The 72,089-nt window shown below is 46.8% G+C and overlaps 1 protein-coding gene across 1 annotated transcript; it reads left to right on the plus strand.

Moving 5' to 3' along the window:
• The first annotated feature begins 11,663 nt into the window (after positions 1-11,663).
• Positions 11,664-36,041, plus strand: LOC140214339 (phospholipid scramblase 2-like). The gene is made up of 2 exons (XM_072285700.1): positions 11,664-11,976; positions 35,791-36,041. The coding sequence occupies exons 1-2, from the start codon at positions 11,664-11,666 to the stop codon at positions 36,039-36,041; spliced, it is 564 nt and encodes a 187-aa protein (XP_072141801.1).
• Positions 36,042-72,089: the final 36,048 nt, after the last annotated feature.

A 72,089-nucleotide genomic window follows, 5' to 3' on the forward strand; every position in this document is an offset into this window, starting at 1 on the left:
GACTGTATTGCAGAATGCCCTGGGTGAGCTCCGCTGTAAAGGCCGTTCCTCTGTCGGTGATGAGGACTTCTGGGGCACCATGTCGCAGCAGGATGTTTTCGACAAAGAATTTCGCTACTTCGGCGGCGCTACCTTTCGGCAGTGCTTTAGTTTCAGCGAAGCGGGTGAGGTAGACCGTCGCCACGACGATCCACTTATTTCCGGTTGTTGACGTCGGAAAGGGTCCCAACAAGTCCATCCCGATCTGCTGGAATGGTGGGCAAGGAGGCTCGATTGGCTGTAGTAATCCGGCTGGTGTTGTCGGTGGTGTCTTGCGTCACTGACAGTCTCGGCATGTTCTGACATAACGGGCGACGTCGGCGGTCAGGCGCGGCCAATAATACCTTTCCTGTATCCTTGACAGCGTCCGGGAGAATTCAAGGTGCCCAGCGGTTGGATCGTCGTGTAGGGCATGCAATACTTCTGGACGCAGTCCTGACGGGACAACAAGAAAGTAGTTGGCGCGCACTAGCGAGAAGTTCTTCTTTGCGAGTAGGTTGTTTTGAAGCGAGAACGAAGATAATCCTCGCTTAAATGCTCTACGGAACACGTCGGTGTGCCCTTCCCAATACTCGATGAGGTTTTTCAACACGGGTCTGCTCGCTGCTGTTCAGCGAAGTCTTCTGCGCTTAAAATGCCGAGGAAGGCATCGTCATCTTCGTCATCTTGCGGCAGCGAGTCAATGGGGACATGTGATAGGCAATCGGCATCAGAGTGTTTTCGTCCGGACTTATAGGTGACAGTGATATCATATTCTTGCAGTCTTAGGCTCCACCGCGCCAGCCATCCTGAAGGATCCTTTAACTTCGCTAGCCAACACAAAGCGTGATGGTCGCTGACGACTTTGAATGGCCTGCCATATAGGTACGGGCGAAATTTCGCTGTAGCCCAAACGATGGCGAGGCATTCCTTTTCGGTTGTCGAATAATTGCCTTCCGCTTTTGACAACAACCAGCTAGCGTAAGCTATCACGTGTTCATGACCATCTTTTCTCTGGACTAGCATGGTACCGAGGCCTAGGCTACTAGCGTCAGTGTGGATTTCGGTATCGGCGTGATCGTCGAAGTGCGCAAGTACGGGTGGCGACTGCATGCGTCGTTTGAGTTCTTGAAATGCGTCAGCCTGCGGCGTTTCCCACTTGAACTCGACGTCACATTTAGTTAGCTGTGTCAGCGGCTCAGCGATACGTGAAAAGTCCTTGACAAATCGCCTGTAGTAGGCACACATGCCAAGAAATCTACGTACTGCCTTCTTGTCGATGGCCTGCGGGAACTTTGCTATGGCAGCTGTCTTCTGCGGGTCGGGGTGAACTCCAGACTTGGTGATGACATGGCCTAGGAACAGAAGCTCATAGTAAGTGAAGCGGCACTTTTCTGCCTTCAGAGTGAGCCCTGATGACTTGATGGTTTCTAGTACTGTCGCAAGCCGCCTAAGGTGATCGTCGAAATTTTCGGCGAAGACGACGACATCATCCAAGTAAATAAGACAGGTCTGCCACTTCAATCCTGCTAACACCGTGTCCATGACGCGCTGGAAGGTTGCAGGCGCCGAGCAGAGTCCGAATGGCATGACCTTGAACTCGTAGAGGCCGTCTGGCGTGATGAAGGTGGTCTTTTCGCGATCTCTCTCGTCGAATTCTATCTGCCAGTAGCCAGACTTGAGATCCATCGACGAGAAGTATTTTGCGTTCCAGAGCCGATCTAATGCGTCATCTATCGGTGGTAGGGGGTATACATCCTTCTTTCTAATTTTGTTCAGTCGACGGTAATCGACGCAGAAACGTAAGGTGCCGTAATTTTTCTTCACCAAGACAACAGGGGATGCCCACGGGCTCTTCGACGGCTGGATGATGTCGTCGCGCAGCATTTCGTCGACTTGTTGTCTTATAGCTTCACGTTCTCGCGGCGAAGCTCGGTAAGGGCTTTGGCGGAGTGGTCGAGCGCTTTCCTCGGTTATTATGCGATGCTTGGCGACTGGTGTTTGTCGAATCCTCGAAGACGTCGAAAAGCAGCCTTTGTATCGTTGGAGCAGACTTTTGAGCTGCTGTTGCGTGATCACGGAGAGACTTGGGTTAATGTCGTAGTCTGGTTCGGGAACCATGGTCGTCGGGTTAGATGCGGCGGAATCCGAGAGGACAAACGCATTACTGGTTTCCAGAATTTCCTCGATGTACGCGATCGTCGTGCCCTTGTTGATGTGTTTGAACTCCTGGCTGAAGTTTGTCAGCAACACTTTCGTGTTTCCTCCATGCAGTCGAGCGGTCCCTCTTGCGACGCCAATTTCACGGTCTAGCAGTAGACGTTGGTCACCCTCGATGACGCCTTCTACGTCGGCAGACGTTTTGGTGCCTACGGAAATGACAATGCTGGAGCGAGGCGGTATGCTGACTTGACTTTCGAGCACACTTAAGGCACGGTGACTACTAGAGCTTTCCGGTGGTATCGCTCGATCTTCCGACAGCGTTACGGACTTCGACTCCAGGTCAATGATTGCGCCGTGTTGGTTCAGGAAGTCCATGCCGAGAATGACGTCTCGCGAGCACTGTTGCAGGATAACGAAGGTGGCAGGGTAAGTCCGGTCATGAACAGTAATTCTTGCCGTGCAGATTCCAGTTGGCGTAATGAGGTGTCCTCCAGCGGTCCGAATTTGGGGACCCTCCCATGCAGTCTTAACCTTCTTCAACTGGGCGGCGATGTGTCCACTCATTACGGAGTAATCGGCCCCTGTGTCGACTGAGGCAGTGACTGCGTGGCCGTCGAGAAGCACGTCGAGGTCGGTGGTTCTTTGTCTGGCGTTGCAGCTTGGTCTTGGCGTCGGATCACGGCTGCGTCGTGTTGAAATGAAGCTGGAACGTCGCGTCGTCAAGTCGTCTTTCGTCGGTGTAGTTTTGCTTCCCGACTTCTTCGGGACGGCGGCGTGTCGTCATTAGGTCGTCGAGATGGTTTCTTCGTCGTCTTCGTCGGCGGCGGAGGATCATCAGTTCGACGAACAGCAACCGCACCTCCATCGGTTGCTGCTTTTAGTTTTCCGGATATGGACTCGCAGAGCGGCCCCGGGCTGGGCCGGTGTATGGTCGGCGCCGCGGCGACAGGTAGCGGCCTGGTGACGGCGAACGGGACGGTCGTCGAGGGCTACATTGAGTAGCGGCGAGGTAGTCGGTGATGTCACGTGGGCGCTCTCCAAGCTGTTGACGCGGCGCGTTGACGGCGAACCCTCTCAGTCCCAAGTCGCGGTAAGGGCATCGGCGATACACATGGCCGGCTTGTCCGCAGTGATAGCAGAGCGGGCAGTGGTCGGGGTCTCACCAAATGTCTGTCTTTCTCAGGTAGCTGCGCTGGGCGACGGGTGGGCGTGCTGGCGGCGACGGCGGTGGTCGACGGAATTGCGGCGTTGCAGGGCCCTGGCGCGGTCGTGGAGGGGGACCTTGACGGTGGGCGACGGCGGCGTAGGTCATCGCTTCTGGCTGGGGCTGCGATGATTGTAGTTGTAACTCGGGAACTCCGAGCGATCGCTGAACTTCTTCTTTGACAATTTCGGCGACTGTGGCCACTTGATGTTGCGATGAAGGGAAGATCCTTTGAAGCTCCTCTCGTACGACTGCCCTGATGGTCTCGCGCAGGTCGTCGGTGGCCAGTGAGTAAACTCCGGCGTAGTTTGTCGAGCTCGTGCGGCGGTTGAATTGCCGGTTCCACATTTCGAGTGTCTTCTCAAGGCTGGTGGCCTCGTGAAAGAACTCTTCTAGGGTCGTCGGTAGGCTTCGTATCATTGCGCCGAAAAGTTCCTCCTTTACACCACGCATCAGCAGGCGGACTTTCTTCTCCTCGGACATTTCCGGGTCGGCGTATCGGAACAGACGGTTCTTTTCCTCAGTGAAAATAGTGATCGTCTCATTCGGCAGCTGCGCTCTGGTCTCCAGTAGGGCTTGGGCTCGCTCTTTTCGCACGACGCTTGTAAATGTTTGCAGAAAGCCGCTTAGGAACAGGTCCCACGTCGTCAAGGTGGCTTCGCGATTCTCGAACCACGTCCTGGCGGCATCCTCCAATGTGAAATAAACATGTCGCAGCTTGTCCTCGTTTGCCCAGCTGTTAAACTTAGCGACCCTCTCATACGCTTCCGGCCAGCTTTCCGGGTCCTCAAATGTGGAACCGCGGAACGTCGGTGGTTCCCTGAGCTGCTGCAGCACGATGGGGGACGCTGGGGCTGCCATTGGAGTTGCCTTGGACGCAATCTTCTTGGTCTCAGGTAAAAGTCCGTGCTCCGGGGGCAGCTGTTGAAGACGGCGGCTTGCTCGATGTTCGGGGACGGCGCTGGTGTTGTCTTTGCCGTCCGGGCTTGAATTACGGCTTGTCGGGGGCGTCCGGTACATGAACGCAAAGCACCTCCACCAGATGTCACGTGGTCGTGACGTCAAAAAACACGGTAGCAGTACTGTGAAAGACAAAACTAGCTTTTATTGGGCGAACCTGTGCCCACAAAACAGGCTACACTTAAAGCACAACGATAGCGGCGAACACAGTCAGCGACCGTCGAAAATCTGATCAGCGGGTCAAGCGCGTCGGCTTTTATACAGCAATCATCGAATGTTCCAGACTAAACGTTGGGACCCGCATGCCTGCTAAAATGTTCTACACCATTCGTGTCAAGCGATGAAATCAGATAACACAAGGTTTGGCGACAACAGACAGCGGATAGAAGCATCGATAACTTTCCAGAAACTTCCGATACATGCAGGCGCGTCCCGCGCTGTGCGATAAGATTTGTTAGGCGGCAAAACTTGTTGCCCGATAAAGACAAGTACACGTGTCAATATCGTAGATGCATAAGGACCCAATGTTTAAATGTTAAGCGCTTTCCGTGGCGCGCCGGCATAGAATACTCAGCAGACACGATTGTTATAGTGCATTGCGTGTACTCTTCTTGTGTGCTCAACATTACCAGCTATGGAGAGGTGCCCTTTAAATGGAGAGAAAATAATTGAGATGTCGCTGCTGAAGAAAAGGCGGTCCATCCTATATTGACAACAGCTATCCCCCTTTTCCTCATCAAAGTGAATTTTCCTTTTCTATTCTTGGCTAAAGCGTCCATAACATGACCTTTGGTGCGCCACCCCACAGAACTAAAATATGGAAGATGCATAAGTGACTTAATGTTTGAAAGTTAAAATGGAGAGAACATGAATTGAGATGTCGCTGCTGAAGAAAAGGCGGTCCATCCTATTGGCTAAAGCTATCCCCTCTTATCTCATTAACGTGAATTTATATTTTTTACTCTTGGATAAAGCTTCTGAAAAATAATTTTTGATGTGCCACCTCACAAAATAAAAATGTCGGAGATGCATAGGTGACCTAATGTTTGAAAGTTAAACACTTTAGCATATTTAGCAGACACGATCGTTAGCGCGCATTGCGTGCACTCTTTTTGTGCGCTCAAAATGGCCAGCGATGGAGAGGCGCCCTTAAAATGGAGAGAACATGAATTGAGATGTCCCCGCTCACGGATTGGAGGTCCATCGTATCAGTTAAATCTATCCCCGTTTTTTTCTAATCAACGTGAATTTATCGTTTTTATTCTTGGCTAAATGATTCTAAAAATGGCCTTTGGTGAGCCACCCTACAAATAAAAGATCAAAGGTGCGTAAGTGAACTAAGGTTTGAATGTTAAGCGCTTTCCGTGGCGTGCCCGTTTTGAATACTTAGCAGACACGATAGCTAGCGCGGATTGTGTTCACTGTTTTTGTCCGCTTAAAATCACCATGGTTGGAGAGGTGCCCTTTGAATGGACAGAACCGGAATGGAGATTTCCCCACTGACGAAAAGGTGGTCTAACGCATTGAATAATGTGATCCCCGTTTTTCTATGAAACGTTAATTCATGTTTTTGTTATTCTTGGCAAAGGTTGCGAAAAATGACCCTAAGCGCTCCACCCATAAAAAAAAATACGATCAAAGATGCAAATTTGACCTATTGTTTATAATTTAATCCGTATCGCACAGGCATGTAATGACGCACACGATCGTGAGCGCATTGTGTGAACTCTTCTTGTCAGCTAAAAATGGTCAAGTATGGAGAGGTGCTCTTGAAAGGTGCAGAACATGAATGAGACGACCTCGCTTACGAAAATTGGTGTATCCTATTGGCTAAAGCGATCGCTGTTTTTGTATTCAAACGTGAATTGATATTTTCCTATTCGTTGGTAAAGGTTGCAAAAAAATGACCTTTGGCGCTCCACCCCACAAAACCAAGATCGAAGATACCTAAGTGAGATATGGTTTGAAAGTTAAGCGCTTTCCATGGCTTTCCTTAGCAGACACGTTCGTTGGCGCGCATAGTGTGCACCGCAATAATGAGAGGGTAGCTGTAATAGTATAAGAGCTAAATATGAAGTATAGAATAAAGGTATTACATACCTGCGCCCCAACCTCCGATCACGAAGATAAGGAAACAGAACAGTTCTGTGTAGATGCTGAATTAGCAAGGAGAAAAGTGTAACTAAGTATACTAAAGTCAAGGGCAACTTCAATGCGAAAGTAGGGAAAAAGCAGGCTGGAGAACAAGCACTTGGCAACTGCGTCATCGACTCTAGGAACGCTAGAGGGGAGACATAGAGTTCGCGGGTATATATATGCTTCGAATAACGAATTCATTCTTTCGGAAGCGGGGCAGCAGGAAGTGGACTTGGAGATGCCCTAATGAAGAAAGAGCAACTGAAATACATTGCATACTCTCTGCCGATCCCACTATAGTACATGTTGTAGAAGTGTTAGGTAGGATAGAGTGCAGTAGTTATAGGCTAATGCAGGCTAGGATTTCCCTCAATACGAAAAAAAGAATGATTAAAATTGATCAAGAAACAGGCCAACCTAGACGTAGTAAGGGTGAAAGCAGACCAATTCACACTGGTGTTATCTTACGATATCTTACTTTAAAAGCTTCCTGGCAATTATACAAGATGTCTGAAGACTTCGAGAGGTTTCAGGGAATGTCTCCGATGCTGTTCACTGCGTCTTTAGACGAAGTATTCGAACCAATAAACTGGGGAAACATAGAAGTTTGGATCAGCGGCAAATGTTTCAGCAACCTTTGGTTCGCCGATGACATTTTCCTGTCCAGGAACATTGGACACGAGTTGCAGCAAATGATCGACAACCTTAACAGGGAAAGTAAGATTGGTGTTGAAGAATAATGTGCAGAAGACAAAGATCATTTACGATAGCCTGGCACAGCTGCAAGAGTTTAAAATCGCTACTGAGCCTCTAGAGTTCGTGAAGGAGCATTTTACCTAAAGACGGTGATCACGAGAAGGAAATTTACTGAAGAAGAAATGTGGCTTGGATTGCATACAGCAGGCGTTGCTAGATCCTTACTGGGAGCTTACCAATATCATTGAAAAGAAACGTGTACAATCAATGCATCTTACCTGTGCCAGCATATGGGGCCAACACTTCGAGATTGCCAAAGAAGCTTGAGAACAATTTGGAGGACCACGCAAAAGATTGATGGAATGAAAAATGCTAGGCATAACGCTGGCAGCAAGAAAACGGTGTGGATCAGAGAGCAAACGGGGAGCCGATATTCTACTAGACTTCAAGAGAAATAAATAGAGCTGTGCAGGCCATGTAATGCGTAGGATGGATAAGGGGTGGACCATTAGAGTTACAAAATGGGTGCACAAGAAAAGGGAAGCGCAGACGAGGACGACAGAAAACTTGGTGGGTTGATGAAATCAGAAAATTTGCAGGTACAAGAGCAGGCGTAATTTGAGATCGCTGCGAGGCGCCTTCGTCCTGCAGTGGACATAAGATATGATGATGGTGATGGTAATCAGTTCATCAGTGACCATAGCCTCTGCCTCAGAGTGGCGAAAACCAGGAAAACCCGAGTATTTCCATGGTCCTTTTTGCTGGGCATGCATATCTCTTCTGTATTGTAAGCGTGACTTGCTGAACCCCTTCAGTCAGAGTGTGCAGATTTGTGGACGCGACCAGTGACGTAGCTAAGTCGTCTGGCACCCGGGGCCCATAGGTATTCTGTCACCCCCCCCCCCCCCCCCCCCTGATGTAGTCGAGGAAGGCGAGGATATCGACAATTTCCGGGTTTCAGCACCAGTACAGCCGCCTTGGATACTGCGCACGTTCCCCGGGTCCCCTTGTCCTTCGCTTTCTTTCCCAGAGATCGCGAATGCAGCAAATATACACGCTGTTTTTCCTGCTCCAAATAACACAGCGTGATGCACTGATAACGTGTGATAAGCCTATGTGCACATCTTCTGTCAGACTGTAAGGCTTGGTAGCCAATACAAATTCGGCATCGTGGAATATATTACTCACGTAAAAGTAACAAAAATATCTTTATAATAAAGTTTTAATTACCAATTTTAGCGACAATATTGCATTTGAAATATTCAAGCTCGACATTCACATCTTGCCCAACAACAACTTTGCAAAAATCGTCGTAGGTAGTCTGGCACGCAGCCCTGAACGAAAATTAAATTGTCAGTGACGCTGACCTTCCCACCCTATTAGAAAACGTTACATGCCTCCGCTGCGCGGGCGCCAATGCTATGACAATTACGAGTTCTCTTCATTCTGATCAATAAAGCCTTTATTTTTCATTTGCTGCTACACGGACAAACGTGATTATCCAAGCTGCGGCACCACCGGAAGATTGGGAACAGAATAGAGCACGCTTTGCGTCGATTCTTGGCGTCCCCATAAAAAGAAAGAAAGAAAAGGCCGCGATGAAGCCCGTGCCAGCGAAAGTTTGCACTACTGTTGGTTTGCACTCGCAATGGAGAGGATTAAGGGATCAACGTCACTGGTCCACTCTTTCATATTTCTTTCGCTGCTGCCATATACTGGGCACCGCCCGCAGTGCCGAAGTCCTGTAGGTTGTAGCACCCAAAACTATTTTGTTTAAGAAGCTTTTTTTGAGTTAATAATATGACTTTGAGTCCTTAATTCTTGAATCGAAGTGCTTCCTGTATATGTACTAATTACGGGATTATTAAGGATATGGTTATTACTTATCTGCCATATTTTTCGCGCTACCGAGTTCCTAGTAGTAAAAAAAAGACATAACTTCATAGAATCTCGATCGGGAAATGTCCTTACGAAATTCACCTTTTCTTTAAATAAAATTCTGTGCAGCTGGTACAGACAATGTACTTGTGACATGAAGTCACACAACAACAACGGTTTTCTGAAACTTTCGAAGGTAAGAATGAAAGCGTGAAACATAACGGCAGGCTTCGCAGCGGCTTCTCGGAGCGAGCGGGAGAGGGGAAAAGCGAACCGCACATCGCGGCGGGCCCGCGACTACAGCCTGTCGAGTCATACGCCGCCAAACCCTTCGGCCGAACCGAGTCTGAAGACGATCCAGAGAATCCCATTCGCTACTTTTGACGGCCCCACTTATGCAACGTCGCTCTCAACGAACGCTTCGCCGTAAACGCGAGCGCCAGGCGCGCTGGTTGAACGCCCTCTTGCTGCTGTCTTTGTTCGTCTTCGCTGCGCGTTCTGAACGGAAGAGCGACCCAAGAGCCCCAACGAATCACAACGCCTCACTGTATGTTTAGCGACTCCTGCTCCCAGCATGAACACACAGCACGAGCGCACCCCACATGAAACGTTCCGCTAAAGCGAGTAGTTTAGCGACCATCTCGCGAATTAAATTTTTCAGCCCGCACATTCGTGCAATTATTTCGTGGGGTGTTGATAGAGCTGCAGCCGACAATTCTGCGGCGCAACGCATCGGGTGCATGAGCTCGGGCTACTGGATACCGGAACATTCTTTGCAATTTGTGCCCAGTCAAGCCGGCGGAAAGAGGGGTGTCTTCAGGCGTATATGACAACCCCCCACTGGCCCCTTGCACCCGAGACCCACAGCCTCCGGGCCTCCCCTGTTGCTATGCCACTGCACGCGACTTATTTCTCAATTTCTGTGCAGTTGTGTCAAAGAAAATACCTCCAAAATTAGGATTACAGTGGACGTGGTTTTCTCTGCCCACTGAGCGCCTGCAGAAGCTATGCAAACAGGTTAATCCACAGAATAGCAAATTGAAAGCATGTTGTACTCAACATCGCAATCAATTTTCAACCTGCCCTCATAACTTTTTCTATGCCATTCCACTTTCGTGCAGAAGAACGTATGTCGGTCACCATGACAGATGCATCAATGAGAGACTAAAATTGAATTGATATAGTGTCACTAAAGTAAACTGGGTCATTTGCATATTCATTGCCGAAATAGATCCTGCAAACCCATGTTTAAAAGCACTTCCTTTTTGTATAGCGCTCATAGCAGGATGACAAGGGAGATTGTCGAGGCCTATGAAATTGCAAAATTAGAGGAAAAGTGCGCGAGCAAGCCATCAGTGTCGCTAGCTGGAGAGGAGAAAAAATTCTTCGGTTTATCTTTATAACGATTGCAGTACATGTTTTCACCACGCCTTGCAAAGGTGTAGGTTTCATCGACATGAACCACTGAATGTTATTTTTCTGTCATGCTGGTTTCCGCTCGTATGGCATGCTTTTATCGATGCGTGCAGAAATAAAATGTGCAGCTTAAAGTGTCGCGGTCTGTATGCATTTGTTTCTTTCTACGTCCTCGTTCAGTCGCGCTTACAGACTATATCATGAAGTGGAATTGTTGTCGAAGGGGAGCCTTCATTCATTGTCTTCATCTTCAGAACTTGAATCATCCAGTGGCACCGATGGAGAAAATGTAACGTCCTCAGCAGAGTCGTCATCCTCTCAGAGAGGTCAAAGTGCGAGGAGTCCCCTTGTGCTATTCTCTCGAAGATTCGCTCGGCGGTTTCATCGTTCACATGAGGCCTGCCATCTAGAAAGAAATATTGGTGTATCCTCAATACCAGAAGACGGTCACTGCAGCCAAATATCTTGTTTTTGCTAAGCAGCGCCAGCACACTACATCTGCGTACTGTCATATTTTTGTTGTCATTGTAACCCATTGTCCAAGATGTTCGACATTGTAATATACATAACGCACTTGCCAAAACTACCGCATTGGTTACTGAAATACGCGTTTCTCTGAGTTCCTTGGGTTTTTACGAACGCAAACAAAAGCCTAAATGTGCTTTATCACATGCGAAAAAGCATATAAATCTAATTGCTTCTTTAGCGGCTGCCGTAAAAGGCGCTCGTTCTTAGTCCTGTATTCAGTTGTCCAATGTATTTAACGAATGTTCCATTGGTGGGCTTAAGGGGAACCTCAGTTTTTTTGTCTGCAAAAGCTTTCACGCTGCTTTTGTTTGTATGTTCCCGTCTACAACTGCCAAGCCTCTGTTGGGTGCGTCGGCTTCGTCAAGCCCTTCAGCGGCTGTTTCCGGCCCACCAAACATTCTTATGATGTTAAATAAACATATAGTAGTATATAAGGAGAGAGGAGTTTTTTCTTCCTTTCTCGATCAGTGATACATGTTCTCATGACCATGTAAATGACCACTAGTAAGCGTAAGTATGGAGCGGGAAGGCTTCTTCACGTCTTCGTCTCACGGCACACTTTCACACCGCAGGCTGGCTGCTGCTGTGATGTCTGCAAAGGAATTCCCGAAGGCACTTATCTGCTGACGGGCTTTCTTCAAAGGAAAGCGTTGTCGCATGAACGATGGCACCACGGCCGGCACCACGGCCGGCAACACCACGAGCTGTCCCGGCATCGCCAACAGCACCCGGGGGATCGCAGACACGGCAGCCTGTGGTGTTCTCGCCGACCGCTGGAATGGTGAGACAGCAAGCAACCGCGATGTCCATGGCCGAAACGCCGGTGGCTGGTGCGCAGCGCGGGACCTATGTGCCAGTGCGGACGCCGAGCTTGGAGCCACCGGCCCTGCCCGCCATCCGAGGCTGCCCCGCGGGTCTGGAATACCTGACCAAGATCGACCACCTACTTGTCCACCAGGCTCTACAGCCCATGGAATGTACGTGTCACTCCCCACTGCGGACGATGGGCGGATGAGTCTTGGAAGTGACGACAAACGGCACCTAATATCAGGACGTGAGAGAGGGACTCACAGCTGCGCTGACTATTCTTCTGCAGCTTTGCAGCTATTTTTGCAGCTTTGCAAGAAAGGTGCGAGAAGACGTGAAGGGAGCGTGCGTGGAAGTAAGACAGCATTGTAATCTCTCCGATATGAATGATATTTCCTCCGAAAAGTGTGAAATTGCAAGGAAAGTTTACGCAAGCATCCTAACTCTTACGGATGTGGAAGGCTTCAGAGATAAGTCATGCGTGCTAATCACGAGTTCGACAGTATGGCGCAATATTTAGGACGTCGCTAACAGCCACATTAAAGCCAATGCAATGACACGTGGTTATCTTTTTCTTGTATACTAACCTTATTTCATTGTTCGCGAATGCGGTCGCTCGCGCAGCGTCCTGTGTGTCTGACATTGTAATGTCCGCATAAAAAAGGAATCCCGTAAATGACGTTACTAGGACACTCAAACACTGCTGTCGATGCTTTTTCCTGGAACCTTATTTAATCATCGGTCTCGCGACTGACTTTTTGGCAGAGACTACCAAAATTATTGGAGGTAGTGAAGAGCAGCCTAACGCCTCATTTCTTCAATCAGAACTGATATAATCGGAGCTCTTGAGTTACATTTTCATGCCATTATTGTTTCTTTATTGAACCCTTTGTTACTTGTAAGAGCTTACCTATTGGTGGTCTTGGTGCGTTATTTCTCACTTGAATTTCTGCTTCTCAAATCAGCCTAGTCAGGGTTCACTGCTGTGGATTATGCACGTTTTACCATGGTGGAAGCATATACATATCTTCGTTGGTCTCCTTCGTTACGTTTGGTAATGCGATGTTTATTGCAAAATGAGCTTCATCAAAACAGAATATTTGGTGAATAAGTATACCAAAAATTTCGTCTACCCTTAACTTCGCCTTTAGGAGTTGAAAGCGATAGCATTCACAGATTTCAGACTGAAGCTTACGCTTCCCGGCATGTGCGGCTTATGTCTACTTAGTGCTTACCGGGAAATGCTGGCGGCGAACGCAGTGCACGAAGACGACTTTCTGGTAGAAACGCGGCTTTCTTCGTGGGCCCATCCAGGAGATAGTGCAGAGCAGCGCCACAAGGTTTACATCATTTTTTTGTTTCGCACGTTGGCATTCCAGCAATATTCAACATTTAATAAAAAGGATTGCGCTGTCGCTGTTTTGTTTCATGACAGTTGTTTGTGGGCGGTCATTCTCGTAATTCATAGAAATATGTCAAGAATGTAAGACAAAGTATATGAGCAACATTAGTGTTAGAGTGGTGTGGCAATATAACCCGCATATACCGCATGTCACATAGCAAGGCCGAATGAATACTTATAAACATGTGTTCGGGATAATGTTAAGTCCACCGACGCCGGATTTCCTTTGACGAGGCCCTTAACGCTATCACGTTAAGAAATGTTGCTTTTGTTTACATTCGGTTGTTGCCCCAACCGAAACTGTAGCCCCCGGGCATTTCTTCTATCCTTTTTAAATGCAAAAATACTTGAAAGCCTTAAACGATACAATATACAAAATACGTTGATGTCGAAATTTGGCATGCGCTCCCAGTGCTATCGATTGCTTTTCTTGCGCGTCCGCTAGGTCGCGATCCCGTGACGGTAACTAGCCAATGGGCAGCTTTGGTGCGCAGAGAAAATGGTGGCGCCGTACATACCATGCTCCATGCATGTAGTGCCATGCACGCAGCCGGTAACCCGCTAATCCGTAAGCAGAAATACAGTATTAAATTAGCGTTCGCAGCTATAGCGTACGCTATACGCTACAGTATAGCGTACGATAAGCAGCACACGTTTTTTACAGCTTTAGTTGGCCTGCAAAATCTTCGGATTTCAGATGCCGTATTCCGTCGTTGCGGTTATCTCCCGATAGTAGCAACAGGTAGCGTAGACATCTCGAATGTTTCTTTTGTTAGGTTTCGACCCGTTGAAAACGAGAAGCGATCTCGAAAACACCACAAGGTTATCCGTAATACTCTGTCGTCGAAGCAGCCTGAGACTAAAGGGCAAGATATAGTCCGGCGTAACGCGCGCGCGCGGCCACGCGCGGCGCGGTTAAGCGACGTCGGTGAAAAGCGCGCACTCTACAGTCCGGCGTCGCGGCGTAGCCGGCGTGCTTAGGCGTGCTTGGCGAGCACAACACCGCCGGCGCGGACATAGAGCGTGTTCTATTTCACGCGGCTGCCGCTAGACCAGAATGCACCGCGCGCTGCAGCGGCAGCGAGCAGAAGGCAGAATGGCGGCCTGCGGTGCGCGTACTGACAGTGCGGCTGTGGTTTTTTGAACATCCGTGTGGGATGACAGCGCGAGTGAGGACGCCTGCTTGAAGCGATTTGCAACCTTCCATGTGTATACGATGTGAAACGCATGGACCACCGCGACACAGAGCGCAGGAACAACGCGTGGGAAGCTATACAAAAGCAGTGTGGTCTCGCCACAGGTAAGCTGCATTTCGCAGCTCCTGTACTAGCTGGTGGTAGTCGCCGAGTTGAGGAGCGCTTGTCGAATAGCTTTCGCATGTACATGCATGGTCCGCTTCCGTTTTTGACGTAGCCGAAATACTAGCAATGTGAGTGCGATGTACTCGCTGTCAGGCACGGCGGCCGCATTTCGATGGGGGCGAAATGCGAAAAACACCCGTGTGCTTAGATTTAGGTACACGTTAAAGAAGCCCAGGTCAGAAAAAAAGTGGTTTTCGCACGTAAAACCTTATGTTTTTTTTTTTCTGGCTGTCAGGACAAGTTAACGCCATCCCGCAAAAGTTTTCATTTTAGCGCACAAACAGCGCGCGGAACGAGAAGCGCGCGCGCCACCCGAACGACGAGCATGCGCCATGTAAACAGCTGTTCGCCGCGGCGAAGTTGCGCTCCCGGACGCACAGATGGCGCCAGCCTCGAGCTGCGCGCGCACGCCGAACTCTAGAGGAAGCAAATTACTTGCACCCCTGGCGTCGCTAGCGCAGCGTATCCGACTTCGCCTGCCGCGGCCTGGCGCGCCGAGAACGCCGGACTATATCTTGGCCTTAAGCGAAATACGTTTACACAGTCATTTGCTACGAACGAAGAGCATTTTACAAAAGCAACGCCAAATTCAGTTCCAAGCGGGCAGCCGGGACCGTCACCATGTTTTACGCAAACTCCGCAAACCCCGCAAAGACGCTGACGTTAAGTCTGAGAAATAGCGTGCGTATGCTACACTGTATCGGTCGCTTAGCGTTCTGCGTATGCGCAGTGACGACCCGCTATCTTATAGCGTACGCATTGGCATAGCGTACGCTAAACTAAAACTGGCTAATAACTCTAAGGACACTCTAAAGCTTTCCTATACGGATTTAGGATGTGGACACGCCAACTGCTGTGATATCGTGCTACCTTCACACCTGGCAACTTTTTATAGGTTTCGTGAGGCTAGTACTTTGGGCATGGTCGCGACTGGGCGCGAAATTCGGAGGCCACACCAGGCAACACTGATATCTCGACGAGGTTCACAGTGCAGAGCACATTTTATTCTTGAGAAAATGACCACGTTCACAGTTGAAAGCTTGCCCTCATCGCACAAATGAAAAAAGCACCAGCAGTCTCTGAAATCTGCTTATCATACATGTGAAGCCCGAATAGTTTCAGCCACAAGAGGAAAGGCACGGGTACAAACAGGAGGCATCGCAACGAAATATTGTTACGATACAGCAAGCGCTTACGAAACATGGAACAAACGAAGACGGGCACCTGGGCGTGGCACGAGCTGGTTTCCATCTTTGTCTCTGGCTGCACTGCTCTTGTAAATACGTAATAATTGCTTGCTTTGTCTGCATCTCTCCACACGTAATATTGCGAGCATATATATTATGGGCGTCATCTTCCGCATATCTATACAGGGTCTCTTCTGAAAGTAGTAGGACTGTTTTTTTCCTTGGTGAACAAACGCACGAGAGGCGGTCTGCGTGGGCAGGATCGGCGAAGGGGAATATTGTGAACGCTGGGAAAAATCGCCAGTCGGCTCTTGGCCCATGAAGAGAGCAGGTCGCTTGTACTGTGAACCCCTGTCGAAACGTCTTGTTACGGAGAATAATGGAGCGTTTACTGGATGAGCGATGCGCAATCAAATTTTGTGTAAGGGTTCGTAAAATCGGCAAAGAGAATCCCAACATAATTAAGGAGCCCTGTGGTGATGCTTCCATGGCTAAATCAGGCGTTTTTCATTAAGCAAGGTATTCTGAGAAGGTAGGGAAAGAATGGAAGACGACGGCCTCGCGGACGCCCTTCTACCAGAAAGACAAACGAAAATGTGTCGCGAGCGAAAAATTTACTGAATAGAGATCGTAGGATGAGTGTCGCAATGATTGCTGTTGACGAGCATTCCTCAAACCCAAATTTTTGAGATCGTCACAGAAATCTTACGCGCGAGGAAAGTGTGCGTGAAGTTTATGTCGGGAGTGTTGTCATAAGAGCGAAAGGCCAACTGGAGAGCTTTCTGCCAGGATCTTTCATCATGTCGATGAGGACCCCGACTTTGTGGACAATGTAGTGACCGGAGACGAGACGTGGGTGTTTGATTACGCCCAGGAGAGCAATCGGCAGAGCTTAGAATGGCACACCCCTCCTTCCGCTCGCCCCAAGAAAGCACCAATAGTCATCCACAAAGAGTTCGTACCACCCGGACCAACAGTCAATGCAGTTTCTTACGTGGAAGTCCTCAATAGACTGCGAGAAAGCTTTGTTCGTGCCCGCCCAGCCATCGCCAAAAATTGGCGGCTGCACCATGACAACGCGCTGAGACACATGGCGTTACGTGCATTGAAGTATCTTGCACAGCTCAAGGTGGCAACGCTGCTTCAGCGCCCCTACAGCCTAATATTATCGACAGAATAATATCGACGCTCAAGGGGAAGCATCACGCATCGGTAGAGGCAGTTCAACGGGCTGTGACGAGGGAGCTAAACAGCGTTCCGGTCCGGGCGTTCCTAAAAGGCGCACGAAAGCTGGATAACTCGTTGGCATCAGTGTATGATGCGGAAGGGTGCTACTTTGAAAAATTCCGATCGTTTATACTATTCTCATGAATATAACTTAAAAAGCAATGAGTCCTACTACATTCAGAACATACCCTGTATAACCATCACTGCCGCATCACATCTTCATGTTTGGTGCGCTATCTCTTGAATCGGGAATAAAAGCATCGAGTAAAGCCACTGCTTCTCAATCGTTGAGGTGCTTTAAGATCTCTTTGACCTCTCCGAATTCCTCGCCTGGAGCGGCGTTGGGGTCGCTGCTTACGACGAGTATCCACCAATATGTCCCAAGCCGAGCCTGCAGCGGCCACCGGCTCCGTTCAAGTGCCAGCCACCCTGCCCTCCTGAATAAACGCAGTCGTCAGCGCGATCCTGAGATATTCCCTGACCTGCCTGGCGATGATGGTGAAAGGTGGCTTGACTGCTACGAACGAGTAAGCTCCTTCAACCACTGGGACTATGCTTCTAAATTACAAAATGTTGCCTGCTACATCACTGAGGACACCATGAATAGGTTTAAGAATCACTATCAGGACTTCCGTAAGTGGTCTCCTTTCAAAGAGCACCTGTAACATATTTTTTACATGCCTACAGTCCGCTCTAGTGTTGCAAAGAAGCAGCTCCCTGAGCGCTTGCAGCATTGTGGCGAGTCCTGCACGTCGTATATTGAGGACGTTCTCGTGCTTTGCCGTTGCATCGGCAACGCCACGCCAGACACTAGCCGTGTCCTCCACCTACTCAAAGGCGTCGGATCTATCCTTTTCAACGCCCTTGCGGTGCGAAATCCCATAGCTGTACACCACATCATCTCTTTGTGCCAGCGCCTTTGCAGCCCCTCTGCAGCCCAACTCACCATTCCCTCACCAGCAGCGTGACCAGCAGCACTGTGATCCGAGCTCTTATTCGAGCTCTCATTTCTGAACTGCAATATCACGATCTGTTACCTTCCTCCAGCGCTCACGTTAATCTTGCTGCTACCGGCCTACAAGGCACTATTATGAACAGCGCCAATCATCCAGCCCCCTCACCTTGCCTGACGCCACCTTCATACGCCCACGTTGCTGCATTGCCACCCTGATTTCCTTGCGCCGCGTCGCCTGTGCCTGTTCAAAGTCAGGTTGCACCTTTTACGAGCGCCCAATCCGCCTGACTTGTCTGCCTGGTTTCAGTAACGTCCAACTTGCTACTACTGCGGCATACGTGGGCACATCTCCCAGTTTTGCCGACGCCGCCAATAGGACGAACGACGCGGCAACGCTGCCTTTGAGCACGATGCGCAGTCTCCTTATGAATGATACAACGGCCACTTTCATGATATCCATCTCCGCCCGGCTTATTCAAATTCACATTCAAATTCAAATTTATTTACCAGACAATATGCTGGAAGGTCCGCTGGGCTAAAAGCCGTAAAAACGGCTTGACGGGGCCCAGGTAACCGTTACATGGCAGCGGCTATACAAGGTACGGAGGAAACGGACTAAGATACACTGCTTTAAAGGCAAAAATGAAAAAGATGCAGAATACATTGCGTAATATAACATTCATAAATCACACAAATACACTTGAAATACGATGCGCATGAAAATGCATATGCAAATTTCGACACATAGTACCGCATATTTACACTCACACAAACACACTAAAAATGCAGCAAACAACAACAATGCAGCATCCAACAACAATCCAGCATCCAACAACAATGCAGCATCCAACAAGCCTCCCAGTATCGGCACCTAGAGACTCCGCTCCCCATCGCGATTCCGGCGCTCCAATTCCCCGCTTTGCCCCGGCTTTAAAAACACCTGTCCAGCGTCCCAATAAACAACCAGTGCAGTTATTAGGAGGAGAGCTGTAGGTTTGCGAACTGTTCTAATTCCTCCCGAGCGCTCACCAAGCATGTTATCGATGGCTGTGGAAGGTGTGCGGTTATTGGCTTTCGTTGACACGGGAGCTACTATTTGTGTTATGCGCACGTACTTCTGCTCTCGCTTGTAAAAAGTGAAAACACCTTACATTGGACTATCTCTGCGTGGAGCAGATAAATGAATGAATGAATAACGCCTTTATTAGAAGGAAGGGGATGGCTCTAGGCCGCTGTTGGGGATTAGGAGAGAAAGGAATGTGCGATCGCGGATTGTTGGCTGAATCACATCTTCATCTCATTCTTTGATATGTCGCTTTATGCAGGCTGAGGTGCATGTTCAGTTCCACCGCTCTCGCATGGGCTGGTCGACCCCTTCTACACTACTCTAAACAAGCCAACTTGTCTGCCATATGTCGCAGTGGCTTTCTATGTTTCAGGGTTAGTTTGCAAGCCAATTCCTGGTGTTCCCATGTCTCCATGCAGTAAATGTTTAATGTTGGATCTCCCTTGTGAAAAAGCTGCACAGTTCCAAATGAGGTGTTGCAAGTCTGATCTGCATGGTTTCTGGGAATGTGTGCTTCGGGTATAAGTGTTTGCAATCCTAGCTTGTCTGGGTTGGTGCAATTTATTATGCATGTGTGGTGTGTATGCAGCGTTGGCCGTAACCTTATTTAAAAAAAACCTCTTCCGTGCGAGTAGGCCCGCCCTTGTCGTCAAACACATGTATTGATGTAGCATCTAATAGTCTCCGTTTACTGTCTGCTTTAAGTTTAGTGCGAATTGAATGCATGAGTGCTCTGCTAGGAGAGCCGTCGCCCAATATCTTACGTATGGATTTTGGTCCGCGGGGTTTGCCGAGGAAATGGGGTGTGGAAAGCAGTGCGTGTAATAAAACTCACCCGCTTATGCAGCAGCTGCATGAGCGGCTGCGTTTCACCCATCCGTGCCGGTGTGCCCCAGTGTCCATAGGATTTCAACATTTGTCCCATTTACCTGTATTCTCTTTAGCTTTTTTCTGGTGTTGTTGCCTACAGCATCATCTGTCGTAGGCACCGTTAATGCAGTCAACGCTTCGTACGAGTCAGTACGGATACGACAAATATTTCGCACACTTTGCTCTACAGTGTATCCCATGTCAATGGGAATGGTGTTGACCAGTCCCCATATAGCTAAGAGTTCAGCTTGCAAGGTTCCACCCCCGGGGAGCTGACATATGTGATAGCCATTGTGTTGGGGTGCACATGTGCTAACCCAGGCCATCTTTGCTATGTCGTTTGTGATTGCAGCGTCCGTGTAGATGTCAATGCTGTGCTGCTGCATTCTTAGTTCCAATCTCTTTTCAAATATTTTTCTAGCCTCAGCGTTTCGTCTGGCGATAGGGCGTTGTTGCCTCCGCTTGCCCAGTGGTGCTTCCCATGGTGGCGTTAAGGTCACTTGAGCGGGCTCTGGCTTCGCATGGACTTATTTATTCCATGCCATGATCTGTTTACCTTGAGTCGTGTTCTCCAACCGCGGGAGCGCATTCGAATTCGTGCTTTATTGATTATGTCCCGTAGGGGTGTAATCGTTACGAGCTTGAGCGGGTCCTCGTTCCTGGTGTGCTTCGGTAGCCCAGTGATCGTACGGAGGGTGGCCCTGCGTAACCTTTCTGTGTCCCCGAAGTCTCGTTCAGAGAATTTGTACACGGGTGCCCCGTAAAGAGTCCTTTCAACCGCGAGAGCTTTTCCAAGTGTTTGACACGCTTTCTCACGCGCTCCGCCATACTTGCTCGATATTCGTCTAGCCATGTGCAACAGCAGTCTCCATTTTTGCTTTATTGTGCGAACCCATACCTGGGGGCTGTTGCAGCTAGTAATCTGTGCTCCGAGGATCCTAATTTGCCAATTCCTCGACGTAATATCACTTTGGCAGATGTGTAAAGTGATCCGCTTGTTTACGTTGGTCGCTTTCTTTCTGTCTACCGAGATAAATTCCGTCTTCTCTGGCGAGAGTTGCAGTCTGAGGTTATCTAAAGTGCTGCTAAGGCTCAGGATCGCTACTTGCAGTTCAGTTTTCATTCTCTGTATGTCTGAATAATCCACCGCAACCGTCCATATTGTTATAGCGTCGGCGTAAATAGTAAAACTGGCCGAAGTGTCTAGCTCAGGACTTTCTGCCACTCGTGTCTTGGCCAGATTGAATAGCTTAGGTCTGAGAATTGAGCGCTGGGGCACTCCCCTATCCAAGTAGTAGGTCTACGGAGTCCATCCCAGTACCTTGCCATGGAGCTAGAATGGTCTGCTTTGGAGGAAGCTACAGATCCAATTGTATGTTCTTTGGCTGGGGCACCTGCTTGCCAATTCCTGAAGGATGGCCTCTTGTTTCATGTTATCGAATGCTTTACGCATATCGACTGCAAGAATATAGTCAGGCATCTGTTAGCGAGACTTACGGTTGATCACTCTGCGGAGAAACCACAGGCAGTCATGTGTGCCCATGTTCGGCCGAAAACCTGCTTGTGCAGGATGCAAACCTGGTTGTACATATTCAATGTAGTGCTGTATTCTTGGGTGTAGCATTCTTTCTATCAATTAGCAGACAGCTGACGTTAGAGCTATAAGGTGTATGTTAACTGGTTTCGTGTGGTCTCTGCCGGCTTCGGTATCGGGTAGACGAGAGATAGTTTTAGTGAATCCGGCACTGGTGCGGATTTCCAGGATTCATTGATAATTGTTAAGAGCTGCTCTTGAGCTTCATTGCTGAGGTTTCGAAGTTCTTGCCAAGTCACTCCATCGTTCCGGGAGCTGACCTCGTTTTGCTTTGCGCAAGGGCCGCTACGAGTTCACTCAGGGTAAAGAGCGTGTCTAGCTCCTCTTTCGTATTGTCTATCGTGGCAGAAGGCAGCGGTTCCGAAGGTGCCTCGGCAGCATGTGGGAAGAAAGTGTGGATGACAAGGTCCTCCAGCACGGCAGGCGCTTCTCGCAAAAAGAGCTGCGTGACAGGAGACGCGCTTTTCTTGCTCTCAAGCAGGCTTCTTAAAACCTGCCATAGTCTTTTTAGACTGGGTTCTAGGCCAAGCTTCACGCACGTATTGTGCCACGCGTCTCCTTCGAGTTGTTGTTCGTATTCGTTGATTGGTCGGTGTTGATGATTAAGGCGCCTTAGGTTTTTGCTAGTCTTTCCTTTATACCGGTATCGCTGTGTGAAGCAGTTGACCGTCCGCCATAGATTTGCAAGGTGCATATCCATGTGAGTTGTATTGTCACCTCATGGGATAGTTTCTCTTGCCTCTGGCCATGTCTCCGCTACGATTGCGCTGAATTATTCAAAGTGCGCGGAAGAGACCCGGTGGCCATTCGAAATTTTTTCCAGTAAAAACACCCTTTCTCTCCTCTCTCAGATCTTTTTGCGATTGATCGTGATAATTATTCGTGAAGGGTTGCTTCCCCATGTCATTGCCTTTTGAGCCCTGGAGTGGCTAGTGGCAGATCGGGAGTTGGGTGCTGTTGTCGCGCGTGTTGCCCTATGCGGGTTGATGTTTCTGGTGTGTTGAACATGTCCAGAGTGGACATTTCTATTGCGTCGTGCAGTATGCGTCCTCTCAGGTCAGCTTTGGTGTAGCCCTATGTTTGATGCTTGGCTTTAAAGTCTCCCCCCAATAGAATGGGAAGGCCTCCTGCTTGTGCCTGCACCTTTCCGAGCCATTGGTAGGAGTCATTCCAGTGCTTGCCCATTAAGGGTCTGTAGTACGTGGGGACTGCCGGTGGCCATGCGGTCATAGCTTTACTGCCACAATTTCTCTGAAATCATTACACAAATCTGGTGTTTGTATTTCGGCTGCGCTGAAATCGTGTGTAACTAAAAGAGCAGCTTCACTTTGCACTTGTTGGTTTCCTTTGCCCTGGTGTAGTTTCGTAGCTTTCTGAAAGGTTCGGTAACCTGGAATAGTGCATGGTCCCCTTGACTCCTGTAGAAGCACGACAAGGGGTTTGAATATTTTAATTGGCGGTCTTAGTTTGGATCCATTCTGCGTAAAACTTCGACAGTTCCATTGAATGCATATAGGCCATGCCGTCTTTTTTCCTTGCTGGCTTACGCCTTTTAGGTTCATCATACTGCTTCTGAATATTTCTCTCCATTTCAGTGAATATCGCCTGCACCTGAGTTTGCATTGCATTTGTTACCGTCTGAAACTCCTCGCGTAGGTTCTTTACCAGGCGCTGGGTCTCAGTGTATCTTTCCTGCCTTTCAATGCTCAGCATCTGCGCATACGCCATCTTGGGCTGTTAGTGGTTTTGACACTGACGTTGCCTGGTTCTGCTGAGTGTGTGCAGGTCCTGCGTGTTGCAGATTTCTAGAGTTTACCGTGGTTTTCCGTCTAATTGATCGCCCAACTCGACTGTTGCAATGCGTGCGTTTTTCTCGGTCTGCCGGCGTTTCTGATTCACGTTGCCGTGGCGTTGGCGGTGGTTGCGTATCTTGTTGGTCTGGTGGTAGTTGGGCTACTATTTGCTGCAATCGTGCTCTCACCTGTTGATTTTCCTTTCTTAGTTGTTTTATTTGTTGCTCATAGTGAGCGGATAGCGTGGGTTGTGTGGATGTTCCCGCCAACACTTTTTAGACCAGGTCACTGTCCTCTGACCTTCTATGTTCCGCACGACTGTCTTATTGTCTTTCGGTGCACGGCTAGGACATGCTGAGTTTGGTGCTATGTGGCCCTGTTTCTGGCATGCGACACAGAATAGCTCTTCGTCGCATTCGTTGTCTTCAGGGTGTTTTCTACCACACTGCTTACAAACATCGTCTGAAGGGCAATACAAGGCAATGTCTCCCAATCTGTGACAATTGTAGCAAGGTATAACCTCTGGTCTGTACTCATGCACCCTTGTTATCTCCTAGTCGAATACGAGCCTGTTTGGGGGAGATTCCGTGTTAAATGTCAGCAGCAGCATGTTCGTCTTCCCGAGCAGACATGCCTCTAGGACAGTTGCCGTCTCGCATCTCAAGTGATCCTTGATATACTCAATGTCTGGCCGGGACACACCTTGATGGCCTCCCGACTATGCCCCACCTTCTGTGTTGGCGCTCTTTCAATTATCACTTCATACGTACGAACGCGACAGCTCATTTTCTCAGCCAGTCCTGTCAGCGCCGCAAGGCTCTTCGCGTGCTCTTCATCCCTGACAGTAACCTTTATGCAGTTCGCTGTAGGGTCATAGCATAAAATTGGTAATTCTGCAAGTTCCCAACTTCTTGGTGTCATCTCTAGTGCTGCTGTTATAGCCTGCTTAGGGATGTTACGCACGTGTACCTCGTTAAGTAGCCTGATAGAGAGGGCGAAATGAGGTCGACTTACCCGCTCGAGGCGAAGCTGTTCGGGATTTACTTTTCTGCTTGGTTTCCGCTTGCTGAAAAAGGACTATTATAGGCTTCCGTTGTACTCGTTGTCTTCATCTTTGCTATCGTCGTTGTCGTCCTTGCGTGCATCCTGAATATCCATTTGGTCGTTCACTTGCGACTAAATCGATACGGTTTATTCCGACATGCGTGCATATAAAACAATGTACGTATGATGCCAACAAGATAAGGCAAAATGATACAGACAAAGCATGTTTCCTGTCTAGGCCTACATTCTGGTTCGCAAAAATACGGGTAAGCAGTATTCAGCCCTCCACGCTATGGTACTGCACGCGCCATAATTGGTGTTATCCGTCACAGTCTGTAATTTTATTCCCGTGCACTCACAAATTTATTTTAGGTTGGGACTTTGTCTCTTCGTCGTCCGCTTTGATTTCGTACCATCAACGCGTCCAAGCGAGAGACCGACCATTCTACTGAGGCTGACGAAAGACGATTGCCTTTTTTTCATAGATGCCACTTCTGTGCTCCCTCCCGGTCACGAGAAACTTGTTATCTCTTCGTACCCCGCCATCACCGATGAGGATGTGCTTCTCACTCCGTATGGCTGTTCAATTTCCCGTGAGGTCTTCGCTTTATGTCCGGTGCGTTTCTAAGGTGGTTGTACGTTCATCACAGCTGTTCATACAATCCAAGGCACCACTGTCACGTCCTTCGTGGACACACCACCAGTCTCAGTTTTTCCTCTTGCTGCTTCTCGAACTCCGCCTCGGCAGGTAAATCTGCCACTCCAATCGTCTTGCTTCCGCAATAAGCCCTGAACCTACCTCTTCACAGACTCACGTATTGCTAGATTTGCTTACGAAGCACCACTGATCCTTTGACGCCAATTCGCCTTTACTCGTATAGACTGCCGTCGTATCCCACCGCATCGAGACCAATCGCAAAACTATTGTACGCCGTCGTCCCTACCGGTCCTCCTTACCAGAACGCCTAATCATCGAGGAGAATGTCGCCGACATGCTGGAAAAGAACATCATGCGCCCCTCTACAATTTCTTGGTCATTACTGGTCGTTTTCATAATCATCAGCAGCAGCCTATTTGATGTCCACTGCAAGACGAAGGCCTCTGCTTGCGAGGTCCAATTACCCCTGTACTGCGCCAACTGATTCCAATTTGTGCCCGCGAATTTCCTAATTTCATCGCCTCGACTCGACATCCTCGACTGCAATTTCCTCCCCTTGACACCAATTTTGTGACTCTAATGGTTCATTGGTTATTCATCCTACGCATCACAGGGCCTGCATAGCTTCATTTGTTCTCTTAATGTCCATTGGTATATCGGTTATGCCCGTTTGCTCTCTGATCCACACTACTCAATTCCTGTCTCTTAGCGTTATGAGAAGCACTTTACGCTCCATCGTTCTTTGCGCAGTCTTAAACTTGTTCTCGAACGTCTTTGTCAACCTCCAAGTTTCTGCCCAATATGTTAGCACCGGTTGAATGGATTGATTGCACACCTTTCTTTTCAATGGTAGATGTAAGTTGCAAGTCACGATCTGGGAATGCCTGCTAAGAATTCCATACCATTTTTCTTTCTCATCAGATTTTCTTCTCATGATCAGGATCTCCTGTGAGTAACTGACCTAGGTTAACGCAATCCTTCGCCGACTCACAATCTTGAACCCTTGGCAGGCTATTGGACATTATCTTTGCCTTCCGCGTATTATTCTTCAACCTCACTCTTACACTTTCTATGTTAAGGTTCTCAATTATTTTTTTAAAATCCGTCCCCACGGTCGCTGCGCAGGACGATGACAGGTGCAAACAGAAGGTTACTGAGATATTCACCGTTGAATCTCATTCCTACATCTTCCCAGTTAATTAGCTTCAATAATGCTTCCAAGCATGCAGTGAATATCATTGGAGAGATTGCGTCTGCTTGTCTGACCCTTTTATAGGTATATTCCTATTTTATAGGTATAGAACCAAGGTTTCTGGGAAATACACAGATTTCCCAAGATGTTCGCGTATGCCTCCTTAATCCCTGCCTGTATGACTGCTGGTATGCCTACTAAATCGAATGCATTTTCATAACATATAAGAGGCATATAGAGAGGTTGATTCTACTATGCAGATTTCACGACTATCTGATTGATCAAACGGATGTGACCTATAGTAGAATATCCCTTCCTGAAGCACTGCTTTTCTCTTGCTTAATTGAAGACAAGTCTTGCCCTTATTCAAACGAACATTATTTCGTGAATATTTTCTGCGGTCCAGTAAGTAAGCTAATGGGCCTTTATTATTTCAATACTTTAACGTCACCCTTTCGTGGATTAGTATCTTGTTGGTGTGCTTCCAGTTCTCTGGAACTGATCAAGTCCTGAGACATTTTTAAAGAAGGGCAGCATGCTTTTCAAACGTGATAACTCCTCCATCTTTGCTTACATCGACTGTTTTTCCATCTTTTCCTGCCACTTTCGGTGGTTTGATGTCTTGCAAGAGTATTCTAATTTTTGCGCTAGTTATGCAGGAAGCCTTTGTATGCTGCTCCATTCCCACCTCGAAATGCGGTAGCGCTTATGCTCTGGGTACTGTACGAGTGAGTATGGAATTCTGCAGCTGTTTTTATTATATCTTCGAAATTGCTGATGATATTACCCTATTGATCTTTCAGTGCATGAATCTTTGCTTGTGCTATGCCGAGTTTTCTTATGGCTGATTTCAAGCTGCGAACATTTTTGACTGCTTCCTCTGTCTTCCTCGCGTCATAATTTCGAATATCCCTTGCTTTCTCCTCTTTGAACGGTTTTGACAGTTCCGAGAATTCTATCTGATCTCTTGAGTTCGGCACTTCCTTACACTGTCGTTTCTTTATTAGGTCACTTGTTACCTGGGATAGTTTGCCTATTGTTGCTTAGGTACGTTACCTGCACCTTCAACTGCTGCTTCTGAAGCAAGCTTAGTTAGGGTTTAATTCATTACCTCTGTCACCTTCATGTCTCTGATCAAAAGCTGCATATTTGTTTGCAAGCACCAGCCTCAACTCGGCAGCTTTTACCCTTTCTAAGTATACGTTGGCCAGTTTCTTGACTAATTTTGCTCTTCCTGTCTTCATTTGAAGGAAACCTAGCCCTCACTAACCTATACCCACTGCACACTACTCTACCTAACACTTCTGCATCCTGCACTATGCTGGAACGGCAGATATTATGGAATCATTTGGTTTCTGATGTATCCATTAGGGCATTTCCGATTCCTGTTACTACCCTTCCTGAAGAAGGTATTTATTATTTGGAGTTTGTTGCTTTCCGCGAATTTACCAACATATATCGTGCAATGTTCCTGGTATCGATGCCGTGGTTGCCCATTGTTTGTGCTCCAGCCTGCTTTTTCCCCAATTTTGCATTCAAGTCTGCCATGACTACAGTATACTGAGTTTTCACTTTTCTCACCGCTAGTTCAACACCTTCTAAACACTGCTCTATTTCTTAATCATCATGACTGGAGGTTGGATCATTGGTTTGTGCTACTTTTATTCTATACCTCATATTTAGCTTTATTAGGGCTACCACTACTCTCTAAATAATGCTGTAAAATTCGTCAATGTTGCCCGCTAAGTACTTATTCATTAGGAATCCTACCGCGCGTGGTTTCTTAGGTGGAACTCCTCTGCAAGAGAGGACATGTTCATTGGTCAGCAGTGTATAAGCCTCACCAGGTCTTCTAACCTAAATAAGGAAAATATCCGACGCGATGCCTGATAGTTCCTAAGAGTCCTGCTAAGCTAGCTTCAGTCGAAATGGTTTGCGTTTTCACCGTTGCCATGTTCAATTTTCAGTTGCGGCCTGTCGATGTCCACAGATCAATAGCACGTTCTGCCGCGTCGTAGCTCTGACCGTCGCCTTGGTCATGTGTACTGCAGCTGCTGAAGACTGAGGGCGACGTGTTATTTGTGGGAGTCATGATGGAGGTAGTGGCAGAATACAACACCAGGGAGGTATATTGCTGTTCTCGTGAGGGAGTGTCTTTTGTTGAGGCGTAGCGGCTCTCGTAGTTTGGTTGCACCTAGGCTTGTATAGTTAACACCACTATCTCTCAGCATATTTCTTTTTTTTTCGATTTTAGGCGTCATTCTAAGCCGGGGGATGTAGTGTAAAGGAGGAGTTCAGATGTTCTACTTCTACTCCATGCCACTTAAGCAGTATAAAACCTAAATAAAGAACACACACAATGGATTCGGACTTCTCAACATCGAATCTGAACGTCCGAAATAGCTCAGTCAGTTGACCCTAGAGGCTGTGAGGTCTCCTTAGGGACAGAAGCCCAACCCAGAGCAACGTAGGTGCCAAAAAACTAGCTCCGGTTGCCCGTGATCTGTGATCGATTGTAAGCGCGCCACATGTGGCCCCGGTCTGCAGCGACGGATTCTGTAGTGACCACTTATTTAACGAATTAAGAATTCTATGCGCCCCACTGGCTCGAGAAGACTGTCGACCGATGGGCCCTAGACGCGGCGTGCAAGCTTCCCGGTAGGAGCGACCTTTTAGAACAGATTTAAAAAGCCACTTATGAGCCACGTTTCAGACACATCTTTTGGTCGGGCGTAAGGACTATGCGTGAGATTTTTTGATCTTTTAAAGAAGGGAAAAGTTATCGAAGCGCTGCCTAGCTCGATAGGTAGGATGGCAATATTCCTACGGGGTCGCCATCCCTCCTTTGTCTATTTGATGGTCAGGCACCCACATATTGCACACTGATCGTATCGGCCAAGGAATTAGCGCAGTGCTGCTGCAGTGCGACCGCGCTTATCGCGAGAAAGTCGTCGTATATGGAAGCCTCGTTATGACTTCTGCGGAAAAGAAGTACACAATCACCAAACCGGAGTTCTGTGGTCCCTGTAGGAATTGATCTCATGCATGCACGGTCGACATTTCACTGCTGTTACCGACAATCAGGTTTTATGTTGCTTGTCAACGTTCGAAAGCTTGCCAGGACGGCATGACCGCTGAATTTTCAGATTCAGATGCTGAGAAGTATTTGATTTCGATCTCGATTACAAGTCCGGAAGAAAGCACCAAGTGGCCGACGCACTCTCCTACGGCGCACTACCGTCTTCTTTCGATCACGTTGTGTCACCTTGTCAACATGGCCACGTGGACGCCATGTTTTCCCATTTACCTATTGCCTAACTGACCACGTTGTCATGCAGCGGCCCTTCTGCGTTTTCAGCTAACCAGCGCACTGATCCTAATTGCGATGATACCATGGATCACGCGAACGACTCAACGATCGATTCAACGCTTCGAAGACAGCCCATGCTATTCAAATCACAGAATGGTGGTCTCTACAGCTACAGTTTTCCTTCGGAGGACCATCGATGGGTTTCTGTCGTAAAGTGATCTCTCGGTCCTGAAGTTATGCAGGCTTCTCACGATGACCCGACGTCAAGCCACTTGCGTAACTACTAAACCTGTGAGTGAATACGCAGTCGATTCTTCTGGTGAGGTCTTTCAAGCAGCGTAGATCGAAATGTCGCAATCGCCCTACCACTGCCCCCACCGGTATGCCACAATACCTTGTCCAGGAGAACCCATCGCTGTCGTCGGCATTGGCCTTTACGGCACTTTTCCGGCCACTGCCGTGGAGAACCCATGGACCATTACTACGGTGGCTCACTTGACACCGTACACAGAATCTACCTCTGTCCGCTCAGGGAGCTCTTCGGAAGTGGCTCCCTTCTTCCTTCAAGCCATCTACTTAAGCTATGGAGCCGCACGCACCCTTTTGAGCGACCACGGCAAGGCATTTCTCTGAAAAACGCTTGTTGAAGTTCTCCGAGCTTGCAACACCGTGGACAAGACGACGTCCGGCTACCAACCCGAAACCAAAGGGTGACAGATTGTATAATTCACATGCGCAGTGGTATGCTGCCCATGTGTGTCCAATCTGACCGTCGTAGGTGGGATGTCATTCTCACCTTTGTAACATTTGCCTGCACGAACACTGTCCAGCGTACCATAGGCTACTCTCCGTCTTTCCTGGTCCACGGCCGACATTGAAGCTCTGCCCTCGGCGTTTTTTTTCTTTTTTTGGTCCTGTAAAGCCTTTACACCATTCATTTGTGAGCAGTTTGTGTCTCGTCTACCTAATGCCGCAACCATGTTCACATAAACACCGAGGCTAGAACACATAACACCGAGCACATAAACACATAAACACATAAACACCGAGCCAAGAACACAGCAAGAGTCCTTATGGTGCCACGCACCATGTAGTTTCTACCACCCTGGTGATGATGTACTTCTGTTGACTCCTGTGCGAATGGCTGGTTTATGTGAAAAGCTTCAATCTTGTTACATCAGCCCCTACAAAATCCTAAAGCAGACCTCCTCAGTGAGTTACAGCCGTACGCCTGTAGAAGCATTGACTGAGCCATGCTTCCACGGGACAGAAATCATACATGTTTCGTGCCTCAAGTCATTTCATCGATGCTCTATGCTACCTTAATTTGCGGCCAAGCTGGCTGCTTCCGTGCATGGGGCAAATTAATGTCAGCATTTATATTACGAACGTCATCTTCCTCATCTGCATATAACCAGCATGGTTGCTTCGCATCTTATTATTGGGCGCAATAAAATCATCGAGTAAAACCATTGCTTCTCAATACGTTGCTGGAGGTTTGTATATGCCGTTCTCACCACGGAGCTCGGCAATGGTCGCTACATGCAGTTCGTTACGACGTCTCACGGAGAAGACACACCCCCAGCGTCGGCTACGACTCGGCGTGCTCCAGTCGTGACGCATTCCTACGCTCGTAACAAAGGTCTGTTTTTATGCTTTCACGTCAAAGAGTGGATCAAGATATATGAACACGATAGCACTAACAACAGCTGGAATCCAACAATCATGCTCACTAACGTTCTTTTTTTTGCCCAAGCGGCACCCAACGCTTGTGGTACCGAACACCCGAAGACGAATTATTAAGCAGGGGCACTCCTAACTTCATGAACTGTTCGGCTACTCCTTCGGCCGCACAGTTGCAGCAAAAAAAGGCACTTACGACGCGTTCCCAGAGCCCCACAGAGCCCCACATTTCATACATACAAGACGTGTGGGCTCTTTGACGCAAAGCTAACAAGATGCCTCAAACAAAAAGGTGGCGCAATGTTTTAAAGGGTAGCGCCGATTACGTCTTCAACTTGCTCAATTTCGGCAACGTTTTTACTACTGATGCCATTATCAAAGAATGTCGCCGCCTTGAACAAGCTAACAGCCGACGTATCACGTCCCCCATCGTGCGACGGCCAAATAACGCTGCCACCGCTGCCACATCGACTTGTGAAGACCATCCCCTCCACACAATCTCATGTGACAAGGCAACTCACGTCGTTCGCCATGAGCTCGAGACCACGTACTGATGTCATATACGAAATCGTTCCAGCCAGCCTTGGAAAATCCTCCGCTCCGACCACTAGTGATATAGTACATGTTGCCAGGCGCAAGCCCTACAGCTCTTTGCTTGGCCCCAATATCTAAAGGGACTGGAACGGTGTTTTCACCACCAAGGTGTATCTTCCGATACAAGAGGTGTGAAAGCAAGCGGGGATACCCGATATTCTAATTAAAATTAGGAGAATAAAATGAACCTGGGCGGACCATGTAATGTGTAGGATGGGTAACCGGTGAACGATTCCATTTACAGAATGAGTGCCAAAAGAACAGAAGCGCTGTCGAGGATTGCAGAAAGCTAGGTGGGATGATGAAATAAGCATCTTTGCAGGTGCAAGTTGGAATCAGTTGGCGCAGGACAGTGGTGATTGGGGTCGCATGGAAAGGGCTTCGTTCTGCTGCGGACATATTAATAGGCTGATGATGTTGGTGACTACGGGTGCTTAAGAGACTGTTGCAAATGAAGACGAAGACGGGCATCTGGGCTTCACACCAGCTCGCTTACACCTTGGCGTCTGGCTGCGCTGCTCTTGTATATAGCAATTTGTTCCGTTGTGTCAGTCCAAACATAACAAAGTGTTGATTCGATCACTGACACTATTACTCTTTGGGTCCTTGTATTCTATTTTTGATTCTTGGGCGTGACCATGTATGGCTATTCAATGAAAAATTTCCCAGTGTTGTGCACATAGACGTCGAATAACATGGCCGTTGAACATTGAACGCATTCGTAAAACAATTTCCATTTCAATTTCAATTTCCATTTGTCCCGTCTCCTTCCTTGTGTCGTGTGTGTTTTCGCGCCTGGTAGCCAAGATCCATTTATACGAATGGACTGTATAGTAACGTGAATTCGGTTGTCACATACACAAAACGGCAGTGTTAGCAGCCCAATGCATTGACACTCAAAACGCTTCCGTAAAATAGTCTATACTGCAGCTCAACCGAAAGTTGGGCAAGTTCATTCGGGTTCATACTGTGGCTTGTGCGTGGGTTGTCATCCAAGGTGGTCTGTATGTTTTTTTACAGCCCACAGCACAAGTCCATATTGGCATGAGTTATAGCCGTGCACAACTTCCTGTGGCAATAAAGGGAAAGCTACGAGGGCGGAGTTTCTGCAGATGTGTTACTGGGTCAAGCAGTCAGGCCACTACCAGACTACCGTATTTTCCGGTGTATAAGACGCACCCTTGTATAAGACGCACTCGCCATATATGAAGGCTCTCATTGAAAAAGTTGGTATATAAGACGCACCTGTGTATAAGACGCACCCCAATTTACCCACTTAGGCTAGTCAGGGTTAATTAAACACGCTAGATCGACCATCACCACTCAACCACTGAGCCACCGCGGCGGCCTGTGAGAAGTTCTTAAGCAACGCTAAGTGATCGCAAAAGGCAACACTCACGCCATACCCGCCCACGTTTTAGCAAAAAAGAAAGAAAAATACGACGAAAGAACTCTCCCATATGTCCATAACAACATTTTATTTTTACTTAAAACCATCGAAGTCTTCATCTTCGGATGCGCTCTCAAAAAGCTCGCCCATTTCTGGAGGCAACGCGGCTGAAGCATTCTCTTCATACTCAGAACCGCTGGTCTGATTGTCGTCGTGCTCGGTTGGCGATGAAGCTAGCAGGCCAGCCTTCCGGAACCCTGCAGTTATGGTTGCCACTCTAACAGCACTCCAGGCCTCATGGACCCACTTCGCAACTTCGCTGTAAGAAGCGCGCCTCATGCGTCCAGTTGCAGTGTAGCTGTGCTCGCCTTCCGTCATCCACGCCTCCCAAATACGTCGCAAAATAGCTTTAAAGCTGCGGTTGACGGAAATATCCAAAGGCTGTAGAACCTTCGTCAAACCACCGGGTATTATTGTAGGGGTACAGTTCTTCGCCTTGATTTGCCTCAGTGTCAAGTCAGTAATGTGCGCCCGCATGCTATCCATAACCAGAAGGCCTTTCCGGGAGTGAAAAAATCCATCCGGGCGCTTCGAAAAGCACTTTTCGAGCCAAACTCCCATCATTTGCTCAATCATCCAGCCCTTCTGGTTACTTGTGACAATAACACCAGGCGGAAAGCTTTCTTTTGGCATCGTTTTCCTTTTAAAAATTATCATCGGCGGCAGCTTTGTTCCGTCAGCACAGCACGCAAGTACGACAGTGAAGTGAGACTTTTCGTGCCCAGTTGTTCGTACTGTGACAGTCTTATCACCTTTCTGAGCGACACTTTTTGACATAGGGATGTCAAATGTTAGAGGCACTTCGTCCATGTTTACGATGTGGCTGTCGATGATGTTATTCTTTTCGACTTCCTTCTTCACAAATTCATGGAACTTCTCCACTTTCTCTCCGAAATCGTCTGGTAGTTGTTGAGACATTGTCGTTCGCGCTCTTATTGACAAGGCTTTGCGCTGCATAAATCTATAGCACCATGACGGCCCACCAACAAAATCAGCGGCGCCGATTTCACTCGCCAAAGTGCGTGCTTTCAAGCGCAACTGCACGGTTGACAGAGCCCTACCTTGAGCCCGTTGTTCAAGAGCTCACTTGAGGAGCCGGTCTTCAAGTTCAGGCCACCGCGCCTTCTTCCCGCGGTCAGCCTTCTTTCCGCTCTTCATCGCCTGCAGTTTAGCGGACGACTGTCGCCACGTGCGAATCATCTTCTCGGTGACGTCGAAATGGCGGCCCGCAGCCCGATTTCCGTTTTCGGTAGCATACTCGACCGCAGATAATTTGAACTTTGCGGTGTAGCTCTTGCGCAACTTCGGTGGCATACTGTAGTAAGACCGAGCACGACAGGTGTAGGTAGTGGAAAACACACGCCGAAGTCACCAACACAGACGTAATACGTATACGGTTGCGAAGTTGCAAAGAATGACTAAAAAAGAACGCCGGCTTGGCTTGTCTTGACAATGTCGAGAAGCGCGACTGTCGCCATCTTTGGGAATTTCACATTACTTTTGCTTGCGCCTCCGAAACGACCGCGTGTTTGCGATTCTGGAAGTCGTCATCCCCGCCGTTTCATGATAAAGTTCACCTAAAAAAAGTTGCGCACGGCGGTCCCCGTATTGAAGTATTAACCGTGCTACTACCGCATCATTGGTAGTGATATTTTTTCGGTGAAAAAAGCTTGAGCATGAACCTGAGTAATTTCTGAACCCGCAAAAAAAACGAAAAATTCGCATATAAGACGCACCCTTGTATAGGACGCACCAGCAAGATTTTTGGAAAAAAACCGCGTCTTATACACCGGAAAATACGGTATTAGCATATGCTCAGTCGACGCAGCATTGTATACGTGCGAGGGTTCTAACACCGCGGGAAGGAAAAGCCTCAAAATTGGTAAACGTCAACACTCGGTGGTGTGTTTCGTCTTACTTAGGCCTTGTAAAAAATTTCTTTGTGTTGTATTCCCCAGCTTAAATTAACGCGGAAGATAAGGCAGGGCTGTTCTCTCAAGCGCTCTCCCTGGTTCGAGCTTCGCCTCCGCAGCCTTCGCTACATTGCCACAGGAAGTTCTCAACAAAGATCCAATGTCAGAACTGACAAATGAATTTAACTGCAAGCTGTGAAAAGTAAAAAAATATATATAACTCTGAGCACGATGACAGAGGCGAGCACACTCGTCAATCATCGAAAATCTGATGGGCGAAATCTGAAGCGTCGGTTATTTATACACAGCGCGAAGATCCTTTCTGCATAGTCGCTGGCATTCACACAATTTCTAGAATGTACACCACCATTGGCATTGTGCATGTAATATGATTAGAGGATGCTCCTCTACAAGATAGGCAACAAATAAAACCAGCAATAACATTCGGGAATGTGTTGCGACACACAAGGGTGAGTCTTGCGCTGAGCGATAACTTCCGACATTTGTTAACCGGGGAAAGACCCCCTATTACTGGAAAAGATAAGGACACGTCTCAATATAGTCTCTACTTTACGCTTTCAATTTCTGAGTTAGTGCAGTAATTATATTCCTAAGAGAGCTAACCGGACAAACGTTCACATAGCCTAAGACTACACACTTGCGTTCACATGTTTAATTTGCGCAGTAATCTTGGGAACCGAGCAGACTAACAAGTACATCGTGAAGAACACCATGGGACCGTTCGTGTTCAAGGCGATAGAGATGTGCGAGCTTACGGCCAGCATGTTCGGCTCCAAGCGGCCCTTCACGATGGTGCTATTCGACTACCGCAACGACAAAGTGTTGCTGCTTGACCGACCATATCGCTGTGACTGCCGCCTCTGTTGCTGCTGCCTCCAGGCACATACATATTCGTCAATGTATGGTAAGACTTGAGTGGTTCGGTCGCAGATATTGCGCATACTGCTTTCCAAAAGGTGGGAGCTTTGGACCTTTCTGTCACATCCCTACAATGCCATCTCGAGCTCTCTGCGCGTCGCAAATATACCCACTCGATTGCTGCAATAATCCGTGATCCCCGCAAAAGCATTGCAGAAACTGCAGGGCTTGACTTCGTACTACCGTGAGAGCAGTGGGGAAGTAGGTAGAATCATAGAGCGGAGGCAGGGAGAGGAGGCAGAGAAGGGGTAAATACGACCACATCCCAAAACGAGTAAAGAGGAGCCTTGGTCCTCTTCACTCGCAGCACATACACATCAGGGAATGTGGGAGAGGCAAAACACAAGGTAACACCTCCCCCCTCCCCCCGCCAAAGTAAGAAAACGCTACTACTAGACACGACAGCTGTTTCAGAAAAGCCGCATAAATTTTTGCTCAAGGTATGGTAAGTTTAGGTGTTTTCAGACGCAGCTGCACGCAGGCCGTGCAGACGCAAAGCCGCATTAAAGCACCGTAGCGTTTAGGCCACACACAGCAGCGGTAGCACTTCAAATCAACACTTATTAGCTAGGCATGGTAGCATTGCGGCTATTGCGTAGTGGACGTTGCAGATTCGATCACGGTAACAGCAGCCGAATTTCGATTTGAGCGAAATAGAAAACAGTTCCTGCACATAGATTTAGTTGCACGTTAAGGAACCCCGGGGGGCCGAAATTACTGCGTGGTGTCCACTACTACAGCGGACTTCCCCCAAACACGCACAACAAAAAGACGTTCGAGCAGAGAAATGTCACCTTTGTCTTTCAGTCACGACGGCACTCTGACATGGCTTGAAATGGCCAAGAGCGTCGTACTTCCGTTAGCGTAGTTTCGCTGCTGACGATTGCACCTGTAGTGATCGCGGTCTTTCTAAGACAAAATGCGCCCCTGTATTCAAGTCAGATAATTGAAATTGTCAAGTTCAACTTTTAGCTGACATTCTTCAGGAGAGATTGTAAAGTACGCCCCCTGACACGAAATCGCCTTTTACGATACCCATTTAGGTTTTCGACTGCTCTTCACGAATCACTAAAATGCAAGGAGAATGCGCGTAAAAGAGCGACGAGCGGATGTGGAAAATGAAAAGCTCGATTCCAATAAGGAGTATCTATATTTTTGTAAAACGTTCTATGACCATGATAAAAATAACTGCATTAGCTCCGCCGAAAACGATTGCTCTAAAAAAAAAAGCAGACATTTATGGAAATATGTGTGACTGAGGGCAGCCCGAAGTAAAACATATATTATCTCTCAGTTGAGAAGCTATCGTGAAACTACCGAGAACGTCTCACATGCGTTTTCGGCATGGTTGGTGGGCTCACTTCGTTCCTGAGTGTTAATGCGCCACGCACTCTGCCTATTAGCGAGGGCCTTAACACCAAAAGCATTCGCATCACCAGACCGTCGCTGTCATGTGACCCTCATGGATTCCTGCTTTAATCAAATCACTCAGGAATGCTTAGTACAATCCTAACTTTCATGTACTACCCCTGCGTCGAAACACGAGCAGTTCATTCCCGTCCACAAATCTCGCTCCAGAACAGACGTACAAGACTACAGACCGCTGTATCGCCTACGCTAAACGTGCAAAATCTGTCTGTTTGTCCTGTACAAAATTGCATCCAGCGTACTGAACAGTCCAATATCTAATTAACATGGGTTTGTGCTGAGCCGTCCAGGAACAACCCGTCGGGTTTACGGCCTACGCATTGCAACCGGTCGAGAACAACATCCAACTTCTCATACCCTTACTCCCCTCATCCCCTCTGCGAAACAGATGCTTCTGCATCTTTAATACATTTGCATGGGGACTGCCTCTCAGACCGAATATGATATGCCACTTCAAACGGACAGTCACCAAGCACGTACATAGGTACCAGTAGTGTGCCACAGGGCTCGGTCCTTGGAGCACTTTTCGTGCCTCTTTGTAAATGATATATCCAGAGTCATAAAGATTTTTTCCCTTTTGCGGATGATAAAGATTTTTAAAAAATTGGAAGCCTTTGTTACTGCACTTGAACAAGAAACATCCGCTTTTGCGATTGGTGTGTGCAAAGCATACTAGTGCTAAACGGCCGAAACACATATTATGTCATATACAAGGAAGAAAGATGAGTTTCGTTTCTTTTACCACCTGGCCAAAGATACACTCTTTCTGGAATGGAAAGTTACTGATATGAGAATCATATTTGATTCCAGCCTCGCATTCTCACTCCACACAGAATGTATCCCTTAGCGCTCTCTGGGCGTAGCAAGTAGAATCCTGAGGGAGTTCAGAAATGCAGCTGTATTTCTTAAGCTGTACACCTCCCTCTGCCGACCTCTGCTGACGATTTTGCTGACGATTGCTGTCATTTGTTACAGCTATCGTTTGGCCGAGCATTTGATGGTGTAAGGAAAATTAAGCAGACAAGAGTAGAAAGAAAATTTGTCTGTACATTTATACCGGTGCCCAGGCAGGCCGGCCCTGAACACCAGCCTCGCTCTGAGTCCTCCCTTGGTTTAGAAGACTTGGACTACAGGGGCACGAAATCTGACTTGGTTATTCAAGCTTGTAAATAGTCTCATTGACTGCTCAAAAATATTGGATAATGCTAGGATCCAAATTTCGCGTTAAACCAGTAGGACATCCGAATCTGTTCAAGTGTCTATTTCCCGCGCCTCAAAGAATCCTTTGACCAGCTTGCTCCGTAACTGCAGCAAACACCCGCAGGGAATTGACACATTTAACAGATATTTGGTCTAGTTGCTAAGCAGCACTCAAATCCATTTTATGACCTACTCCTACAAATGACACTCTTCATTTTGCATGTTATGTGGTGGACCCTTGGTGTATGGCATGTGTACTCTTTATTTTTGTTTGTTAGTATGTATGTGTCCGCCTCATTCCATTGAATGGTACGGTGTGCTTGATGTCCAGACTCCTAGAAATCTCAATCAATTGTGCATGTAACACTTTGCTACGTTATGTGTACTATTTTATATTATACTCTCTTATAATATGCATGTTTCATTGCGATTGCAAATACATGGACACCCCAGGTAAATTTGCAGCATGACCATGGCCATGATGTTCAGTATAAAGTTCAAGGACGATAACGCCGTCACGGTGCGTTGTATGCTGTAAGTGCGAGCACTCGAGGGAAGCGTAATATCTCGGCTCGATGTGGCGCGCGCGAAGGAAGAGAGCAAAGAACAAACGCGCCATCGTGCGAGAGCCCGTGGGGGGATAGGAGGGAGGGGGGGGGGGGGGGGGGGGCTTGTGCTCCGGCAGCAAATGCACGTTTAGCGATCGGAGGCAAGGGGACGTAATGGTCGCAGCTGAATCTCGCGCGCCATACATGGATGAAAGCGGAGAGGCAGTGAAGGGGGTGGTGGCTACGACTCCGACAAAATGTGCGTAGTTTTCGCGCCCGCGCGCTGTTCCGTGTGCCGCATATTGAATAGAGGCAGTGTACTGCTATGTTAGCGTAAATGTTTCATCCTCAGAACCTTATGAGGTTACAGGTGGAGTTCCTGAGCGGTCTTGCTTGGGCCCTCTTCTTTTCACGCAGTTTATTCAACGTTTCGATAGTCATTAAATACTCTTCAGTTTTGTTATGTGCTGATGGCACGAAACTTTTGAAAGAAGTAAAAAATATATTGTACCTTTGTGCACGCTGTCTTTTCGCCCCTCTTGCGTTGAAGTGATGAAGGTCACTTCGCTCGCTGATGTGGCCGTGATTGCTAACATCAGCCAGTGTCCTCGCTGATTGATTGTATTGTGTTCCTGCTTGCTTGTGCGCGCTGAAACAATGCTTGGTAATCCAGTTTGTAAGTGAATGTTTCCAACTTCACACGGCCGATCACAGTACTATACTTACTTCGGACAGCTGTGTACTAATTTTCCATCGCAATCGATGAGCCACCTTTCGGGTTAAGTCGCAAGACTATTTTTTCTCCGCAATTGTATAAAAAAGTACTCTTTATCGCTGTTTCTTGATGTATACACGGAAGCGAGTAATCATTCTTAAGTACTTTCCTCAATTTTTAGAAACCGCCTGTTGCAGATAACGTAGTTATTGATTTTGAGCTGGATTATTCACAGACAATCATAACTCGCCGTGAAATCGAAATACATACACAAATAATAAAAAAACAGCAATTATCTTCTTCATTAGCTCATGACATATCTCAGTTTACGAATTGTAGCCTGTGAGATTGCAGGATGTATCAACTTGTAATCAATTGTTAGAATCACACCAGTTCTGCGATTATAATACACGCCACTTTTTCTTACATGTTTAACAAAATGCTCTTTTATCCACTGAAGCACAAAAGTTACTGAAACGTTCATTGATTTCGTCCCACACTAAAAATACCTTGAAACTGGTGTTATCCTGGACATTCATTTCGATTGAATATGTCTTGCAACGTCAGTGGCCACAAATCGTAAATTACAATGTGCCGTAAAGTAATTAAAACGTTAACTATTGAGGTTTTGTTAATTTGTTTATTATGCAAATCATTTTTTTGTCTAGGTCCACCTCTTCGAATAATCTGGTTCAAAGACAAGAATAATGCTGTATCCGACAGGGGATTCATAAAATTCTCAAAAGCTTAAAAACCATTACCCTGTAGGTCCAGTTCTCACGTGCGCCACAGCATAGACACATAGCTTGTTCCCGGACAGGTTCATAAAGTTAATAATAATAATAATAATAATAATATTAATAATAATAATAATAATAATAATAATAATAATAATAATAATAATAATAATAATAATAATAATCATTATTATTATTGCCACATTTGGAAGCTATTCAAGAAATTCAAAATCTTTCTGCAGACAAGTCCGCGGAGAATCATCCAACAATACAAAACAAGATATCGCTACTTAGCGGTGACAACCGACCTCGTCCCGATGTCGCGAGCAGTCTTTGTCCAACACTTCAGGTACCATGAAGGGCACAGTGACGGTGTTACTGAGCTTTCAAATCACCCTTCCCAGGACTCAAGTCTATCGGTCTCAAAGGAACTACATTTTAGGGGCATCGACTGCTTAAAACCGTGATCTTCGTGTGGTACTGTTGACATGGAACCTGCTTTGAAAAAACGCACGTGGCCTCGCTTGTTCCATGCAATTACTTGTTTTTTTTTATTCTGCTCTAATGACGAACGCGCTCCCAAAGGCTTCGAAAAGACTGGGTCGTTCCCTTCTATTAAGTCATGGATAAAAACACCTCCCAGTAACTACAAGCCTATTCCTTGGTAGTGCGCAGTATCTAAATTATTTCAGTCAATTGTGCGCTGAATAATTCTATTTTCTATTAAAATGACTATCATTCTTCACAGCATGGTTTCATATCAGGACGCTCCACGACTATCAACATCGATAGCTTCATAATGCATGCCTGTCAAGTAGTGTATAGTAAAGGTTAGTTGGAGACGTCAGTAAGGCATTTGATGTTGTATGCCAAATAATAGTCCTTCAAAAGTTGACACAGCTTAATCTGCACCACTCTGTCACAGCTGTCATAAGAAGCTACCTATGCGACATGTTCTGCTATGTAAGCGTAAATAGTTATTTGCCGGAGTTCGTGAAGGGTCTTTCTTGAGCCCGCTTCTTTTTTCGCAGTTTATTTAATAACGTTCCGGCAGATTCAAAAATCTACAGTGTTGTTATGATCTGATGACGCGAAACTTTTCAAAGCGGTAATAAAATCTTAATGATTGCGCCGCTTTTCAGAAGGACATCGAGCATTTCGCGCCATGGTGTGTTGGAAACAAGCTGGTCGTAAACACGGCCAAAACGGATATTGTAACCCTCACGTGGAACACAAACGGCATCTCATTTCCCTGTAGCCTTAAAGACGTGCTCCTGCCTGGAGCTCAAGGAACAAAGGACCTTAGAGTGTATTTCAATAGCTCTCTTAGTTTCTCGCCCTGCGCTCAACAGACCGGGCAGTGTGCACTTCGAACGCTCGAGATTGTATGTCGGATGACGAGAGACGTCAAGCAACCTCAGGCATTCATATATTTAAATAACAGCGTATGCCTTCCAGTTCTTCAGTACGCCTCCGTCGTTTGGGGCGGCACTTGTAGATCAAATTGTGAACTTCTCGAAAGTGTGCAAGAAAAGGTCACATCCATAGTTGAACTTGGATTATCACAACAACCTTGCATCTCCATTGAGCTAACACAGACACTCACGTTACCTACCCTCACCTTCAGACGCAACAAATCGGATGTTCTTTTTCTCCACAAATTAATAAATGGAAAATCTGCTGCTCGCATTTGCTTTCTAATGTGCGCTTTTACATTCCGCAGAAAATCACAAGAAAACACAGCCCATTTGGCCTTCCGATTTTTGTGGCCCTCTATCTAGTGTGCAGGCGACATATAACGCCCATTGAGAGTGCCTGGATATCTTCATTCCTAATTTTATTAGTTTCGTGAAAGCAGATGCAGAGGAATTTCGATAAAAACTCCTAGCTGTTGTGCGTGCTTTCATTCTGTAATCCTTTGCTGTTTCTGCACTTTGGCTTTGTATTTCTCTTCATCTACATAATTTATGCTCTGTTAACATCTGTATTGGCGAAATTTTTTATCGGTGAGTGTGTGTGCGTGTGCGCATATGCGTGTGTTTATGGGCGTGCACTGTTTTGCTTGTGCTTGACTTGAGGCTGTTCCTGGGTACCTTAATAAACACATTTGATTGGCTGATTGATTGATTGATTGATTGATTGATTGATTGATTGATTGATTGATTGATTGATTGATTGATTGATTGATTGATTGATTGATTGATTGACAAGACCAAGGAGAAATGTAGTTTGATGTTTAATGCCTGGTTGTTACCAGTTTTTGGTTATGTTTTGCCGTTGTTCTTACTTATTTTATTCCAGGTTTATTTTTTGTACGTGTGCACCAGCTCTCGCACGTTAGCGTTGTTTTTGGGGATGATAAATAAATAATTGCTATCATTACTGTTTCTTTTGGGGGGGGGTCAGGAAATGGACGTGAGGGATGCTTCCGGTGCCGCCATCGGTTCCCTCCAGATGCAGTGCACGCTGACGTACCCGACGTTCTCGGTGCTGGACAGCCAAAAAAACGTTGTCCTGCTGATCAGAGGTCCCTGCTGCACAACGTCCATCTTTAGTGGGGATGTGAAGTTTCATATCCTAACCAAGGACGGCGTCACCGAGATTGGCGCAATAACCAAGATCTGGAACGGATTGTTCCGGGGAAGCCTGCAGTGGAGCAGACAACTTCACCGTCACTTTCCCCTTGGATTTGGACGCCAAGATGAAGGCCATGCTGCTCGGTACGGTCTTTCTTCTTGTGAGTGGTTGACTGATTGATTCTCCATTCTTGGCGTGATGGAGGGCTACTTATTTTGACAACCTGGAGAGCCTTCCCTTGCACTGAAAGCTGGTTACACGAGCGTTCTCGCATTTAGCCGCTATCGATATGCGCCCACCACCGGCTACCTCGTTCACAGCTGCGGAACGCCACAGCCATGGAGTGGCCGCGGTGTGTAACTGCGACTGAACAGCAGCAGGTTCACACGCACTCAGACCAGATCACTGGAGCTTAACAGTGGGCGAAGGAATGCAATCGGCAACAGCACTCGCTAAGGGCTATCCTTCCAGCGGCAACATTGTCCGCAGCTCACTTTCGTGGAGAGAATGACTTTCGCGAAGTTTCGAGTGAGTGTAGCACAATACACGTCGGCGGCTCAGTGTTCCCGGCACAGTGCCGAGCACTCGTGCTCCTTATCGTAGTGTCAGGAACGCGTTCGGCAGCAAGTACCGCGAAATCTCGCGAAAATGAATGTTCTCCAAAAGAGAACGAGTGAGAATACTGCCCCTAGGCTTTCACACGTCTTGGGGGTGTCACTATGGCCAGCTACTGAAATAATTGGCGAGTTCCCGCTGATTGCCCTTCCACGAGGAATATTGCTAGAATACTCGGTGGCTTTGCATACTTTGCCTTTCAACGCAGTCAAAACTGCCTGCCCTTTGCCTGCTAGTCTGATAATCATATGAGTATGCCTTCTAGTGCGTTACCATCAGGAGCTTCAAAGTGGAAAAAAATATGTGTGTGTGTGTGTGAAGTGTGGGAAGCGGGTCACGGGTAGAATTATATATAGACATATATCACAAGTAAAAATGGGCTGCTCACAAGTGCTTTCTAATGTTCGCTTTTACATTCGGCAGAACAGCAGAACAAAACATCGCGTTTTGGGGCCTTCCGATTTTTGTGACCGTATAAATACATATCGAGAGCGAGAGAGAGAGAGAACTGACCGTGGTCTGCTCCAGATCACTGAGAGTTGCCCTTCGCTCCTCGAACAGGCACAAGTACGTGTGTCGGGGGAGCTCACAATAACACATTGAAATTTTGTGAACGTGGTTTAAAACGCCTATCCGCGTCCTCATAAAGGAACGACGTGTTGCTAACGCATTTGTGTCGCGTTTCCCGCCACATCGTCACTGATATATTTATAATAGCCTTGTTCCGCATGCGTCGAAGGCTTTCCCGTTTGACTTCGTTATGCACAATAATCTTTAAATACATTTAAAGCTGAGCTTAACAATTCAATCTGAATATTTCAGTTAAAATTATTTATATTCTGGAGTTTTACGTGCTAGTATCACGATCTGATTGCGGGGGACACCGTGACAGAGGACTATGGATTAATTTTCCTCACCTGAATTGCTTTAACGGAAAGCAGGGTGCATGCGCGTTATTGGATTTGTCTCCCATCGAAATGCGGCCACCGGTGTCGGTATTATATCCCGCGACCTGGTGCTTAGCAGCGCAACACTGCAGCCACTAAGACACCAAGCGCGTAAGATGAAATGTTCGCGTCACGGCATGTTCTTTATTTTGCGCTACTAATACCACAGCCGTCTTTTATTAGCCTCTGCACAGGAGAACGAGTCTCGTCTGCTCTACTGCCCACAAAAGTTGAGGCCTCCGAAAGGCAGACTGCGTCCGCATTCATCGCTTTATGGATACTGTGACATTCTCACAGACCATGCTCAATTATTGCTCAGTGGGCAAATTTCAGTCCTTGTGATAGCGCAGACGTCCGCATGGTAACGTTGTTCAAGCCCGATTCTCTACCTACCCTCCCACTCCCCCTCCCCCCAGGTGAGTATTGGTCATATGACCTGCAGCATAGGACTTCCACTTTCCCCCACACCATACGGAACATTGCGGGCACACCCATGACCAAAATTGGCTTGAAGTGTCCGTACAATTACTATCGCAATAGAAGAGAGATAGCAAAAAGCACGATCGTTCGACCTAAGCTTCCTTGACTAAAATCTGACACTGCAATTCCAAGCATAATTTCGACGTTTGATGCGCATTGTAGCAATGATTGAGTTGCCGTGCCCTGTCTAGCTTTATTGCTACAACTATACGGTCATTGCATGCGCGGTGCACCAACCGAGGGTTGCAGGTCGGGTGACCTTCTAATGGTGCAAGGGCGAGCCGGTTTAAGACGTTCAAAAAGTGAGAAAGGTAGAATATAAAGACTCATGTGATCTGATGAGTCTCGAAGCTGCGGCAGTACCGAACGGCTGAGGGAGCGGCAGTACGGAAAGCTCGCTTGGGGTGAAGCACCCGCTCTCTCCGTTACTGGCGCTCCTCCTCACGGAGCGTTGTCGCCCTACGTTGTGAAAGCACGCGTGCTTACTCAGTAAGCGAATGCTTAGTGTAACTTGCACTTCACGTAAGGGTAGCAGGCTTTTTAATGTTGTTTGTTATTTATGCATTACCCCCAGAGACAAGAAGACTATACAGCGCCAGTGTGTGTGTTACGGTTTCCTACAGCACTAATGACAATTTCAGCAGAACTTCTTTTGTGATACATAGAAAGAAAGAAATTAAATTATGAGGCTTTACGTGCCAAAACTACATTATGATTATGAGGCTCGCCGTAGGGGAGGACTGCGGAAAGTTTGACCACCTGGGGATCTATAACGTGCACCTAAATCTAAGTACACGGGTGTTTTCGCATTTCGCCCCCATCAAAATGCGGCCGCCATGACCGGGAATCGATCCTGTGACATCATGCTCAGCGGCCCAATACCATAGCCATTGAGCAACCGCGGCGGGTTATGATAGAAACAAAGTTCATCAGCATGAATCAGTCAACATTGGCTACAAAACAATGCGCAAAACAATTCCACTACTAGAAGAACTCAGAAAATACATATAAGCAATGTTTAAATGTATAAATGCAATTATTATGGGCAAAAAAAAACACTGTGGCAGGGCTTTTCTCTTTGTAAACCTCTTTTACCGTTTTCAGCTGCACGCTCCTGCAAAAAAATTTAAATTAATTGAATACAAACAACGAAACCTGCCAGATTTCTCTGAACGTATCCTAGTTGGGAAAACGGGCCCTCAACGTCACAGCTACCGTTCGCGATGCAGAGAAACACGAGTGTTGCGTGCGTTTGCTAGCGCATTACTGCGGTTTACATTTCTGCGACGTCAGAAACAATGCGCCAATGTCGCATCGACGCTACTGACGCGACTACTGAGAGGGCACGAAGCATTCGTTCATTGAGAGCCGACAGGCCATTAATTTATTACCTTCTAGTTTTTGTTTCAGTGTCGAGCGAAAAGGACGTACATGTATTTCAGATTTGTACATCAATGTCACTAGAGTGACATCTATACTGACCGCTCGCCCACACAAGATGGGCAGCGTGACATATTGGCTTTCTTACACTTGCACTTATTCTTACCTTTTATGAAAGAGCGAAATGTTCATATAACTTGTGCGAGGCCCAGAATTCTTGGATTATGGAGTTTTATATGAGAATATAAAAGGACTTGATTATACATACAACGTAGACTGTCTCGTTATCAAGGATATTCCAGTGCACGATGCAGTGGACATGTTTAGGAGTACTATAAGGAAAGAAAATATTTAAACAGACTGGCAAGCATTTAGGCGAATCCTCAGAGAACAATAAGGTGGATTATTTGTTAAAATAGTTTCATTAGGTGGTCTCTTTTAACTTACGCTATTTCGACGCGTACGAATGACCTCTGACTGCAATATGCTGCGACAATTGCTATAACATCGGTACTACACACAAACACACACACACATATATATATATATATATATATATATATATATATATATATATATATATATATATATATATATATATATATATATATATATATATATATATACTGCCATCGGGGGCATCGGGACGTCGTCGTCAATAATCGCAAGCGCATCGAATTGTTCTTCATACTCGAACGTCGCGATAGTGTGCTTCGTTGAGAACGACACACATGATTCCTGCAAGTTGATAACTGCACCGTTCGGCAGCAAAACGTTCATTCTAATAATTAAATCCATTGAGCATTCTGATAGGACAATGAAACTGGCGACGTATGTAAAGCCACGTATTCCGTTTCTAGAAGTGCACATGCCCACCGGGTTGATAAGGTGTCCACCGGCGGTTCGAATTTGCGGTCCTCTCCAAGGAGTCAGCACTTTTTTCAGTCTTCTGGCAAGTACTTTCCTCATAACAGAATGGTCTGCACCTGTGTCTACTAAAGCAGTAATTTCGCAGCCGTCTATAAACCCACATAAATCGGAAGCTGCGTCACTCTTTTCGCAACTGCTCGCACATTCGTAGTTATATTTGAAAATCAACGCTGGAGGCTCTGTTCTTGCGTCGACAGCGGCCTTACCTCCACAGGTCGCCGGTATTAGTTTTCCCGACGTGGGCTTCGGGGGCGGTGACTCGGGGAGCTTGAGGATGGACGCAGTCTCGGTTATCGACACCTCAGCGGCAATGTTGTGTTCATGTTGCTGTGAAGTCTATGGGCTTTGGAGCGTTGACAAATACTGGATCTCGAAAGGGCTTTCACAGCTTCTTGGGCAAGGAGCGTTTCCGGAAAACCCCCGAAGTCCCGCTTTGCGGTATTCGCACATCCTGTAGAGATGACCAGCTTCGCCGCAGTGGTAGGACAGTGAGATTCTATCAGGAGTGCGCCATATGTCAGCCTTCCGGAATCTCGACTCCGACGGAGACAGCAAGAACCGAGGTTCGGGTACATGCGCAGTTGCCGCGATGAAAGTACGCCCTGGAGATCCTCTAAGTACCTTGGCGTACGAAACCGTCGGCCGTACCGGTGACGACGCTTGCGGCTGTGCTGGCGGGTGCTGTCCGTGGACTGCTTGTCTCACTTTGCGAACCACTTCTGCTAACGAAGAGACCGCTGTGGGGCCGTTGTTCAGCTCTTGCCTCTGGAGCTCTTCTCGAACCAAAGATCTTATGAGTTCTCGTAAGACCTCGATGCTGTTCCCGAACATTGCCGACATCGCAACCATCAAGATCGCGTTCGTAGAGTCTCGCACGCTGTTGAAGAGCCATTTCCATAGTTGTCGCCTCGGAGCGGAATTCGGCGACGATATGTGGAGGGCTGGGAACCAAACAAGCAAAAAGCTCCTGCTTCACACCGCGCATCAAGTGCCGAAGCTTGTTGTCCTCGCTCATGCTCGGATCGGCCCAGCGGAATAAGCGGGACATATCCTCGAGATACATTGCCACGCTTTCGTTGTTTCGCTGGCTTCTTGCTTGTAAAGTGGCTTGAGCTCTTTTCTGGTGGTCTGTACTCGGACACATGGCCAACAGCTCCCGTCGGAAGTCATCCCATGACCGCAGAACAGGTTCAGGGTCTTCACACCACGTTCACGCACAGTCTTGCAACGCGAAGTAAACGTTGCGGAGCTTCCAGTTTTCGACGCGCTCGAAGCCTTCCAGCCAGTCCTCGGCGTCTTCGAAGGTGTCGCCATGAAAAGGCTCGGGCGTTCGCGGCTGATCAACAAGGATGCGGGTTGAGGCTGTCTGGGATGTCATTTCAGTATTGTCTGCTGCTGCTATTATAGTTTGCTCCGGTAAAAGAGGAAACTCAGGCGGCTCATCCCATAGGCGACGGCTCGTGCGCTGGTGGACCGGCGTAAGCTCGTTGAGTCTAAGAGGGCGTGGTTCCGGGCTGCTTTCTCCTAATCGAGTTGGGCTGGAAATCATTACCCCGCAGCTCCACCAGAATTGTAACAGACAGTTAAGGGAGTCCAGATACAGCTATTTATTGTGGGCTAACTTTTGCTCTGGGGTTAAATAAAAAGCACTGCTGCGTTCTAAACGGGAAATCAGGAAGGTCTTCTTCTCTCGAGCGTCGCTTCACCTCGGCTGCTTCTTCTAGACGCCGACAGCGGCCACCTACAATGCGAGTGCGTGCGGCGAAAACACGCGCCATTATTTTGTCGTCCTTTCCTCCAATACGCCGTTGTCCTTGTGAGGGGGCGCACGAACCTGCGCGCGTTGTTTTAATATGTTTGTGCCTTGTATTATTATACATGTATATATATGTATGTGTGTGTGTGTGTGTGTGTGTGTGTGTGTAATAGCAATTATATGCAAAATATACAAATATAGCAAATACTCAAAGCTGTCGCTACGAAGCAAAGCCCCGTCATGTTCTGGCACTCGCTCAAGTTCGCTCGGTCACCTACTATGGTATACATCCGCTAAACGAGCCGGCATGGTCATCCACTGAGCGAGCTTCAACGAGTGCGAAAATGTCACGATGTCCTTGTCCCACGTATTTACCACGTGCGTCATGAGGTCACAACACATGTACACCTCGTCAAGAACGACAGCGAAACTGCTTATCTTGAAAAACATTGTTTCCATAATTCTGTAAGCGGGTTGGCTGCTTTATTATTTAGGCATTCGAGGCATGATGTCAATGATTAGTAAGCTTCCAAATTGCTTTCAAATTGAATTCAGGTGTTTTACCTGCCACAACCACGATTTCATAATGAGGCCTCCAAAGCGTGAGACATGGGCTTTTTTTGCACTTCTCCCCCACCGAAACGCGGCCGCCATGGCCGGGATGTACACACGCGACCTCCTCCTTAGCAGTGCAACACTATAGCCGCCAAGCCACCGCAGCGGGTTTCTAATAGGGGTGTCATATGGGACAATTTCGATCGTGATAGAGCCCGATCCGAGTCAAATTTTTCCTTCACGATTGGCTTCTTCTCGCAGGTTGAAGAAGGGAGCCAATCGCATTAGAGAAATTCCATTCGAAGTACACTTCGTGGCAAAAGGAAATGCTGCGTGTGCCACGTTTATCAGTTCATGCGTGTTCTGTATCTGATATTTCGCGAAAAGCCCTCGACCGCTTAGATTACAATAAACCCAGTAACTGAACGTGTTTCGTGACTCTGCGCAGGACTACATATTCTTCGACAGTTGGGCCTGCGGAAGCTGCTGCGAATGACAAGGCAACATACTAAATTAGTCATTCGATTAGTTATGCCTCGCTAAACACAGTCGCACTTTCCAGAAATGCTGCAACTTTGCCAGACTTCCAGGCTTTTGGACAGCCGACTGCATGTTTGTGAACGCAGACCTAAACGCATTGCGATGTACTACTGTATTGACAGGAAGCTGACTCTTTCAGATTTGTTGTTGTGCGTTTCTTGCGCAAAAAATTTTTGAACGAGTAGAGGCACCTAAATTATTGTGAACGCCGCACAACAATGGAGCTTTTACTTCTGATAGCAAGTAGTTGATATCGACTATTCATTGGTCGGTGTCATTTTTTTCCCAAAACAATGTCTTGGTCATGAACGAGAAGGAAGTGGGTTAACCAAGGTGTCCGATTTTTAATAATCAGCATATGAAGCCAAAGGGGAGAAAGAAGAAGCTGAAGAAAGCGAACGTGCCCTGCGTCGGCTCCGTCTTTTTGAATGATTCTGCAGGCACTTTTGGCAGGACCACGCATTGAAGCTCATTATCGGATTTGCGAGGTTAACGCGAATGGGTGGATACCTTTGGACAAGGTGGGCAAGCATTTTTTGGACTTCTATAGCCTCTTTTCTGTGCATCGCAAGTGAGCGCCACGCTGGGCCTAACGCCACGCAGGTCTAGCGAGCCTGCCAAGCCGGCATGGCCGATATACGCATGGACGACGAACTTCCTCGGAGACGGAAGATGGCGAAGAAAGAATGGGTTGGCAGGTGGTCACGAACCAAAGATCGCGATCTGCGAAAAAGGCCTGGGGAGCTAGTGGAGCCGCCAATTTGATCCAAGAATCACAAGGAAAGGAGACCGCCAACAAAGGTGCTGCCGGGGCCGACGAGCTCAAGCGCCGGATTGTTATGGCGTCAAGAATGTCGCAACTGCCGCAGGAGCACAGGAAAATCATCGTTAGGACTCGGTGAGGCCTCGACCTGAACAAGGTCAGCACAGCTATTGGAGAAGCGATCGTCGAGGCAGCCGGACTTACAGCAGACAAAGCGAAGGAAGACATCGTCTGCCCCAACTTCACACAGAATATTGTGGTGGTTAGTACACCGGACTCCTCTCATGCTGAAAGGTATGTGAAAATCAAGTCGATTATGATCATGGAGGCAGAATATGAAGTGAGCGTTTATGAAACAGCCCCCCACTCTACGTGCAAGGGGTTATTAGAAGAGTGAACCTCAATGACAGTCAGAGTGTGATCAAGAAAAAGATTGTGCATGAATACAACCCAACGGCGTTGGCTGCACAACGTATCAAAGCTACGGGATCGGTTATTGTGCTTTTCGACGGATTCAGGGTGCCCAACTTCATCTAATATGGGTCAACCCTCGTGAGGTGATATCTGTACAGGAAGCAATTTGACGTATGTTACGCATGTGGAAGAATCGGACACAGATCAGACGTTTGTCCAACACCTGATGTTGTGCAGTGCAGGGGATTTAGTAAGTAAGTAAGTGTTCTTATTTACAGTAAGCAGCATACAAAGCTCACTGCAGGGGCAGGGGCTAAAGGCAATCAAGCCTGACAAAGGTCCCTGTCCCTCCGCAGTTCGTGGCAGCTCACACGCTTCGAGATCAACAGAGTAAAAAAAAATTGCAGTACATCAGTTTCAGGAAAATGGACAACTAGCTACTTGCAAGAGTACACATAACAAATCACATGAACAAGAGAAAAATTTACATAACATCTCTAAATAATCATACAGAAGAGGTCGCGCGCACGCCATAATATATAGCTACACTAATTGGTATGGAAGACCCAGGGGAGGCTCATATCTGCTCTCCCAAATGCAAGTTCTGTGGTGAAGATTATCCCACAGGCGATAGGGCTTGCAAGCAGCGGTACCAAATAAAATGTGTAGTAAGAATAAGAAGACAACGCTCCAAAGTGGAGACCGAGATGGAATCGGCCCAACCGACAAAGGAAACCCCTCCAGGCGCCGGAAGGCGCTCACGCTCGAGAAGCACATCAAGATCAAGACAGCGCTCAACATCGAGGGGAAGAAACCGTTCCAGGTCTCGGGAGGCGCAGGTGCGCTTCGAGGAGCAGGAGTTGAAGACAAACAAGAAAAAGGAGCCAGGAGCGACCTCGTCCGAGAAAGTCAAAGGTAGTGTGAAGTCACAGGTGCGCTAGCTTCGCAGGAACAAAACAATGATGCCAGAGTAGAACAGCTGATCAGAGAGGTTATATCACTAAAGAAAGGAAATGAAGAACTTAAGCAGCAGATTCAGGAAATGAAAAAAGGGTTGAGGACAGAAAGCGGCTGTGTGGCAATAGCTAAGCCGGTGTGTAGAACTAACAGCCAGGAAGAAGACACACCGGCGCCCAAAAAGAGAGCTGTAGTTCCGGAGGCAGAATCGATGTGCTCGGTTCTGGAAGAAATTAGGAATGCGATTAGGGACCTAAAGGACACGGTAGACAGCATTAACCTTAACGTGGATAAAACATGGAAGTGGAAGTTAATAGCCGAGAAAAGGTTGAAAAGGCTAGAGGCCCAAGGACAGGATGAAGAATATATGGCCTTGGAAGCAGAAAGCGCTAGAATACCCCCAAGAGTGGTAGGTGGTACAGTCAAGCGAGCAGTGACAGGGGGTAACATGTCAGGGGGCAGCGACAATAATAATGGATAACAGAAATAGACTTAGTGTGTGGCAGTGGAACTGCAGAGGATTTCAGCAAAAATGAGCGTCACTAGCCCAGATAATCAACACGGTTGAAAATAGGCCGAAATTAATAATGTTGCAGGAAACTCTAGCGGAGGAGATCGGGCTGTCCGGCTTCAACTCGGTCTGCAAAGGCAAAGAACCAGGCAGAGGAATTGCCACCCTAATTGACAAGAAAATTCCCTACATAGAGCACGATCTAAAATTAGGGGCGAGTAAAATTGAATACATATTGATAGCAATGGTCCTAAAAAGGCACAGAGGTGAAGCGCATAGCTTGTTCTGCCTCAACATATATAGCAGTCCCAGAGAGATGAGACAGAGTTTCAGAGCAATTTTTAATAAGGCCATGAGGGTAGCGAAAACTGCGCCACTCATAATAGGAGGGGACTTCAACGCCCCACACAAATCTTGGGGTTACCGCTGGAGTAGTAAAAAAGGGGAAGGAATCTGGCATCTCGCCACGGATTTAGGCCTTTCTCTTATCATGGACCCAGCCTTTCCTACCAGGTGTGGCAGTTCCATGTGTAGGGACACTACCCCGGACTTATCCTTCACTTATAACTTACCCAGGGCAGACTGGATCAACTCTGGTATGGACCTAGGAAGCGACCATTATAAACTATACATAATGGTGGAAACGACAGAAGGGGAGGTAAAGCATTTCACTTACATAGACTGGGATCACTTTAGAAAAATCAGAAAAGACAGAGCAGACACAGATAGAAAGGGGCGCATCACACTACAAGAGTGGGTGGCTCAGCTTAGGGACGACTTGAATGCAGCAACTAAGGCTATAGAGACAGAGGGAGAGGTCGAACAAATTAATAGTAGATTGGCGCATTTCATCGAAGCCAAGCAATCGATTTTAGAAAGATGGAAATCACAACGTCTAAACAGGAGACTTAGAAAACGAATTGCTCAGCTCAATAAGAATATAGAGGAACACGCACGATTTTTGCAGAAACAAAAATGGGATGAGGTGTGTAAGTGTGTAGACGGAAAGATAAAACGTGGAGGCAATTGCAGTCTGCTCAGGCATCTGCTCAACGAAAAAGGCACTAAATCGAATAGACGTACGGCAGTGGCAAAACTGGTACACCAGGAAAGTCAGACTGCAAGCGCAGAGAGCATAATGGAGCGATTGGCTACTAAATACTTGCCTCTCAGGAAAGAAAATCAGGATGTGAGTTATCCCGATTACTTAGGGTAGAATGCAAATATATGGATCAGTAATTAACCGAAAGCGAGGTACGCACGGCACTGTATGATCTAAATAGTAGGTCAGCAGCTGGCCCGGATGGCATCTCTAACAGATTGCTTAAGAATGTGGACGACGATTCAATAAAATATCTGAACACATACATTAATGACCTATGGAAAGATGGGGTATATCCAGAAGAATGGAGGACGGCCAGTACTATCTTAATACCAAAGCCGGGCAAGCCACTCAACTTGGATAGTCTGAGGCCAATTTTGTTAACATCATGTCTAGGGAAGAGAATGGAGCATGTCACATTGAACAGGTTAACGAAATATGTGGAGGACAATGGCATCCTACCGTACAATCTGATTGGTTTCAGATCCGTCTTGTCCACACAAGATGCCATGTCGTTATTCAAACATCAACTGCTATTAGCTAAACCAAAAAAACATTCGATCTCTCTTGGGGTTGAATGTCGAAAAAGCTTTTGACAGAATTAAGCATAGAGCAATACTTGAAGTGATTTCCGAACTGGGACTGGGGAGAAAACTCTATAAAGTGGTTAAAAATTTTCTTGGCAATCGTTCAGCTCACCTTAGATTCGGGGATATTAAATCAAAGAAGATGGATCTCGGTGACAGAGGGACTCCACAAGGGTCGGTCTTGTCACCTATGCTTTTCAACCTGGCCATGTCAAAAGTGGCAAAGGGACTAAAAGGGATGGAGGGCATTCACTTTACTATTTATGCAGATGATGTGACTATATGGACCGCTGAAGGAAGTATGGGACATGCGGAAAGCAGACTTCAGAAGAGCATTTATGAGGTATGGGATTTTAGAAGGCATGAGACTCAAATGCTCTGCTAATAAGTCTGAACCTCTTCTACTCAAGAACAGAAGAAGGGGTAGAAAACCGAGGGGATACGTTCCCGAGGAAGAACTCAGGTTAGTACTAACCACGAAGGCAAGCGAATCTATTAAGCAAGTAGAATCGATTAGAGTCTTGGGGTTATTCCTGGAGGCAAATGGGGCAAATGGAAGAACAATACGACACATCACAAGCAAGACTGTGGAGGTAATATGACTGCTAAGGAGAATCACTAACAGACACAGATGGCTGGGAGAGGAGAGCGCCATGAGACTGGTCCACGCTTTCGCCTTGTGTCACTTCTCATATGTAGCTGGGATGCTCATTGGACACAGACAGAGATAAACAAGTTGAACAGAATTATTAAAAAGGCTAGTCAAAACAACAGTGGTGTTACCGATTAACACTCCGGATGACAAATTAATGAAACTGGGGCTCCACAACACAATAGCCGAGATAATTGAAGCTCAGCAAATTGCCCACAGAGAGAGGCTCTCTGGAACATGGCAAGGTAGAGCAATACTAGAAGAGGTAGGATGGTGCCCAACCGAATCCAAACTTTCAGGTGAAGGCAAAATAGAACTAAAAGATAGCATAATAGAGGTAATCAAGACGACTCTATTCTCCAGAAATATGCACCCGGTGCGCAACCTGCAAAGACGAAAGTCAAGGGCCAAAGCTCTCCTGCAAGAGATAGAACACGACAGAGAACATGCGGCATTTCTAGATGCTGCGTGGGTCAGAGGAAAGAAAGACTTTACGGCAGTAGTAGTAGATGCAGATGGTCTCACTCGGGACGCTATTACAATCATGACTAAAGACACGACAGTCGCGGAACAAGTAGCGATAGCATTGGCTTTAAGGAATAATAAGTGGACGAAGATTTACAGTGAATCTAAGATGGCTATTAAACACTTTACCAATGGCTTTGTAACCAAAAGGGCTGCCCAGCTGATCGATCGGTGAGTTGGACAGCCACGAGATTGAAATGCGCTGGTTTCCTGCGCACATGGGGTCTGTCGATTCATCTCGGAAAAATTTAAACGAGATGGCTAACGCAGCTGCACGAGGACTTACTATCCGTGCACTACGCGACCAGGACCTTAATAATATACAGGAGGAGAACAGGGACCAATTACTAACATATAAATAAATCACGAGTGCCACACGCTAAGCTCAATCGAGCTCAAGCGGTGACTCTGAGATTGTTGCAAACAAGAACTTATCTAAGTCCAAACTTTATTAACAAGATATATCCGGAAAGAGAGATACCAATCAATTGCGAGAAGTGTAATGGCATCATTACTCTGGATCACATGCTTTGGCAGTGTCCTGTGACTTTCACAGACTGTGACAAGGAGAGAGATTGGTGGCAGCGAGTCCTACACAATGGAGGTCTTTTCGATCAAGTACAGGCCGTCCAGAAGGCCCATGATACGGCGGTAATGTTAAACCTTACTGTCCCAACGTGGGAGCCGCATGCGTCAACCTAAGGGTTGATCTTCAGGACAATAAATAAAGTTCATCATACCGTACCATATGAAGCCAAAAAATGAGGACATCAACGACAACACAGGAGAAAATACATGTATTTATTAAAAAACAACTTGCGCCAGGTGGGGGAAAATGCCACGTCTTTCACATTACGCGAACGATGCTCTACCAATTGAGCTCACGTGACGCCATTTCCCCATCCACTTCACAGCGTATTTATGAGGTATTTAGTGTCCTAAGTTAGTTCTAGTAGTAACATATAAATACCCCGGAATGTGGATGGGAAAACTGCGCCGCGGTACCTCAATTGGTAGAGCATTGCACGTGAAATGCAAAACACGTGGGATCGTTCCCCATCTTCGGCAAGTAATTTTTATGCGAAGCATATTACGAGAGCTCAACCCAGCTCCTCAGGCGCGGCGGTGTCGCCTTCAATACCACGTGACACCGCGACGTCACGACAGAGGAGAAACGGGGCTCCAACTCGCGCCGTCGCTCGCGGCGTCGCGGCGGTATATAAGCAGCTGCGCTTGCCTCTGCTAGACACTCACGAGGTGAGGTGCCTCCTGGAGACAGAGCTGCTCGTTGGAATGAGAAGCGAAGGTTGCGGCGTGCTACAGAGACTGATTTTCTAGGTGGCTTTAGCTCAACTCTTGCAAGATGGGCTGGGTGGGAATCGAACCAGGGTCTCCGGAGTGTGAGACGGAGACGCTACCACTGAGTCACGAGTACGATACTTCAAAGCGGTACAAAAGCGCCTCTAGTGAATGCGGTGTTGCCTTAGAAACGAGCTGTTTCTAAGGCTCAGGCGTGCGTCGCTTGCTCAGGCGCACATTTCGTTGCCACGCCGAACGCTGCGTTGCTCGACGCTCACCGCGTCCAATGCGGGGCGCGTAGTCGCTGCGCCGTAGCCCATTGTCTTACACCCCTTGGCGGGTCGACGGGAACGCTGTCGCGTTCCACTCTTGAAGGCGAAGCAGAGTAACGCATGAGTTGTTTCTTCGTCTAGCCGAACCAAATATAGCCAAGCAACAGCAGTTCACCAGGCTAAACAGTGGTTCAACAACTAAAATAAAGGCTAGTATGCTTCGCATCCTGGGCTTAACCTTAGCTAAGCCACAGTCATTTTTTTTTCATCCACTTTCAAAACAGCAATTTATAATTTATTTATTTCAATTAGTAAGTACAAGTAATTTTCCATATTTTCTCCTTGCTGTATTTGCTTGTTGGCTTCTTTTGAAGTGTTTGTAATGTCTTAAGGCTAAAAAATTGGAAGAAATGTTTGCAAGGTCCGTGTTAAATTGCATGAATCCGCTTTTTTGTCACGCAATACCTGCAGACCAAACGAAGCTTCCACAATAGGTACACAATAAGTAAAACTTGGTTAAGGCGTTTATGCCCACATGTCCTGGGGACACGGTGATAGTGAAGTGTGATCTTGGTTCTTATAAACATCGTCACACTTTGTCCCTCCTTTTCCTTATAGATATCTTCACCTGACAATATGCTGGATCAGTACAACCCTTTCCCTAACCCAGCCGATCTTTCTTATGTCGTCACAGCATCCTATCGCCCAGAAACAACGACGATGTTTCCACTTCACATGCCTTATACCACATTATAGCATCAACACTTTAACCGATCACCAAATCTAACATGTTCGCGCAAAGTCAGACTAATTAGAGTGTCGTGAAAACGCAGAAATAAAACTACTCGGTCGAAACACTGCTTAAAAGTCTGCAAACGCGTTAAATTAGAAAGTCAAAAATGAGGACCAGAACAGAGGATGACGATATTAGAAAATTTCGAAAAAGAAGCTTTCTGAAGGCAGCTGTATATTTGTGTTTGTGGCCTTGGCAGCTCAGAGGCTACAGCGTTTTCTGTGCTCAACTAGTGGTGGTCGATATGACGACCGACCAGCCAGCCACCAATCGCATCGCTACCGTTTACTATGAAAAAAAAAATAACAGACTCAACTGTGGTAGGCGTCTACGAAATGCGAATCATTCGTTATTTTGTTGAGAACGATTATAACGTATGAATATTGCAAGTGCCTTTTCCGGCCAAGCATGTGGCTACTACCCTATATAGGTTGTGTCCCGAATGGTTTTGCAGAGATTATAGGCTACAGTTTTTATATTCTTAGGTGAAAAAGTGAGAAAATGTGTTTAATGGGAAGGCATGATATTTGAAGGAAACGAATTCTGTGTCACATAGCCCGTGGTGCCAGGTCCACATACCCTAATGACACGTACTTAGTTCCTGTAGTGTCCCGTTACCCAATAAGTCAGGTGGGGCTGGATTATGATAATAAAGGTGATTTAATGGCATCTGCTTTGATACAGGCGGTAACAAATTGTCGCACAGCCTGCTTGCTTTGTTCAAGTTATCCTGGATGGATGAATGGATGGATGGATGGTATGAGCGTCCCCTTTGGAACAGGGTGGTGCATTGCGCTCCCGAGGCCTTACTGTATTGCCTAATGTTCTACCTATATTAAAATAAGAGAAAGGAAAAAAACGCACGATCAATACCCACAACCAAGCTTTCTGAACCCACATTGTCGACTTTGTTTATGCACTCCTCCGCTCTTTGTTGTTTGCCAAGTTTTATTCCACCAATATCCGATCGCTTCTTGCATGGCCCCTGCAGTTCTGCAACTACGAAATCGGCTTGCACAGTCATGTCAGGGGGATAAGCTGATCGTCAAAATATGCACGCCGTGCGGAGAAAATGAACGTCAAGGAACGCGAACATATCGCGCGTGTTCAAGCGGTATCTCTCCAAATCGGCGAGTTGTATAGCACTTAAGAGTGACAAAGTTACTCTCGTTCCTGATTGGGTGAAGTGAGCTATAGATTTCCAATTGCAGTTTACAGGGCAAGAAGGCATTGTTCATTTGTGTACTGCCCTATTTTAATCTGCAGCCAATGCCGCATTATTCCCCTTCCACGGTAGATGCCGTTTAACGTGCTAATTCTCAGAAAGGCGTACTTTTTGGCAGCGTAAACAGTGCGGCACATTTCTATGCTCAAATAGCGAACGCATAATCCCAACAGTCGTGGCTCAACGATACTAGTCACGTCATCGCGGTTCTTCTTGGAATCTGGCAAACTAGTCGTGTCGGCAAAGGCCTGGTAAATGTAGCAAGCAATACAATCAAGTAAAAGACTAATGACGTAAAAGATGGCCTCACTCAGGCACATAGGTTGGTTTAGGCTTGGGTGTTCCATCCAGTGCGCTCCCACAGACAAGGAGAGCACGGTCGACGAAAACTGCACTAGGCTTCCTTGGCAGGTTTGGAAACACTGCCAAGGTGTATTACAGTGTTCAGTACAGTATCCTGCTCGACGCAATAGAAAGTGAAGGGTTGGCGGGATACGTGACTGACCTAATTGAGAAATTTATGAAAGCTCGGTACGTTTATTGCATTCAAAACGAAGTTTCATCGTTCAAATATAAGGAGGCGTGATGACAACGAGCGAAAATTTTATCCTGTTTCGATCCAGGGGCTGATTCTTATCTCTACGCAAATGGTATCGCCTTCTTTGCGTCCGCGAGCGATATGCATTCCCTTTAACAAATGTTACAAACATACTTTGCTGAGTCATGCCTAGATGATTTCAGTCTTTATATGTTAAGAAATCCGCACTCCTTTAATTTACATTGTCTGTTCCTATTCGCGTTTCCTGCATATATGGCAAAAACGTAATTGTCTAGTGCACCCTAAAATACCTTCGGAATGAGAGAATGAAAAAAAACTCAATCGGCGCCTTTAAATTGAATATGCAGGGACAAAAGTTATATCAGATATATACCTATGCTTCGCAAGCTTAACAACATACACTACGAAATGTACGCTCCAATAATTTCGCTGGAAGAAATCTGCAGCATTAGGCCGGCACCAATGCAAGAGATGTAGTGGTTGCTTCCTGCCATCTCCGCTGCTGTTATGCCTTTGCTACTCGCCTTACTTGTTAATATTTGTAAATATACGTATTTTCTCCCGAATTTCTGGTGGAGGTGTGGCATGCGCTGCCTGTTAGTAACCAACACCACCAAAGCACGGAACTCCGAAGTGGTAGTTGTGTTGTGCCCTCGGCGATGGCTTTTGAAGCATCCACCGCGTCGGAACCTACCATGTCACCACCGTCCACGCCAACTACAGTTTGTTTCTGGAGTATAATTAAACCTGCACCCACCGGCCACCCTGTTCCCGACCATGTTTGTGCGACTGTACTAAATTAGATTCTTTTTCTAGAGTGAGGCCAACTTAGTAGGACTCTTTGAGGAACTGTCAGACAGTTTGGTACATCATCGGCCTTATTGGCATTAGAAAAACTGGTGAGGCTTATACATAGCTTAATAGCGGACATGTCCACTGCTATAGAGGTCTCCTAGATAAGAAGCAATACGGGGTAGGATTCCTAATTCACAAGGACATAGCAGGCAACATTGACGAATTCTACAGCATTCTTGAGAGGGTAGCTGTAGTCGTAATCAAACTTAATAAGAAGTGTAGATTAAAGGTGGTACATGCCTACGCTCCAATGTCCAGCCACGACGATGAGGAAGTTTTATGAAGATGTTAAATTAGCGATGAGAAAAGTGCAAACGCGGTGTAGAGTAGTAATCGGTGACTTTAATACGAAAGTGGGGAAAAAGAAGGGGCTTCCGGAGGAGATACTCCTTCGGCGCTCCCCAAGTGCCGGGAGGGTAATGAAAGTCTTGGAAATGAAAAGGTGATAGACATGCTTAAACAGCTATTAAACACTATGCGTATATTACTCTCCGGATTGGCAACGCCAACTGCACTGTGGGTCGTGAAGGCGTTAGGTGCTATAGAGCCGCTATTAGCGGCATTAAAATAGGTGGTTAATCATGGCTCTCACAATAAAACACTGAACATTGGAACACAAGATGCATCATTCTGTTATAATGCAATGGAATGCTCGAGGTCTATGCGGCCGCATGTCTGACTTTAGGCAACGGGTATTGAAATACCGCTTCCCAGTGATCCTGATATGCGAGCCAAATCTCACGTCGGAATTTCGCCTTTCCGGATACGTTAAGCTCTGGTCACGTGAAGATGGACCCAAGAGCAAAGTGTTAATGTTTATACGCAGTGACATGACGTTTGTGCGGAACGCGATCACTCCACATGACAGCAATGAATATGTGTGTGTGACACTCAAACATAAACTACATGTGTTTTCGATCATCGGCGCCTAGACAAGGACTTGTTCTCTCTTATCTATCCACTGTATTACAAAGCTCCCCAGGCCCTCATGTTGTTATTGGAGACTTCAATGCTCATCATCCTTACTGGGGAAGTGCCGCAATGAACTGTCGGGGTAGGAACTTGATGGACTTCATAGACAGTGAAGGGCTGGCTGTCATCAACGATGGATCTCCAACTTACATCCGCGGCACTACCTACGGAAGTTGCTTAGACCTCACTATTGTATCTCGGAGCCTCCTGCCCTTAGTCAACTGGTGCTTGGACATAGAAACGCATGGGAGCGATCATATACCAACATATCTACAGATGAAGTGGTTTGTGCAATCAACTCCACCTGCTGTACGCTGCACTGATTGGTCCACATTCTCTACATCTGTCGAAGAGTACTGCGAAGACATCACTTCACCATCTGATATAGAAGACATTATTGTATCATCAATGCAGAAGACAACTAAGTTCATCAGTGCACCTACATCCAGAACGGCGATTGATATTGAATATTAACGACTCCGAGCGACCCGTCGTAGAGCGGAAAGGAAGGTTAGGCGAACTCAATCGTCATTAGACCTTGTCTTATGTCGACGAGCTCAACGAAAAATACGGCGTCACCTTCAAAAAATGGGAAAACAACGGTGGAGGACCTTCTGTTCGTCTCTGGATCCTCGAAAGCCACTTTCTAGGATCTGGCAGGTAGTACGAAGCCTTCGTGCCCCTCCTCAGCAAAAACATCCTTTCCGTGCTCTAGCACTTCACCAATGTCTGACGGAAGTGCAGGTCGCCGAAGACTTCTGTAAGAGAGTAACCCGTACCGATGTTTGAGCATGTCCAACATTGGATCGACCCGTGCTACCTCCTAAAGATGATCGTCTTGACCTTCCTTTCACGATGCCGGAATTGGAAGCTGCACTTGCTGCGTGTAGATGATCTTCTGCCCCTGGACCTGACGGTATTTCGTATACTGCTCTGTGCCACCTTGGGATGGAAGGTCGGAAAGTCCTGCTGTCATACTATAACGCCACGTGGGCACCCAGTACAGTCCCGAAGCAGTGGAAAACCAGCCGTTTGGTGGCCCTCCTAAAGCCAGGAAAATCGCCTTACGAAATGTCATCTTACCGGCCAGTAGCTTTAGCTAGCTGTGTCGGTAAGGTGATGGAACGGATGGTACTCACTAGACTAGAATGGTTCATGGAAAAGAATGAGCTTTATCCTGAAATGATGACCGAATTTAGACGTGGCCGGTCTGCAATAGATGGGGTCATTGATCTCGTGTCCACGATCGAACACGAAAAAGAGCGCCACCGACTTGTAGGAGCAGTTTTCTTAGACATAAAAGGAGCTTATGACAATGTACTGCACGAAGCCATTCTTGATGCCCTCAGTAATTTAGGCATCGGCGGCCGTCTCTACATGTGGATTGCAAATTACCTAGATGGCCGTACAGTCTTCATGTCCACGAATGCTGGCGAAACGAAAAGACAAGCTGTGGTCCGTGGAGTGCCTCAAGGAGGAGTTCTCAGCCCGACTCTTTTCAATGTCGCCCTTATTGGCCTTGCGGAAATAATTCCTGATACAGTACGCATCAGTACCTACGCAGACGACGTATGGATATGGGCATCCGCAGTCACGCGACCACAAATTCGTGCCAGATTGCAGCGAGCTGTTTCTTTAATGTCTCAGTACCTGCAGTGCCAAGGACTGCAACTGGCCCCAGACAAGTGCGCTGCGATAGCGTTCACACGGAAGCTTATGTGTTGGTATCCAATTATGATAAATGGAAATGCCATCCCATATGTCACCCACCACAAATACCTCGGCGTTGTCATTGACCGCGGTGTTTCATGGTCGAAACATGTGGCAATGTTAAAGAAAAAATTAACTGGGCTTGCTCAAGTTTTTCGCTTTCTGGCCGGTATGAAATCGGGTCCATCTGAGCATTTGCTACTCCGGCTGTACCAGGCTCTCTACGTCAGATACATTCGGTATAGCCTGCCAGTTTTATCAAGTATGAGCCCGTCATGTTTGCGTATGCTGGAAAGTGCCCAGGTGCAGATGCTCAAAACATGTCTCGGTGTTCCACGTTGCACCTCAACCTACGGAACAATTGAGGAGGCTCGCGTCACCCCTTTACCTGTCTATCTACGATGCGAACCTCTTCGAGTATTCCTGCGACTGCTTTGCCGTCATGGACGTAATCCCTTATCGAAACTACCCGATATACGGCCGGACTCCACTTTTTCAAGAGCCGTTAAATGCCAAGCATCTGCCATACCAGCATACTTTGCCCCGGCTGACCTTCCGCATATGCCCCCATGGGTAATGTTCAAAATACCGGTACGTCTATCTATTCCCGGAATTTCTAAAAAATCGCGAATACCTACCGTTGGCCTCAGACATTTATCACTTGAATATATGTCGAAAGAATATGACTCCTCGGTGAGCGTGTATACAGACGGCTCGGTCTCGTCGTATGCGTCTGGTGCGGCTTTCGTCGTGCCTGCGCATCAAGTCATTCGACGGTTTCGTCTGCATAAGAAGACGACTACAACATCTACGGAATTAGTGGCAATAAGAGAGGCCATTCAATATATTGCGCGACAGCCTCCTCAAATATGGACAGTTTTCAGTGACGCAAAATCGGCTCTTCAACTACTTAGAGTGGTGTTGAAAGAAAGCGCTTATAGAGTGTTGGCTCTTCAAACTCCCGAGCTCTACACTTTAGCGCAATAAAACGGCCACCACATCACATTTCAGTGGATCCCTAGACACTGTGGTATACAGGGCAACGAACTGGCCGACGCCGAAGCGAAGAAAGCACTCGAAGAACGAGAGTCACTGCTTTCAATTCCATTTTCAAGAGCGGACGCCAACTGTCTCCTCTCCAGTGTCATCCGAACATTGACAGCAAAGCACTGGGACAATCCGGATAATCGCCACAGACGACTCCAGAGATTGGACTCCACCATGAATTTTAGGCTACCACCGAAAATTCAACGAAGCTGTGCCAGTCTTCTGCACAGACTAAGGCTGGGGGTAGCGTTTACGCGCGGATACGTGCACCTCATGCGGCGCACCGAGTCTCCACACTGTGAGGTGTGCAATGTGACTGAGACTATAGGTCATGTGCTTTGTGGCTGCCCTTTATTTGTGGAAGAGCGTGATAGGTTGGTCAAGGACCTTACGCGTCTCGACAGCGCACCGTTGTCGGAGGACGTTATTTTAGGCCCTTGGCCAGACGCTCAGTCGAGTTTCAAGGCCATCAAGGCATTACTTAACTTTTTAAAAATTACGGGCCTGGATTGCAGACTTTGAGCATGCCAAATTGCTTGCCATATGTTCTACATCTTCCTTCTATCGTCATCGTCACCCATCATGCACCTCTTTCTTCCCTCTTTCTTTCACTCTTCCCGTTCCCCCAATGCCGAGTAGCTGGCTAGAGGAATATACCTCAGGTCGACCTCTCGGCATTTCGCGTCATTAAACTTCTTTCTCTCTGGGGAAAAAGCAGGCGGGCGAACAGGAACTTTGCAACTACATCATCGATTCTAGAAGTGCTAGAGGAGAGATGCTGGTAGAATTCATAGAAAAAGAATAAACTCAGAACAATGAGCACCTTTTTCAGGAAGCGTAGCAACAGAAAGTGAACCTGGAAACGCCTTAATGGTGAAACAAGGAATGAAATTGACTTCATACTTTTTGCTGATCCCAGCATAGTGCACGATGTAAAAGTAAAAGGTAGGGTGAAGTGCAGTGATCGTAGGTCATTGAGGACTGGGATTTACGTCAATTTGAAAGAGAGAGTTTCAGATAGGTTAGAAGAAGCAAGTCAACCGAGAGGAAGTAAGGGTAAAATAAGACACATTCGGGCTCGTACTTGCAAACAAATATGCAGCCTTAGAACAGGGAGATGATGGTGACATAGAGCTAATGAATGAAACCGTAACTAGGCTCGCTTCAGAGGCAGTAAATAAAGTGGGGGGCAAGGCACCAATGCCACCAGTAGGCAAGCTCTCTCAAGTTACAAAGGACCTAATAAAAAAATGAAAAAGAATGAAAGTGTCCCGCGATTTCTATCTGATCTCTTGAGGGCGACACTTAAGGAGAAATTAAGGAGAAACAAGGAGAAAATAAGGGATATTCGAAATAATAACTTGAGGAAGACTTAAGAAGCAGCACAAAAATGAAATCAGTGAGAAAAAAACTTGGCGTCGGAAAACCAAAGTTGTATGCACTGAAACAAAAGCAGGGTAATATCAGCAATCTCGAAGATATAGTAAAAGATGCGGAAGTATTCCATACTGACCTGTACAATACCCAGAGGAGTCGACATATCTCCATTAGAATTAGTAATGGACTGGATACAGAAACTACAACTATAACTAGTGATGAGGTCAGAAGAGCCTTGCAAGACATGAAACGAGGAAGAGCGAAAGGAGAAGATGGAATAACAGTCGAGTTAATCAAAGATTGAGGATACATAGTGCTTGGAAAATTGCCGGCTCATTATAGGTAGTGTCTGTAGACTGCAAGTGTCCCAGAAAACTGGAAGAATGCAAACATTATACTAACCCAAGAAAAGAAAACGTTAAAGAATTTAAAACTTATAGGCTCATTAACTTACTCCCAGTATTGTGTAGAATATTTACCAAAACAATCCCCAACAGGGAACAGCGAACAGGGAACATTGTTATTGAGAACTCCGCAGAGTAAAATAAGCCTCTCTGTACGACTTTAAACGACTTGATTTTTAGATACCAGCAGTCATAGAGGCATTGCGTAATGAAGGCGTACAAAATGCTTGCGTAAATACCACGGAAAATATGTACGGAGGTTCTCCAGCTTCCTTCAGCGCACGAAAAGCAGGAATATGCGTATAAAGGGGATATCATTGAAGAGACAATCTCTTCAATGGTATTCACTGCCTGCTTGCAAGAAATATTCAAGATATTAAACTGGGGAGGTGTGGGAGTAAGGATCGACGGCGAATACCTGAGCAACCTTCGGGTGGCCAATGACATTGTTCTATTCAGCAACACTGCAGACGAGTTAAAACAAATGACTGAGGACCTTAACAGAGAGAGTGTAAGAGCGGGGTTGAAGATTATTATGAATAAGACAAAGGTAATGATGAAAAGCCGGGCTAAAGGAACAAGAGTGGAAAATCGCCAGTCACCCTCTAGAATCTGTGAAGGCATACATTTACATAGGCTAAACAATCACAGGTAACCCTGATCATGAGAAGGAAATTCATAGTCGAATGTAAATGGGTTGGATCGCATGTGTTAGCTCCTCATTGAAAGCTTACGATTATCATTGAAAAGGAAGGTGTACAATGAGTGCATTATACCAGTGCTGACTTGTGGGGCAGAGACTTGCAGACTAACAAAGCAGCTTGAGAACAAGTTGAGGACCGCCCAAAGAGCGACGCAACGAATATTGCTAGGCATAACGTTAAGAGAAAGAGAGCGGTTTGAATGAGAGAGCAAACGGGTATAGACGATATTCTAATCGACACCGAGAAAAAAAATGGAGCTGGGAAGGTCATGTATAGCACTCGTTAGATAACCGTTGGACCACTAGGGTTACAGAATGGATACCAAGAGAAGGGAAACGCAGTCAAGTACGACAGAAGACTAGGCGGAGCGATGAAATTTGGAAATTCGGGGTCGGCAATTGGAATCATTTAGCACAGGACCGTGGTAATTGGAGATCACAGAGACAGGCCTTCGTCCTGTAGTGGACATAAAACAGGCTGCTGCTGATGATGATACACAACTTCCCTACCCCTAATAACCAAGGAAAGAGGCTGGCTTCATGAAGGGATCCTCTACCATAGATCACATCCATGCCATTAATCAGGTTGTCGGGAAATCCGCACAATACAATACGGCAATTCCCAACTCCGGAATTTGTTTGTTTGCTGATGACTGTGTGATTTCGCATAAAAAAACTCAGGTTTCCGATATTCACTCATTCCATGTCAATCCCATTAACATACTTGATTGCTGTCATATTTGGAAAATCTAAATAAACATTACAAGGTAAGTCTATGAGGTCTTCTCGTTCGAGTACAACTTGTCCAGCTTATTATCAGCACAATCATACCATTGAAAGCATAATATGCTACCGATATCTCGGCGTCCATATAAATAGCACTTTGTCCTGGAAATTGCAAAGATAATATATAGTATCAAAAACCAACAAAACTCTGGATTAACTTCGAATAATTTTTTTTCTTGCTCCGTCATCACTAAAAACATTATTATACGCAACCTATGCGCGATCGCAAACAGAATATGCTTCATTTGTATGGGACTATGGAAAGGTCACACTAGCACTCATGTTGGAAACTGCACAGAATCGTGCAGCTCGTTTTATCTTGATAACTATCATCGTTCGGCTAGCATCACCCAAATCAAAAACGTATTTGTCTCATCCTACTAGCTACACACCGGAAGCGCACCCGCAGTTGTCTGTACCGCAAGATTTTCTAACATAAGTCTAATCCTCACTCCCGATGGGTTCAACCATCACCGTTAATTTCTCATCGCCGAAATCACCTGCAAAAAGTCTCAGTCCCAATTTGCAACATTGTAACTTGTGCACAATCATATTTTCAAATAACTTGCGCAGAAGCGAATTTCCTACCCGAATCATTGACAATCATTACTGACAGTATTCAATTTAAATGTGTCCTGACAACGCTGATTACATAATTAGCGTTCTTGTGTTTTTTTTCATTAACTTACTTTAGTGCCCACTTTTGGTTTTCTGCGTAATACTATTGTTCATCAACTGTCTAATAAAGTTGTAACACAATATTTAGGATTCTAAATCCTTTTTTCCTGTATTGTTATATATTGCGTAAAAGATGCCATGTGTTCTTTATTATTGTTCTGAATTGCCCTTCCCATCTGAAATAGACTATGTGCCCTGAGGATAACATAAACTTTACCATCTGAAATAGACTATGTGCCCTGAGGATAACATAAACTACTAAATAAAAAAAATAAATAAATAAACTCTCATCGCTTCTAAAAGATCCCGGCAGCATCTGTGGCACAGATGACGTGGACGTCGAGGATTGGATGTCATCGTATGAGCGTGTCAGCAAACTCAACAGGTGGGACGATGGGTTTATGCAAATGTGGTATTTTATCCTAAAGGAACTCCGCGTGTCTAGTACGAAGCGCATGAGTGCGATCTGACCAGCTGGGACCTATGGAAAGAAAAACTGAATGACTTGTTAGGCAAAGCCTTTAGTCGTGAGCTAGCGGCTAAGAAAGAAGTTGACTCTTTTGCGCAGCCATCTACTGAATCATACATTTCGTATATTAAAGATATTCTATCGTTTTGCCGTTAAGTAGATGGTAACATGTCTGAAGCGGACAAGATCGGGCACATACTCGAAGGTAACGCCGATGAAGCATTTAACCGACTGGTATTGAGGAACTGTGCTACCGTGGATTCTACAAGCAAAATCCCACCATTTCGCCCTGCAAATAATCAGGCTTCCCAATACTGCTACATCGTCATCCTGCAACGAATTGTCACCGACTTTACAATCACCAGCTTCAGACACTCTGACACGTATTGTTTATTGTGAAATCGAAGCAATGTCACCAGCCCCTCTTGAGGACGATGGTGACATTGGTGATGGTGACAATGACCACCAGCCCCTCTTGAGGTCCATGGTGAATTACAATAACCAGCCTATGGCTTTTGTAATTCAAGCCGTGCTTCCACAGGAGTTAAAAATTTAGGACCCTTCACTATCTGCAAGTCAGTGGAGGAATGTGGCATAGGCACTAGGAATAGCAGGGGAGAGCTATTATTAGACTTTACAGAACAGAATAATAAGAAGGTAATGAATGCCTTCTTCCGCAAGTGGGATAGTCGAAAGTGGACGTGGAGGAGCCCGAATGCCGAGTCTAGAAATGAAATAGGCTTCATACTCTGCGCTAACCCTCGCTTCATACATGATGTGGACGTGCTCGGCAAGGTGCGCTGCAGTGACCATAGGATGGTTAGAACTCGAATTAGCCTAGACTTGAGGTGTGAGCGGAAGAAACTCGTAAATAAGAAGCCGATCAATGAGTTAGCAGGAAGAGGGAAAATAGAGGAATTCCGGATCAAGCTACAGAACAGGTATTTGACTTTCCCTCTGGAAGGGGACCTTAGTGTTGAAGCAATGAACGACAGTCTTGTGGGCATCATAAAGGAGTGTCCAATAGAAGTCGGTGGTAACTCCGTTAGACAGGATACCAGTGAGCTATCGCAGGAGACGAAAGATCTGATCAAGAAACGCCAATGTATGAAAGCCTCTAACCCTACAGCTCCAGAACTGCCAGAACTTCCGAAGTTAATCAACAAGCGTAAGACAGCTGACCTAAGGAAGTATAATATGGAAAGAATTGAACATGCTCTTAGGAAAGGAGTAAGCCTAAACGCAGTGAAGAAGGTACTAGGAATTGGCAAGAATCAGATGTATGCGTTAAGAGACAAAGTAGGCAATACCATTACTAACATGGATGATATAGTTCGAGTGGCTGAGGAGTTCTATAGAGATTCATACAGTACTAGTGGCACCCACGACAATAATGGAAGAGAGAATAGGCTAGAGGAATTCGAAATCCCACAAGTAACGCCGGAAGAAGTAAAGAAACCTTTGGGAGCTATGCAAAGGGGGAAGGCAGCTGGGGAGGATCAGTTAACAGCAGATTTGTTGAAGGATGGTGGGCAGATTGTTCTAGAAAAACTGGCCACCCTGTATACGCAATGCCTCATGACCTCGAGCGTACCGGAATCTTGGAAGAACGCTAACACAACCCTCATCCATAAAAAAGGGGACGCCAAAGCTTTGAGAAACTTTAGACCGATCAGCTTACTGTCCATTGCCTACAAAGTATTTACTAAGGTAATCGCAATAGATTCAGGAACACCTTAGACTTCGGTCAATCAAAGGAGCAGGCGGGATTTCGTAAAGGCTTTTCACCAATAGACCATATTCACGCTATCAATCAGGTGATCGAGAAATGTGCGGCATATAACGAACCCTTATATATAGCTTTCATTGATTACGAGAAAGCGTTTGATTCTGTCGAAACATCCGCACTCATGGAGGCATTAAAGAATCAAGGTGTAGACGAGCCGTATGTAAAAATACTGAAAGATATATATAGCGGTTCCAGAGCCATCATAGTCCTCCATAAAGAAAGCAACAAAATCACAATAAAGAACGGGGTCAGGCAGGGAGATACGATCTCTCCAATGCTGTTTACAGCGTGTTTACAGGAGGTATTCAGAGACCTGGATTGGGGAGAATTGGGGATAAAAGTTAATGGAGGATACCTTAGTAACTTGCGATTCGCTGACGATATTGCCTTGCTTAGTAACTCAGGGGACCAATTGCAATGCATACTCACTTACCTGGAGAGGCAAAGCAGAAGAGTGGGTCTAAAAATTAATCTGTAGAAAACTAAATAACGTTTAACAGTCTCGGAAGAGAACAGCAATTTGCAAAAGGTAGCGAGGCACTGGAAGTGGTAAGGGAATACATCTACTTAGGGCAGGTAGTGACGGCGGATCCGAATAATGAGACGGAAATAATCAGAAAAATAAGAATGGGCTGGTGTGCGTTTGGCAGGCATTCTCAGCTAATGAACAGCATGTTGCCATTATCCGTCAAGAGAAAAGTGTATAATAGATGTGTCTTACCAGTACTCACCTACGGGGCAGAAACCTGGAGGCTTACGAAAAGGGTTCTACCTAAATTGAGGACGACGCAACGAGTTATGGAAAGAAGAATGATGGGTGTAACGTTAAGCGATAAGAAAAGAGCAGATTGTGTGAGGGAAAAAAACGCGAGGTATTGACATCTTAGTTGAAATCAAGAAAAATAAATGGGCATGGGGAGGACATGTATTGCAGAGGGAAGATAACCGCTGGTCATTAAGGGTCATGGACTGGATTCCAAGGGAAGGGAGGCGTGGCAGGGGGCGGCAGAATGTTTGATGGGCGGACGAGATTAAGAATTTGCTGGGACGACATGGCCATAGTTAGTACGTGACCGCGGTAGTTGGAGAAGTTTGGGAGAGGCTTTTGCCCTGTCGTGGGCGTAACCAGGCTGATGATGATGATGACTTTCTGCACCATGCGCATTCAACCAGTGACACCAATCACGC

This window comes from Dermacentor andersoni, unplaced genomic scaffold (genome assembly GCF_023375885.2).
Source record: "Dermacentor andersoni unplaced genomic scaffold, qqDerAnde1_hic_scaffold ctg00000039.1, whole genome shotgun sequence".
NCBI lineage: Eukaryota > Metazoa > Arthropoda > Arachnida > Ixodida > Ixodidae > Dermacentor > Dermacentor andersoni.

What these genes read in the sequence shown, in the direction of transcription:
- LOC140214339 (XM_072285700.1), top strand. Translation starts at nt 11,664, where the DNA reads ATGGCACCACGGCCGGCACCACGGCCGGCAACACCACGAGCTGTCCCG. An exon ending in GGCTCTACAGCCCATGGAAT is followed by an intron (nt 11,977 to 35,790) that starts GTACGTGTCACT and finishes TAATTTGCGCAG; the next exon opens with TAATCTTGGGAACCGAGCAG.